At 48.7% G+C, this 72,089-nt stretch overlaps 1 protein-coding gene across 5 annotated transcripts; it reads right to left on the reverse strand.

Annotated features, from left to right (window-relative positions):
• Positions 1-1,159: 1,159 nt before the first annotated feature.
• On the reverse strand, positions 1,160-45,010 carry LOC136632205 (nicotinamide N-methyltransferase-like). 5 transcript variants are annotated; one of them, XM_066606928.1, is made up of 4 exons: positions 44,920-45,010; positions 42,878-43,048; positions 23,150-23,360; positions 1,160-2,038 (listed from the first exon to the last, which is right to left on the reverse strand). In XM_066606928.1, the coding sequence occupies exons 2-4, from the start codon at positions 43,032-43,034 to the stop codon at positions 1,618-1,620; spliced, it is 789 nt and encodes a 262-aa protein (XP_066463025.1). In that variant the 5' UTR covers positions 43,035-43,048; positions 44,920-45,010; the 3' UTR covers positions 1,160-1,617. The 5 variants fall into 5 exon arrangements, with proteins under 5 accessions (XP_066463025.1, XP_066463023.1, XP_066463026.1 ...); XM_066606926.1 differs by having other exon boundaries at positions 44,911-45,005; XM_066606929.1 differs by having other exon boundaries at positions 23,150-23,357; positions 42,878-43,051; positions 44,911-45,002.
• Between the last annotated feature and the right edge of the window lie 27,079 nt (positions 45,011-72,089).

Here is a 72,089-nt window from a genome sequence, read left to right on the forward strand (position 1 = left end):
TATGATACTGGGAAGTTAGAGAATTAGTGACGAGTCAGTCAGTGAGTAAGTAAGTTAGTCAATGAGTCAGTCAGTAAGGGCTTTCACCTTTATATGTATAGATAAAGGTGAAAGCCCTCACCGACTGACTAACTCACTCACTGTGACTGACTCGCCACTAATTCTATAACTTCCCGGTGTCGTACAAACTTGAAATTTAGCACGACAATTCTTTAAGTCCTAAATAGAAAAAGTAAAACAGTCACAATTTGATTATTCAATTCTAAGTGCTAAAGCAAATGATGCTGTATGTAATGTTCCACATCTAATTCTGTGATTGTTCTCAGTAAGAGAAACCAAGTAATCGTGTAGATATGATACCTTTCAATAACAAAAATACATGATGTTATAGCAAGCTTTTGGATCCTCTCAGAATCCTTCCTCAGGCAGAAAGAAACAGATTTAGATGGGGCATACATAAATACAAATGTTCACACATGTAAGGGCACAGAAATCTGAGACTAATTTGTACTAGACAAGATGAGCAGAGAAGTAGATACTTAAAGGGGTTGTCCCGCGGCAGCAAGTGGGTCTATACACTTCTGTATGGCCATATTAATGCACTTTGTAATATACATTGTGCATTAATTATGAGCCATACAGAAGTTATAAAAAGTTTTTTACTTACCTGCTCCGTTGCTGGCGTCCTCGTCTCCATGGTGCCGACTAATTTTCGCCCTCCGATGGCCAAATTAGCCGCGCTTGCGCAGTCCTGGTCTTCTGCTTTCTTCTATGGAGCCTCTCGTGCAGAATGCAGGCTCCGTGTAGCTCCGCCCCGTCACGTGCCGATTCCAGCCAATCAGGAGGCTGGAATCGGCAATGGACCGCACAGAAGCCCTGCGGTCCACGGAGGAAGAGGATTCCGGCGGCCATCTTCACAGGTAAGTAGAGAAGTCACCGGAGCGCGGGGATTGAGGTAAGCGCTCCGGTAAGCTTTCTGTACGTCCCTGCATCGGGGTTGTCTCGCGCCGAACGGGGGGGGGGGGTTGAAAAAAAAAACAAAACCCGTTTCGGCGCGGGACAACCCCTTTAATCACTCCACTGGCAAGGAATGTGACAGTTTATGACCTCTACATTCCTGCTAAGAGGTGACAGGCTTGTATTATCTCTCCTTCAGACCTGCAAATAAGGGAGATGAAACAATACCTCTGCAGTGCCACCTATTGGATAGCAGCATAATCAGGAGTACTTTGCCCTCTGACACACAAAAATGAACTTATTCCTGTAAAGTAAGGACCTGCTGCAAGACCTGCTCACATGTACTGACCATGGACAGGATACAGATCCCCAACACACAGCAGGCCTATAAGATCCCAGGGACATTCACGCGCTCCACGTCATTTATTTTCATTATGTAACTAGTCCTCCAGAGTGTGACAGACTGTCAGGTGAATAGTGCTAATCACTATATAAGGAGAAGTTGTTGAACATTACATAATTCTATCGTGAAAAATTGAGCTATATATTAGATAATTATTATCTTAAAGTCCTACAGTGTATGTGTTTTAGTATACATTTCCTAGAAGCATAAATATGATTAATTGAGACAAAAATTCTGCCTCGATTTTTGTATATGCCTTAAAGTTTTTGGGCAAGAAGCCAGAGCACAGTTTTACAATCAAATACCTCCTCTGGAATATGAAAGCCTCTAAACTTTTGAAATTCTATAATTTTGCACCCGCTCTCAAGCACTGATTCTAAGACAATCTTTTCATCGATTGGCAAAAGTGAAAGCTTTTCCTCTCCAACAAAGTAATATGAAGATCCTAAGTAATCATACATAATCAGATGTCCTCCTGGTTTGAGCAGGGATACAGTGTTCTTAACAGCAATTTTAAAGTCTTTAAAAGTGTTGCAAGCAGATGTAAGGCAGCTGGTCATTAACAGGCAGTCTGTCAAGGGAAGAGATTTGGGATGTAATGGGTTGGTGAAGGTGACATCACACTTCATAAGAGACACATTCCTTCTTATCTTCTCTTCCTTCTGATTCAGGGTTGATCTAGGAAGAAAAAATGGAGAAATTTTAACAATGGGAACAACTGGTTGTTTCAGCTAATGTACTGAACAAATGACTTACAAACTACAATATGACATTTAAGCGGTTCTGTCATAAAAAAAAAATATCTATACTTAACTATTCCTCTCCAGGCAGCCTTATTACCAGATCTTCACCTCACAGATCTTCTCCTGGCTCCTTCAGTCCCCCAGAGCGTTCACTGTCTAGCAAAGAATGCTGAATCCCTGGCAGCCTGATTTGGTGTGACTGCGCATGCACGCAGTTTTGCCACTAGTGTTTCATTTACTAGATGCAGGAAGTGAACTGCAGCTAATGGACACTCCAAAACAGGAATAAGAGGATCCAGCCGGATGGAGGTGAGGTGACCCAGGGGACTGGAGGAGCCAGGAGAAGATAGGTGAGTAGAAGATGCAGTAAGTCTGCTTGAGGAGGAATAGATAAGTATTAGAGATGAGCGAGTACCAAAATGCTCGGGTGCTCGTTACTCGAGTCGAACTTTCCGCGATGCTCGAGGGTTCGTTTCGAGTAACGAACGCCATTGAAGACAATGGGCGACTCGAGCATTTTTGTATATCGGCGATGCTCGCTAAGGTTTTCATTTGTGAAAATCTGGGAAATTCAAGAAAGTGATGGGAACGACACAGCAACGGATAGGGCAGGCGAGGGGCTACATGTTGGGCTGCATCTCAAGTTCCCAGGTCCCACTATTAAGCCACAATAGTGGCAAGAGTGCCCCCCCCCCTCCCAACAATTTTTACTTCTGAAAAGCCCTCATTAGCAATGCATACCTTAGCTAAGCACCACACTACCTCCAACAAAGCACAATCACTGCCTGCATGACACTCCGCTGCCACTTCTCCTGGGTTACATGCTGCCCAACCCCCCCGCACGACCCAGTGTCCACAGCGCACACCAAAGTGTTCCTGCGCAGCCTTCAGCTGGCCTCATGCCACACGCTGGCCTCATAGCCACACCACCCTCATGTCTATTTATAAGTGCGTCTGCCATGAGGAGGAACCGGAGGCACACACTGCAGAATGTTGGCAGGGCCAGGCAGCGACCCTCTTTAAAAGGGGCGGGGCGATAGCCCACAATGCTGTACAGAAGCAATGAGAACTCCAATCCTGTGCTACCTTTGTCAGGAGCTGCAAACGTGGGCATAGCAATGGGGAATCCATGTGCCACACAGTATTCATTCTGTCAAGGTGTCGCAAAGCTCAATCCACACTGCAAGGAGAAAGCCGTCAGCGCTCTGCCCCCTACCCAAGTCAGTCAGTGCCTTTGTGCCAGACAGGTCAAACACCGCAATGGGAACTAAGTTTGCACCAACAGCATAGGTGGGTCCTAGGAAACCCAAGACATGAACAAAAAATTGATCTGAGCGGCCAAACATGGCAGACTTGCACCGCACCCACGGCATAGGCCTCGGCCCATAGATTCAGCAATCCTAGGCTGGAAGCGGACTTTCACTGCACCCAGGACATAGGCCTCTGCACAAACCCTCAGCAATCGCATGCCTACAGCGGACTCCAATGCTAGCGTAGCTGTGCACGTCTCATTAGCGCTGTATTGCTCCTGTAGTTTGTCCCAATGCAGTGCCCCGGATAGTAGAGCTAATGTCAAATTAAATACAGCTGGGCTTTGGCCCACACTGCATGCCCCAGTCAGACTGGGGTTCTTTATAAGTAGACACAGGCAGGTACAACTCCGTGTGGACCGACAGCATGGGTGGGTCCCAGGAAGCCACCGGCGTTACATAAATAAATCCCATTGCATTGCCCAGCACAGCTGAGGTAACGTCAGATTAAATGCAGGTGGGCTTCGGCCCACAGTGCATGCCCCAGTCAGACTGGTAATATGTCTGACCAGGGTTTTTAATACATAGACACAGGCAGGTACAAATCCCTAATGTGAAGTCCGTGTGGACCCAAAGCATGGGTGGCTCCCTGGAACCCACCGGCGGTACATAAACAAATCCCATTGCAGTGCCCTGGACAGCAGAGCTAACGTCAGATACAATACAGATGGGCTTCGGCCCACAGTGCATGCCCCAGTCAGACTGGTAATCTGTACCTTAACAGTAACGGCGTTGGTGGGAATGTGGTGGCGACTGCGGACCTAGTAGCGCCGTTTTATTTAGTTGGTTTTCGAAATGTGGCCAGGATTAAGTGGGCCGTGGCAGGGAAGTGGTGACGGGGGGGGGGGGGGGGCTCTCTTGTTGTGTCGTTAAAGGTGAAATTCTTGTACTGCCACCAGACGGACCAATGCAAAGGTATTTGCCAAGAATGTTTTCATTGTTGGAGGAGGAGGGGGATGCTTTTGAGGCACTACATGTCCTCTCCACGTGTCCGTGGTTATATGCACCTTAACAGTAACCGCGTTGGTGGGAAATGGCCTCACCGCCATCATGTCTTTGGGAAGCCTCCGTTTCCAAACCCCAGTGGCATAGCATTAGCAGCGGTGTAGGCAGAGCGCAGAATTAGTAACATTTCAGTGGTAGCATTAGGGACAGGCCCCAGTAACATATCACTAGCAGCAGTATAGGGGGAGCACAGTATTAGTTCCATTTTAGTAATAGTAGCAGTCTAGGCAGGCCCCAGTAACATATCACTAGCAGCAGTATAGGGGGAACAAAGTCTTAGTTCCATTTCAGTAGTAGTAGCAGTCCAGACAGGCCCCAGTAACAATTCAGAAGCAGCAGTATAGAGGGAGCACAGTCTTAGTTCCATTTCAGTAATAGTAGCACTCAAGACAGGCCCCAGTAACAATTCCGAAGCAGGGTCATTCCGTGTCAGTTCAACCAATGCTCCCGGTCAACCATCTCAGATTTCAATGAAACTTTGCACAAAGATAGACCGTGACCCTAAACTAAGATAGCCAGAATATTAGGCTTCAAAGTGCTTTGGTTCACGAGCTACAGGTCTTAATCTAGGGGGTTGTCATGTGATTACAGCGTGCAACCTGAAAAAAATGGCGATTTCAATCCATTGCCAAGCCAGTTCCAATAACTCTAGAGCAATGAAACTTCACACACTATGAGAACTTTTGGTGCTGAATCCAGATAAGCTACTCAGACTGCCACTCTTATCATCATTCTGCCACCATTGCATGTCAAAGTAGCTGAAAAATTCTATCGCGCAAAATAAAACTCATATTTTAAGCAGTAATAACTCATAATCAATGCAATCCAACTCAGCTATGAATTTATCAATGTGTACTCCATAGAAATGTTTCTCATTATTCACATTATGGACCCAAAAGGATGCATAGCTCTTAAGATACAATGAGTCAAAAATGGCAAAAAACACTTTTTGCTAATTTTTCCCTTTTTCAAAGGCGAACATTGGAATGTACTCCATTTTTTTTTTTTCATTTTTGTTCTATTTGGAAGAGAATGTTTTGCTCTACAAGATTTGATGTTTTTCATTTTGTTCCCAGACCTTCTAGATGGGAAAATATCAATGCCTGTGAAGGTCCTATGCACTCGTGGAGGTCAAATAATAAAATAAGTGTAAGTTTTGCATGGATGTATAATTAGTTTAGAAATCATGAGAAGGTAAATTATTTTTGGAATGAGACAACTTTTTGTGCTCAAGAAACTTATGTGATCAAAAATTGCATGGCGAGTTCAGGTGAGCCACAAGCTTTGGCCTAAGATGGTCAGAATATCATTGAGTGTTGCATAATGGTTGTGGTATATTACAGTGATCACTGGGCTTATTTAGCACTGTATCCATATTGGATACTAAGATTATCTAAGGCAAGCATTTGTGTTATTAGTTATTTATTACACAAATGCTAGCCTTAGATAATCTTAGTATCCAATATGGATAGAGTGCTAAATAAGCCCAGTGATCACTGTAATATACCACAATCATTATGCAACACTCAATGATATTCTGACCATCTTAACCCCTTGAGTGGCGGGTTTCCTACCACCCTGTCGTGCCCACCAGGGCAGGTTTTTTACAATGGTCTAATCATTGAATTTCAACTAGTTTTGCAGCCATAACTTTTTCATTTTTCCATTGACATGGCCATATGAGGGCTTGTTTTTTGCGGGACAAGTTGTGCTTTTTTTAAACAGGGGGGAGGAAAATAAGAAATGGGGGGGAAAAAAAGGGGCCATGTCATTAAGGGGTTAAATAATGTATTAAATTCCTCCTCTGGGTCATTACGACGCACACGGATACCACATGTGTGATTGTATTTTTGATTTTTTACAAAGTAAAGGGAGACAAGTGTTTTTATTATTTTTTTAATAATTTTTTAAATTATTTTTTTTGTCCCTTTATGGGACTTCCACAGGGACCCATCAGGACCCCTGATCACATTCCGGGGGTCCGATGGTGACAGCCCTTTACATGCTGCAGTGACAACCCTTTACATGCTGCAGTCACGTAGACTGCAGCATGTAAAGGGTTAACACAGCAGAGATCGGAGGTTTTCTCTGATCTCTGCTGTAAGAGCTAGCACCTAGCTGTCCTCTAACAGCTAACAACCAGCTCTCCCTGCCACAGAGACCATCGGCTTGTTTCTGACAAGCCGATGGTCTCTATGGCAACCTGTAAACAAAGCAGGAGATTGCCGACATATCGGCAATATCTTCTGCTGGTTTTTCAAAGCCCTTGCTTTGTTCTCTGTGGGTCTGTGCAGGCAGAGCACAATGTCACAGCTTGTGGCATTGTGCTCTGCAGCTCCCATAGTGATACATAGCCCGGAAATCTTCTGGGCTATGTTGCTATGAGCAGTGGAGCTCGTCCCGGAAATTTTCCGGGCGTGCCACTCAAGGGGTTAAGCCAAAGCTTGTGGCTCACCTGAACTTGCCATGCAATTTTTGATCACATAACTAGTTATTTATTACACAAATGCTAGCCTTAGATAATCGTAGTATCCAATATGGATAGAGTGCTAAATAAGCCCAGTGATCCCTGTAATATACCACAATCATTATGCAACACTCAATGATATTCTGTCCATCTTAAGCCAAAGCTTGTGGCTCACCTGAACTCGCCATGCAATTTTTGATCACATAACTAGTTATTTATTACACAAATGCTAGCCTTAGATAATCTTAGTATCCAATATGGATAGAGTGCTAAATAAGGCCAGTGATCACTGTAATATACCACAATCATTATGCAACACTCAATGATATTCTAACCATCTTAAGCCAAAGCTTGTGGCTCACCTGAACTTGCCATGCAATTTTTGGTCACATAACTAGTTATTTATTACACAAATGCTTGCCTTAGATAATCTTAGTATCCAATATGGATAGAGTGCTAAATAAGCCCAGTGATCACTGTAATATACCACAATCATTATGCAACACTCAATGATATTCTGACCATCTTAAGCCAAAGCTTGTGGCTCACCTGAACTCGCCATGCAATTTTTGATCACATAACTAGTTATTTATTACACAAATGCTAGCCTTAGATAATCTTAGTATCCAATATGGATAGAGTGCTAAATAAGGCCAGTGATCACTGTAATATACCACAATCATTATGCAACACTCAATGATATTCTGACCATCTTAAGCCAAAGCTTGTGGCTCACCTGAACTCGCCATGCAATTTTTGATCACATAAGTTTCTTGAGCACAAAAAGTTGTCTCATTCCAAAAATAAATTACCTTCTCATGATTTCTAAACTAATTATACATCCATGCAAAACTTACACTTATTTTATTATTTGACCTCCACGAGTGCATAGGACCTTCACAGGCATTGATATTTTCCCATCTAGAAGGTCTGGGAACAAAATGAAAAACATTGAATCTTGTAGAGCAAAACATTCTCTTCCAAATAGAACAAAAATGAAAAAAAAAATGGAGTACATTCCGATTTTCGCCTTTGAAAAAGGGAAAAATTAGCAAAAAAGTGTTTTTTGCCATTTTTGACTCATTGTATCTTAAGAGCTATGCATCCTTTTGGGTCCATAATGTGAATAATGAGAAACATTTCTATGAAGTACACATTGATAAATTCATAGCTGAGTTGGATTGCATTGATTATGAGTTATTACTGCTTAAAATATGAGTTTTATTTTGCGCGATAGAATTTTTCAGCTATTTGACATGCAATGGTGGCAGAATGATGATAAGAGTGGCAGTCTGAGTAGCTTAGCTGGATTCAGCACCAAAAGTTCTCATAGTGTGTGAAGTTTCATTGCTCTAGAGTTATTGGAACTGGCTTGGCAATGGATTGAAATCGCCACTTTTTTCAGGTTGCGCGCTGTAATCACATGACAACCCCCTAGATTAAGACCTGTAGCTCGTGAACCAAAGCACTTTGAAGCCTAATATTCTGGCTATCTTAGTTTAGGGTCACGGTCTATCTTTGTGCAAAGTTTCATTGAAATCTGAGATGTTCGACCGGGAGCGTTGGTTGAACTGACACGGAATGACCCAGCAGCAGTATAGGGGGAGCACAGTCTTAGTTCCATTTCAGTCATAGTAGCACTCAAGACAGGCTCCAGTAACAATTCCGAAGCAGCAGTATAGGGGGAGCACAGTCTTACTTCCATTTCAGTAATAGTAGCACTCAAGACAGGCCCCAGTAACAATTCCGAAGCAGCAGTATAGGGGGAGCGCAGTCTTAGTTCCATTTCAGTAATAGTAGCAGTCAAGACAGGCCACAGTAACAATTCCGAAGCAGCAGTATAGGGGGAGCACAGTCTTAGTTCCATTTCAGTAATAGTAGCACTCAAGACAGGCCCCAGTAACAATTCCGAAGCAGCAGTATAGGGGGAGCACAGTCTTAGTTCCATTTCAGTAGTAGTAGCAGTCAAGACAGGCCACAGTAACATTCCCGTTGCAGCAGTTTAGGAAGATAACAGTCTCTTTCACATTTCAGGAGTTGCAGTATAGACAAGGCCCCAGTTACATTTATGTAGCAAAAGTGTAGGCCAAGCCCACACACCTTGCTGTACCATGAGTGCAGGCGAAGCCCTTAAAAATTACTAGGATTACACTGTAGGCGAGGGCCCAAAAAAATTGGTGTACCAACAGTACTAATGTACCTCAGAAAAATTGCCCATGCCAAACCAAGAGGGCAGGTGAAACCCATTAATCGCTTTGGTTACTGTGGCTTAATTTGTAACTAGGCCTGGAGGCAGCCCAGTTAAAATAAAAATTGGTTCAGGTGCAAGTTTCAACGCTTTAATGAGAATTGAAACGTATAAACATTGTTTACAAAAGTAATATGACTGAGCCTTGTGGGCCTAAGGAAAATTGCCCGTTCGGCGTGATTACGTGAGGTTTCAGGAGGAGGAGCAGGTGGGGGAGGATGAATATAATACACAGACTGATGAAGCTAAAAGGTCCCCGTTTTTGATGGTGATGGAGAATGATGCTTCCATCCACGGGTGAAGCCTACGTATTGTTTAGGTACCGCTGCTGTCCGCTGGTGGAGAAGAGAAGTCTGGGGAAATCCAGGCTTTGTTCATCTTTATGAGTGTAAGCCTGTCGGCACTGTCAGTTGACAGGCAGGTACGCTTATCCGTGATGATTACCCCAGCCGCACTAAACACCCTCTCTGACAAGACGCTAGCCGCAGGGCAAGCAAGCACCTCAAGGGCATACAGCGCGAGTTCAGGCTACGTGTCCAGCTTCGACACCCAGTAGTTGTACGGAGCAGAGGCGTCACGGAGGACGGTCGTGCGATGGGCTACGTACTCTCTCACCATCCTTTTACAGTGCTCCCGCCAACTCAGCCTTGACTGGGGAGCGGTGACACAGTCTTGCTGAGGAGCCATAAAGCTGGCAAAGGCCTTGGAGAGTGTTCCCCTGCCTGCGCTGTACATGCCACCTTATCTCCGTGCCTCCCCTGCTACCTGGCCCTCGGAACTGTGCCTTCTGCCACTAGCACTGTCGGATGGGAATTTTACCATCAGTTTGTCCACCAGGGTCCTGTGGTATAGCATCACTCTCGAACCCCTTTCCTCTTCGGGTATGAGAGTGGAAAGGTTCTCCTTATACCGTGGGTCGAGCAGTGTGTACACCGAGTAATCCGTAGTGGCCAGAATGCATCTAACGTGAGGGTCACGAGAAAGGCATCCTAACACATGAAGTCAGCCATGTGTGCCAGGGTACCTGTACGCAACACATGGCTGTCCTCACTAGGTAGATCACTTTCAGGATCCTCCTCCTCCGGCCATACACGCTGAAAGGATGACAGGCAAGCAGCATGGGTACCCTCAGCAGTGGGCCCGGCTGTCTCTTCCCCCTGCTCCTCCTCAGGCTCCTCCCCCTCTACCTCCTCTTCCTCCTCCTCATCACGCTGAGATATCGACATTAGGGTGCTCTGACTATCCGGCGACATTCTGTCTTCCCCCGCCTCCGTTTGCGAGCGCAAGGTGTCGGCCTTTATGCTTTGCAGGGAACTTCTCAAGAGGCATAGCAGAGGAATAGTGACGCTAATGATTGCAGCATCGCCGCTCACCATCTGGGTAGACTCCTCAAAGTTTCCAAGGACCTGGCAGATGTCTGCCAACCAGGCCCATTCTTCTGTAAAGAAGTGAGGAGGCTGACTCCCACTACGCCGCCCATGTTGGAGTTGGTATTCCACTATAGCTCTACACTGCTCATAGAGCCTGGCCAACATGTGGAGTGTAGAGTTCCACCGTGTGGGCATGTCGCACAGCAGTCGGTGCACTGGCAGATTAAACCGATGTTGCAGGGTCCGCAGGGTGGCAGCGTCCGTGTTGGACTTGCGGAAATGTGCGCTGAGCCGGCGCACCTTTCCGAGCTCGTCTGACAAATGTATGTAGCTTTTCAGAAACTTCTGAACCACCAAATTAAAGACGTGGGCGAGGCATGGCACGTGCGTGAGGCTGCCGAGCTGCAGAGCCGCCACCAGGTTACGGCCGTTGTCACACACGACCATGCCCGGTTGGAGGCTCAGCGGCAAAAGCCAGCGGTCGGTCTGCTCTGTCAGACCCTGCAGCAGTTCGTGGGCCGTGTGCTTCTTCTCTCCTAAGCTGAGTAGTTTCAGCACGGCCTGCTGACGCTTGCCCACCGCTGTGCTTCCACGCCGCGCGACACGGACTGCTGGCGTCGTGTAGCTGGCTGCTGACACATCTTGATTGCGAGACAGAGGTTGAGGAGGAGGAGGAGGGTGGTTTAGTGGAGGAAGCATACACCGCCGCAAATACCAGCACCGAGCTGGGTCCCGCAATTCTGGGGGTGGGTAGGACGTGAGCGGTCCCAGGCTCTGACTCAGTCCCAGCCTCCACTAAATTCCCCCAATGTGCCGTCAGGGAGATATAGTGGCCCTGCCCGCCTGTGCTTGTCCACGTGTCCGTTGTTAAGTGGACCTTGGCAGTAACCGCGTTGGTGAGGGTGCGTACAATGTTGCGGGAGACGTGGTCGTGCAGGGCTGGGACGGCACATCAGGAAAAGTAGTGGCGACTGGGAACCGAGTAGCGCGGGGCCGCCGCCGCCATCATGTTTTTGAAAGCCTCCGTTTCCACAAGCCTATACGGCAGCATCTCCAGGCTGATAAATTTGGCTACGTGCACGTTTAATGCTTGAGCGTGCGGGTGCGTGGCGGCGTACTTGCTCTTGCGCTCAAACAGTTGCGCTAGTGACGGCTGGACGCTGCGCTGAGAGACTTTGCTGGATGGGGCCAAGGACAGCGGAGGTGAGGGTGTGGGTGCAGGCCGGGAGACGGTCGTGCCTGTGTCCTGAGAGGGGGGTTGGATCTCAGTGGCAGATTGGGGCACAGGGGGAGAGGCAGTGGTACAAACCGGAGGCGGTGAACGGCCTTGTCCCACCTTGTGGGGTGCTTGGTCATCATATGCCTGCGCACGCTGGTGGTGGTGAGGCTGGTGGTGGTGGCTGCCCGGCTGATCTTGGCACGACAAACCTTGCACACCACAGTTCGTCGGTCGTCTGCACTCTCAGTGAAAAACTGCCAGAGCTTTGAGCACCTTGGCCTCTGCAGGGCAGCATGGCACGAGGGGGCGCTTTGGGAAACAGTTGGTGGATTATTCGGTCTGGCCCTGCCTCTATCCCTGGCTACCGCACTGCCTCTTCCAACCTGCCCTGCTGCTGCACTTGCCTCCCCCTCTGAAGACCTGTCCTCAGTAGGCTTAGCAAATCAGGTGGGGTCAGTCACCTCATCGTCCAGCTGCTCTTCCTCTGAATCCTCTGTGCGCTCCTCCCTCAGACTTACTGCCCTTACTACTACCTCACTGATAGACAACTGTGTCTCATCGTCATCGTCCTCCTCACCCACTGAAAGCTCATGAGACAGTTGCCGGAAGTCCCCAGTCTCATCCTCTGGACCCCGGGAACTTTCCAAAGGTTGGGCATCGGTCACGACAAACTCCTCCGGTGGGAGAGGAACCATTGCTGCCCAATCTGGGCAGGGGCCCGAGAACAGTTCCTGGGAGTCTGCCTGCTCCTCAGAATGTGTCATTTTCATGGAGTGAGGAGGCTGGGAGGAAGGAGGAGCAGCAGCCAGAGGATTCAGAGTTGCAGCTGTGGACGGCGTTGAAGACTGGGTGGTCGATAGATTGTTGGATGCACTTTCTGCTATCCACAACAGGACCTGCTCACACTGCTCAGTTTCTAAAAAGGTCTACTGAGTGGACCCATTAATTGTGAGATGAATGTGGGGACCCCATAAACTTGCCTCTCTCCTAATCCCACAGCAGTCAGCTGTGATACACCTGGACCAGGAGCTCGGCCTGTGCCCACACCCTGACTTGGGCCTCCGCGTCTTCGCCCCCATCCACGTCCTCTAGGCCTACCTCTACCCCTCAGCATGGTGTATTACGAGTAGAGCAGAAACAGAACGCTGTAATTAAATGTGCCGCTTATTGGCCTGTGGTTGGAGGCTGACTTTGCTTACAGAACGCACAGCAGAGCCAGGAAAAAATTATGCGCAAGGCTGGGTATTAATCAGCAACTACTCCCCCCAGCAGACACGGCGTAAACTGAAGACGGTCACTGCCAGGCCAAATATAGTATATTTTTCAACTTTTTGGGAAAAAGCCCACTGCCTCTGATATACACTGTATTTGGATTTCCCTGTTGGAGGCTGACTTCGCTTACGGAACGCACAGCAGAGCAAGGAAACAATTATGCGCAAGGCTGGGTATTAATCAGCAACTACTCCCCCCAGCAGACACGGCGTAAACTGAAGACGGTCACTGCCAGGTCAAATATAGTATATTTTTCAACTTTTTGGGAAAAAGCCCACTGCCTCTGATATACACTGTATTTGGATTTCCCTGTTGGAGGCTGACTTCGCTTACGGAACGCACAGCAGAGCCAGGAAACAATTATGTGCAAAGCTGGGTATTAATCAGCGACTACTCCCCCAAGCAGACACGGCGTAAACTGAAGACGGTCACTGCCAGGCCAAATATAGTATATTTTTCAACTTTTTGGGAAAAAGCCCACTGCCTATATAGCCAGTATACCTCTTTCCCTGCCTCACCAGTACTGCCCCTATACTCTGTAAAATGACTGCAGACTGAGGACGCTATGGTCTGCACGCCCGATATACAAAAAAAAAAAATTGTGCAACACTGCTAAAAGCAGCCTCAACAGTACTGCACACAGTCAGATGTGGCCCTAAGAAGGACCGTTGGGGTTCTTGAAGACTAAAATAACACCTAACACTCTCCCTATAGCAGCTACAGCAAGACAGCACTTTCCCTGATCTCTGTCAGCATGCATCTGTGGCGAGCCGCGGGCGGGGCAGATTTAATTGCTGTGTCATCTGATCTCCCCAGCCACTCACTGCAGGGGGATGGGATAGGGCTGGAATGTCACAGGAGGAAGTTGTAATGCCTTCCCTGTGTTTCTATTGGCCAGAAAAGCGCGCAACTTTCTCAGGGAAGGAAATGTAATGGAGTCGAGCATCGCGTGGTGCTCGTCTCGAGTAACGAGCATCTCGAACACCCTAATACTCGAACGAGCATCAAGCTCGGACGAGTACGCTCGCTCATCTCTAGTAAGTATTGATTTTTTTTGTAATGACAGAACCCCTTTAACAGAGGCACAGTATATATCAACATATATTGCTCAAATGATTATGCATTATTTAGAGATGTTATTTGACTTTTGATGTAAAGGTTCATTTTTTTCTATACACACTGCTACTTTTGTTAAATTCAGTAGTGCAACTCAGTGCTTGACCTTCATTGCCAGCTTTAGCCTTGTTTTCTGTAAATGCCTCTCTCTAATCTTAAAGATGCCCAATAATGAATGTAAAAACTTCACATGAATTTAGTTAAACTTTTGTTGTAAAACAGAACAGATAAGGATGTTCTTACAGACAATCACTTTGTATCTCAAGAAGAGGTTTCACAAGGAGCTTTTTATGACAGACATTATCAATTGTAGATCTGACAAAGATCCCAGGCCAGGATTGAAACAATTGTATATGTTCAAAGAAAAGACTACTTTTCACAACATATTGTGTGCAGGGTCTCTCAGCATGCTTTGTGGAAACCATTGTGATAATTGGAAATTGGTAATCAGCACCCAATATTAATGAGCATCAAATAGGTTCTCATTGAAATACCTATTCTACTATTAATTGGCCCTGGATTGATTCCAAGGGTTTACCTAGACAGTTCAATAGTAGACCCATGGCCTACATAGGTGTTGTGCCCAAAACACATTACCACTAGGTGAGTGTATTGCTTTATCTCCACTCATATTGGTACTTATGCAAGTGGTATCATGCTAGGGAAAGGCCATCTCTCTGTATCTATTCTTATCCATGAGAATTCATGTATCACACACAATAAGCTCATTCCAACTGTGAGTCATGATGGAAAGTGCATCATTGTTGTTACACCTTTGCTGCTTTAGGGCCTGGATGCCTTGTGATCATTGAGGGAACAATGAGTTCTATGGTGGATCAAAACATGTTACAGGAGAATATAAGAACAGCAGTCCATGAAGTAGAAGAGACATTAAAGGTCCATTTACACAGGACAAATGTCGAGCAAACGATGCCCGACCCTCGTCCCTGTGTTTCCTCGCTCCTGTGCTCCTGCATGGGAGCTAGCAGAGCTGTCTTGCTCATGCAGCGGCCAGCAGGGGGGCAGTGCATGAGATTTCTCTCCTCTCGCTCCCCAACCCCTCTCCATTGAGATAACATAGCAGCCATTCCCTACTGAACGACCCCTCTTTAAACTGAATTTAAGGGAAAAGACTCCTTCCTGACTCTAAGTCTGGCAATCCTATCAATCCCTGGATCAAAAACTTGTTGGGTCAGCTACCGGGGGCCTGCTGCCCTCCTACTATTGTGGGCAGACACGGGTGTCACTCCACCCCTTCTGCATGAATAGCGCTTAGCGCGAACTTTCTATCAGCGCTATGGAGTTAATCCTCCCCAGTGCTGGGTGCTTTCCATCAGCACTGCAAGCGTTAATCCTTCCCAGTGCTCTCACCCCAGTTACAGGATGATAAGCTATTACCCTCCTGTTTAGCTGAGCTCGGGATCCTTCTCTTTGTCCGAGTGTTGGTGTATGTTTGCCTCTCACCTTTCAAAGGCCTCCTGTTCCTGTCTTCGGTGTCTGCCTTGTGTCTGCCTGGCTTTGTAGACTTACTTAGTATCATTGCAGTTTGCCTGTCCTAACATCGTTCTGGATTCTGTCTGTACCCTATACTGTTTCACGGTGCTTTGCAGCAGTGTCTGATCTCCGAGGGTCAGCTGCCAACCACATTGAGACTACTACTGAGGTACTGGCATGCTCAGTGCCCCGCTGCAAAGTCCAGATCCCTGTACAGAGGTTAAAGGGTGCATACCAGGAATCCATCAGGGTAAAGCACTCAGGATTAGCCCAAAGTCAAAGTTGGAACAGTGGGTCCACACGCGCTGTCGGTAACGCAACTCTTCTGAAGTACTTAGTAACCATAACCTGTAATATTGTAATGCTCAAGAAAGGCATGCAGGCCCCTCTTAAACCCTTGTCCAAATTTGCCAACACCAAGTCCTCAGAGTTTCATGGATTCACTGCTCTTATAAGCGGTAGAAACCTTCTTTCCTCTAGACATACAGTTGCAGTCCTGGGTATAAATAGATGATGGGAGAGATCTCTGTGTTGTCCCTTGATTTTATTTATATATATATATATATATATATATATATATATTATATATATATATATATATATATATATATATATACACTGTATATATATATATATATATATATATATATATATATATATATATATATATATATATATATATATATATAACATATGTGTGTGTGTGTGTGTGTGTGTAATTAGTTATTAGGTTGCCTCTCAGCCATCTATTTTCTAAACTACATAACTCCAATTTTAATAACTTCTCCGAGTGTTGTGGTCTGCCATTTCATTGATTATTTTAGTTGACGGCTTTTGAACTCTAATATGTGCTTCTTGAGTACTGATTGTCCAAACTATACACAATATTCCATGTGTAGTCTGACCAAGGACTTCTAAGGAGGAAGAACAATGTTCTCATTATGCGACTCTAGACCTCTTTTGATTAACTACAGATCCTCTTTGCCTTGGCAGCAGCTGTCTGGCACTGGTTGCTCCAGTTAAGCTTACAGTTAACTACAATCTCTTAGTCCTTTACCATGTCAATTTTGCCCAGTAGTTTGTCATTTAGTGTATAATGGTGACATGTATTTCCTCTGCCCATGTGCATAACCTTATATTTATCAGTATTAAACCTAATTTGCCCATTTTCTGCTCGAGCCCCCAATTTATCCAGATGCATTTGCAACCACATTCTGTCCTCTCTTGTGTTTATTACTTTACATAGTTTTGTATTATCTGCAAATAGTGATATTCTGCTGTGCAATCCTTTTACCAGGTCATTAATAAATATCTTAAAAAGCATAGGGACTAGAGATGAGCGAGTACCAAAATGCTCGGGTGCTCGTTACTCGGGACGAAATTTTCGCAATGCTCGAGGGTTCGTTTCGAGTAACGAACCCCATTGAAGTCAATGGGCGACTCGAGCATTTTTGTATATCGCCGATGCTCGCTAAGGTTTTCGTTTGTGAAAATCTGGGCAATTCAAGAAAGTGATGGGAACGACACAGCAACGGATAGGGCAGGTGAGGGGCTACATGTTGAGCTGCATCTCAAGTTCCCAGGTCCCACTATTAAGCCACAATAGCGGCAAGAGTGCCCCCCCCCCCCCGCACTGTCAGCGTAAAGATCGTTCTCCTCTGCCACAGCTGTAACAGCTGTGGCAGAGAAGAACGATGTTTGCCCATTGAATTCAATGGAGCCAGCAATACAGCAGGTTCCACTGAAAGCAATGGGCTACCGGCGATCGCAGGATGAATTGTCGGGAAGGGCTTAAATATATAAGCCCTTCCCTGCAATTCATCCAGAAATGTGTTACAATAAAAATATATACCGGCGTATAAGGCGACGGGGCGTATAAGACGACTCCCCAACTGTCACCTTATACGCCGGCAATACAGTGGAGCAAAGAATAAAAATCATTACTCACTTCTTCTGACGTTCTGCGGTGCTCCTGCAGGCTGTCGCTCCCTCCTGGTCCACGGCAGAGCATTGCTTTCTGGACGCAGGGCTTGAAATCTCCGCCTCCAGAAACACAGCCAATCACAGCCATTCAATGACATCATTGTCATTGGCTGCGATTGGCTGAAGGCACGTGTGTTTCTGGAGGCGGGGATTTAAAGCCCTTCGTAGAGAAAGCAATGATCTGCCGGGAACCAGGAGGGAGCGACAGCCTGCAGCAGCGGCGCAGAACACCAGAAGAAGTGAGTAATGATTTTTATGCTTTGCTCCGCTGTATTGCCGGCGTATAAGGTGACAGTTGGGGGGTCGCATTATACGCCCCGTCGCCTTATACGCCGGTATATATTTTTATTGTAACACATTTCTGGATGAATTGCAGGGAAGGGCTTATATATTTAAGCCCTTCCCGACAATTCATCCCCGCGCACGCCGGCAGCCCATTGCTTTCAGTGGAACCTGCTGTATTGCTGGCTCCATTGAATTCAATGGGCAAACATCATTCTTCTCTGCCACAGCTGTTACAGCTGTGGCAGAAAAGAATGATTTGTCTTCTATATGTTCTCAATGGGGTCGGCGCTGCCGCCGCCGGCCCCATTGAGCGCATATAAAGAAGAGAACAGAAATCGCAGATCGCACATAGGTGCGATCTGCGATTTCTATGGCCTAAGAAGGACCGTTGGGGTTCTTGAAACCTAAAATACTCCTAACACTCTCCCTATAGCAGCTCCACCAAGATACCACTTTCCCTGAACTGATGTCAGAATGCATCTGTGGCGAGCCGCGGGAGGGGCAGATTTTAATACTCGGGTGACACCTAATCTCGCCAGCCACTCACTGCAGGGGGGTGGTATAGGGCTTGAACGTTGCAGGGGGAAGTTATAATGCCTTCCCTGTCTTTCTATTGGCCAGAAAAGCGCACAAATTTCTCAGGGAAGAAAATGAAAGTAACCCGAACACCGCGTGGTGCTCGTTACGAGTAACGAGCATCTCGAACACCCTAATACTCGAACGAGTATCAAGCTCGGACGAGTATGCTCGCTCATCTCTAATAGGGACCAAAACTGCTCACTGCGGTATTCCACTATTAATTGTGACCCAATCAAGGTATGTACCATTTATAACCACCCTCTGCTTTCTATCACTGACCAGTTACTTACCCACTTACACACATTCTCACCCAGACCAAGCATTCTGATTTTATATACCAACCTTTTATGCTGCACAGTATCAATTGCTTTGGAAAGATCCAGATGCACAAGATCCAATGACTTTTCCTGGTCCGGTCTAGAACTTACCTCCTCGTAGAAACTGACCAGATTGGTTTGCCAGGAATGACCCCAAGTCTGGCATGATGGAACAAAAACCCCAACTGGACACGAACAACGGTAAAATCAGCTATGTTATCAATCTGTCATCTCACAACCCCACTGATGTGGAGCTCAGAGTTCTCTCCAGGGGACCTTCATTCTGTCCTACCAAAACACTTGATAAAATGGAATTCTGCAGCGACATGGAGGAATATTTCAGGAGACTGAGGCTAAAAGAGTTCTTCCATGACAAAGAAGAGACAGGACCTCCAAACACTTAAACACAGGAGAAACTAGGGGCCAAGAAGAAGTATGATTGGACACCCCCTACTGGCCGCAATCCCACCTTTGATAAATATATAGACTCCTTTAGACATGAGGTGCAATCTACTATACTGGACAAGCAGAAAAGGGAAGCATTTAATATCAATATGCAGGAAAGAAGGGCCATCCATGCACTCAAAAACCACAAGGAGATCACCATTAAGCCTGCAGATAAGGGTAGCGCTATAGTTCTCATGGATACATCAGACTACATGAAAGAAGCAGAAAGACAACTGACAGACACCAGATACTACACCAAACTGGATCAGGACCCGACTCAGAAATATTTGAGGGGAATGAGAAGGGTCATCACAAATCTGTCTGTGGGCTCCACAAAATTTCTGGAGTTGATACCAAAGAACCCTAGGGTGGATGTATTCTACATGCTTCCCAAACTACACAAAGCTGGCAACCCAGGGAGGCCAAATATCTCCGGTGTGGGAACCCTCACTGAAAAAATCCCAGGATCGGTAAAAGGTATCCTCAAACCACTGGTAAGGAATACAACCAGCTACTTGCTGGGCACCATTGACCAACTGAACAAACTGTCTACCAAAGTTCCCCTTCCAGATGGCACAATCCTGGCCACCATGGATGTGGAGCCCTTTATTCCAACATCCCACACAAAGATGGACTGACTGCCTGCCAGGCATACCTTGAGGCCAATGGGGTTGCCTCTGAATCCGTGTTACAACTCACTAGATTCATCCTCACACACAACTATTTCTCCTTTGACAAAGAGATATTCCTGCAACTTACTGGGACTGCCATGGACAGTAAAATGGCATCGCAATATGCCAACCTTTAATGGCAAAACTGAAATGACTTTTTGACCTCCTGCCCCCAAAAAACATTGGCCTACTTCTGCTACATTTAGGACATCATAATCATCTGAACCAACACCGAACAAGAACTAATAAAATTCCTTGAGAGTTTCAATGCATTTCACCGCACCATAAACCTGACATTAAGCTACTCGTACACAGAAATCAAGTTTTTGAACACTACCATAAAAATTTTGAACAACTCAATATAGACATCCCTATACCGGAAACCGATTGATCGGCCGACATACCTCAGATTGGACAGTTCCCATCCTAAACACATCAAAAAGTCCAAATCTACAGCCAGCCATAAGATACAACCGGATCTGCTCCAACCCAACAGACAGAGAGGAACATTTACACAATCTCAAAAAGACATTTTTAAATCAGGGCTACCATCCCACCTCAATTGATGACCAAATCACCAGAGCCACCAGGATACCCAGAAATCAACTACTCCAATACAAGGAGAAAGAAAAAAATGGACGTATACCTCTAGTAGTGACCTACAATTCACAGCTAGAGGTACTTAGAAAGACTGCGAAGAAACCTTATCATACCGAACACAAGGATGACCATTTGAAAACCATATTCCCGGACACTCCCCTTCTGTGTTACAGGCAACCTCCTAATTTGAGGAACTGTATAATCAGAAGTGCATTGCCCTCTGTCACACAAAAAGGAACTTATCCCTGTAATGTAAGGAGCTGCAAGACCTGCTCACATATACTGACTGCAAACAGGATACAAATCTCCAACACACAGCAAGATTATAAGATCCCGGGGACATTCACATGTTCCACGTCCAATGTTGTGTACCTGATCATGTGCAGTAAATGTCCTGTTGGGGGGCTTTATATATCGGGGAAACAGGACAAAAACTGAGAGCCAGGATGAGATCTCATTGCCACTCAATTACAGAGGGAAAGACTGAACTACCTGTGGCAAAACATTTTTGTGGTCAGGGACACAGCATAAAGCAGATGAGAGTTATTATACTGAAGGGCAATTTCAAGTCGCAGCATCACAGAAGAATTTGGGAGTACAAATTTATGGTCATGTTTGACACCCTCAAGAATGGATTGAACCTCAGCCTGGGATTCTTGCATTAGTGGAAAATATGAAAGGTCTGAAGGAGGTCAGGAGGGATGTTCTCCTCCTAATCAAAAATTTCTTTTTTCCTTTTGCTTTAAAACTTTATAAAAACTCAGAACTTCACTTGTAATAATTTTGCCATTCACTAGGTGGTGCTGCATCACCTTCCATGTGCAGGTTGAAGGAGAGATAAGAAACATCATAAAACTGTCCAGTGCTCAGTGGACTGATTTACGATGTATGTCTCCGCTCTGTTTGTTTGTTGTTTTAAGTTTTGAGTGCAAAACAGTCCCAAATTTCTGTGTGTGAACATTTATTTATCAGAGGAATGTGCTCTCCTCCCCTCCCCTCCGCATCTGTATTTTATAATTATGTGCCATCCAAACTAATTTCATTCCTTAGCCTGACGAAGGGGGCGAGATATCCCCGAAAGCTTGCTTGCTGTAACATCATGCATTTTTGTTAGCCATTAAAAGGTATATCTACAAGATTACTTGGTTTCTCGCTCTGAGAACAATCACACATTGCTCTACTGGCTATCACGGTACCAACCCCTTTTTTTTTTCATTTGATGCCTCATAAACCCATATTGATATGGAGTTATAGAACTACAGTATTTTCCTTGATGTACTCCACGATAGCATCTCTTAGAATCCCCTCAAACATTTTACCCATGATAGAAGTAAGACTTACTAGCCTGTAGCTTACAGTTTCACTTTTTGAACCCTTTTTGAATATTTGCACACTATTGGCGATGTGCCATTCCAGTGGAACAGACCCCACCAGTATAGAGCCCTTAGTATAAGAAAAAAACAATCTGCATATCACATAACTTAATTACCTTTGAACCCACAGGTATATGCCATTGGGACCCAGCGACTTTTTTTAGGTGGGTCTAAACTTCTTGTTGGGTTAAACTGGTAGAACCTGTTGCCAACAGCAAAGTCATTCCAGTTCTCCAAGAAGTCAAACCCCTCCTTCCTTCACCAACTCTTGAGGCACTTGTTTACCTCCATAATCTCCCCTCCCTTTCTGGTGTGACACGTGGTACCGTTAGTATTTCAGAAAATACTACTTTGGAGGTTCCTACCCTAAGCTTACATCCCAATTCCCTGAAATTATTTTGAAGGACCATCCACCTACCTCTAACTTTGTCTTTGGTGCTATTGTGCACCATGACCGCTGGATCCTCACCAGCCCCTCCCAGTAATCTGTCAACCTGATCCGCGACGTGTTGAACTCGAGCGCCAGGAAGACAACACACTGTTCAACGATTTCGATCTTTGTAGCAGATTACCCTGTCTGTCCCTCACTACCAGGACCTGTTTATGCTGCCCTGTGTTCCTATTCTCCTTCTTACTGGAGCAGACATCCCCCTGCCAGTCAAAGGCCATGTCATGTTGCAGTAGTGTTAATCCTGTAATAGCATTTCCCTCATCTGCCAACTTTGTAAACTTAGTGGGGTGTTCCAGTTCAGGATTAGCCTCCTTTGATCCCTTCCCTCAACCCCTCCTTCTGTCACCCAGCTAGCTGCCTGATCATCCTGCACTCCCATACTACTATCTATCCCCACATCTGCCCAAGCAAGTGTATGCTCAGTGAGTAGCAAATGCTTTTCCATGATGGCAATGGATCTCAGTGTTGCAAACTGCGCATTTAGATCCAGGATCTGGGCTTCCAAATATGCAACATGCTCACATTTAAAACAGCGGTATGCACCCTTGAATGGCTGTTCAATGCCTTCCATGGCACAAGGCATTATCAATCATGGAGCACATTCTAAATGGGGATTGTACAGATAGACTAGATAAAAGTAAAATATGCAGAAATTCAAATAGATAAGCATAAAATAAATACCAGTGACTCTTCCAAAGTCCCTGAATCCAAAGTCACTAATTCCAAGTCACATACTCAATGCACAGAACACTTTAGAAGACAATATGCTTAGAATACAGCCATGCATACTCATTCAGCTTGCACGTTTACTTATGTTTGCTTTATAGAGTAATACGTACCCATTGTTTTCAAGGTCACACACAAATCTTATGTAGGGAGACCAATCAAAAGCATCATTGTTTCTATTTAGCCATTTCTTAATTTCATCTAAGCTTTCTTGGGAATAATCAGTAAGGTAGATCTTTTCAAAGGTTTCACATGCAGATAGTATATAATGTATAGTGGGACCAGCACCAATCTCGATGAGGCTTTGGCCTTTTACACGACCTGATGAAAAATAAAATCATGTTTAAAGCATACCTGAGTTTTTAAGAAGGTTTCTAAAATATAACTGTTTTCCTTTCTCTATCATTTTCTGATGGTTTTCCCTATTTTTCTGCTATCCTGCTGTCTGCAATCCACTTTTAGGCAGGGAGCATGTTGCAAGCCTACTATTCTGCCAGTAATTCACTATCATGTACTTCCTTTCCCTTACTTCCCATGCTGCATTGCTCTGTTTTTGGTCCAATCAGCAGGGAGACAGTATTTCCCACACCTTTGCTGTCCCAGGATAATTGTAGAAGTTGGGAATCCATAGACATTCTGGCTAAATGGCTACTAAACCCAATATAATGTGGACACTGACATGCTATAACATTAGTGTTGTAACAACAGAAGAGGTAGAGATTGCAGACAGTGTGTAAACAGATCTGCAGGTCTGAGTGAATGGGAGCATTATGTGAATATAGCCCTTCCCCATCACAGCCTGGCGCTGTCCTCTGTCCCGGTGCTCCCTGCCTCGCCGCTGTCCTCTATGCCAGGGCACTGCCCGTGCCAGCGCTTCCAGATTCGTGCCCGCAGCTCTCAGACTCACCGCAGTCCTCCAACCCCAGCCAATCAGAAACTGGGGTAGTGAACGAGTTCTCTGACAGGTGTATTATGTCGCCACCCCTTACTTCCGGTGGTGACATAATACTCCAGTGCCGTCCGATCCCGGTTGCACACTGACATCACAGTGTGTGCCGGTATCGGCGATGTTAGCACAGCAGCTGAGTGAATGCCGGCAGGGGAGCCGCGGCCCCTGCCGGTATTTACAAGTGGTGGGCGGCCGATGGCGGCGCATGCCAATAGGGGGGGGGGCTCTGCATGCTGCCTCTGGCACGCGTGCCATAGGTTCGCCACCACTGCCATAGAGCTTAAAAAAAAGTGTGTTTACTGGTATCTTTCTCACTGTATGTTATGTTATTGTAGTGCAATTTAAAGATATTGTATGAATTAGTTGATCCACTGTGCCACATACTGGTTTGACTTTTGGGCCAAATACTAAAATTAAAAAATCATAAAAGTGCAAAATTACATCAAGAAATGACCAGAGCATTTATCATTCATCACAATTACAATGTACAAAACTTATAAAGGAAAGGAAATGTTTGTATCACAGAAATACTGGGTATTGGATTGGAAGTATGGGGAAGACAGGGCAAATAAATTAATGATTGCCTAATAGAGATGAGCGAGCACCAAAATGCTCGGTTGCTCGTTGCTCGAGTCGAGCTTTCTGCGATGCTCGAGGGTTCGCTTCGAGTAACGAACCCTATTGAAGTCAATGGGCGACTCGAGCATTTTTGTATATCGCCGATGCTCGCTAAGGTTTTCTTTTGTGCAAATCTTCAAAACCTACGAAAGTGATGGAAACGACACAGATACGGATAGGGCAGGCGAGGGGCAACATGCAGGGCTGCATCTCAGGTTCCCAGGTCTCACTATTAAGCCACAATAGCGGCAAGAGTGCCCCCCCCCCCAACAATTTTTACTTTGGACAAACCCTCATTAGCAAGGCACACCTTAGCTAAGCACCACACTACCTCCAACAAAGTACAATCACTGCCTGCAGGGCATACCGCTGCCTCTTCTCCTGGGTTACATGCTGCCCAACCCCCCCGCACGACCCTGCATCCAATGGGGACTCCATGTGTCCACACACTACTCATTCTGTTTGGGTGTCGGCTACCTCATCGACAACGCAAGGGTTAAACCATCTGCACTCTGAACCCTACCCAAGTCTGTCAGTGTTTTGGGGACAGACAGGTAAAACACCTCAATGGGAATTCTGTGTGCACCCACAGCATGGGTGGCTAGCAGGAACACACAGACGGTACAGAAAGAAATCCCATTGCAGTGCCCCGGATAGCTGCGGTTGCGTGAGAGGAAATACATGTTGGCCGTGGCCCACACGCCATGCCCTAGTCAGTCTGGGTTTTTTGGGGGCCAGATAGGTAGAACACCGCGATGGGAAGACTTAGTGCACCCATAGTATACACAGGCCCCTGTAATATTCCTGTAGCAAATGTATAAGCTGACCCCAGTAACATTTATGTTGCAGAAGCATAGGCAGACCCCTGTAACATGTCTGTAGTAGAAGTATAGGCAGACCCCAGTAACATTTCTGTTGCAGCAGTATAAGCAGACCACTGTAACATTTAAGTAGCATAAGCATAGGCAGACCACTGTAACATTAACGTGGCAGCAGTATTAGCAGACCGCAGTAACATCCTTGTGGCTGCAGTATAGGCAAACCCCAGTAAAATTAACGGGGCAGCAGTATAGGCAGACCCCAGTAACATCCTTGTCGCAGCAGTATAGGAAGACCCCTGTAAGATTTACATTGCAGAAGTATAGGCAGAGCCCTGTAATATTCAAGTGGTAGCAGTATAGGCAGACCCCTTTAACATGTAAGTGGCAGCAGTATAGGCAGACCCCCCTGTAACTTTCTTGAAGCAGAAGTATAGGCAGGCAGGCAGACACCAGTAAAATTTCTGTAGTAATAGTATAGGCCAACCTCTGAAACGTTGGGATACCATGAGCGTAGGCGAAGGCCGGAAAAATTAGTTGGATAAGAGTGTAGGCATGGGCCCCAAAAATTAGTGTACCAAGAGTACAAGTGTACCTCTGAAAAATGTATCAACCGAAAGGGCAGGTGAAACCCATAAACATTTTTTTAAAGATACACCTCACTGTCACTTAATTTGTAACAGAGCCTGGAGGCAGCCCTGTGGAAAAAATTGGTTTATGTTACAGTCTAAATACTTTTGAAACTTTGAAAAAGTGTTAAAAAAATTGGTAGATTTAGATGAGCCTTTTGGGCCGCAGAAAAATTGGCCGTTCAGCGAGATGACATGTTGTTTCTGGAGGAGGAGTAGCAGGAGGAGGACTAATGCCAGAGACAGATTGACAGAGCTAAATGCCCCATTTTACTGGTGATAGAGAAGAGTGCTTTTATCTGCGGTTGCAGCGAAAAGAATCTTTAGGTTCCGCTGCTCTCCGCCGATGGAGAAGAGAAGTCTGGGGAAGTCTAGGCTTTGTTCATCTTTATGAATGTAAGCATGTCGGCACTGGCAGTTGACAGGCGGGTACGCTTGTCCGTGATGATTCCCCCAGCTGCACTAAATACCCTCTCTGACAAGACTCTAGCGGCAGGGCAAGCAAGCACCTCCAGGGCATACAGCACAAGTTCGTGCCACGTGTCCAGCTTTGACACCCAATAGTTGTATGGAGCTGAGGCATCACGGAGGATGGTGGTACGATCAGCTACGTACTCCCTCACCATCTCTTTACAGTGCTCCATCTGACTCAGCCTTGACTGGGGAGTGGTGACGCAGTCTTGCTGGGGAGCCATACAGCTGGCAAAGGCCTTGGAGAGTGTTCCCCTGCCTGTGCTGAACATGCTGCCTGATCTCCGCACCTCCCCTGCTACTTGGCCCTCGGAACTGCGCCTTATGCTGCTAGTGCTGTCAAATGGGAAGTTTACCAGTTTATCAGTTTGTCCACCAGGGTCCTGTGGTATTGCATCACTCTCGAACCCCTCTCCTCTTCCGAAATGAGAGGGGAAAGGTTCTCCTTATACCGGGGGGTCGAGAAGAGTATACACCCAGTAATCTGTAGTGGCCAGAATGCATCTAACACGAGGGTCACGAGAAAGGCATCCTAACATGAAGTCAGCGATGGGTGCCAGGGTTTCCAGTACGCAACACATCGCTGTCCTCACTAGGAAGATCACACTTTCAGGATCCTCCTCCTCCTCGTCCACAGGCCATACACGCTGAACAGATGGGAGGCAAGCAGCATGGGTACCCTCTACAGTGGGCCCAGCTGTCTGTTCCCCCTCCTCCTCCTGCTCCTCCCCCTCCTCCAAGTCAACGCGCTGAGATAGACATGAGGGTGCTCTGACTATCAAGCGACATACTCTCTTCCCCCGTCTCCTTTTCTGACCGCAAAGCGTCAGCCTTTATGCTTTGCAGCGAACTTCTCAGCAGGCATAGCAGAGGAATGGTGATGCTAATGATTGCAGCATCGCTGCTCACCATCTGGGTAGACTCCTCAAAGTTTCCGAGGACCTGGCAGATGTCTGCCATCCAGGCCCACTCCTCAGTAAAGAATTGGGGATGCTGACTCCCACTACGCCACCCATGTTGGATTTGGTATTCCACTATTGCTCTACGCTGCTCATACAGCCTAGCCAACATGTGTAGCATAGAATTCCACCGTGTGGGCACGTCACACAGCAGCCAGTGCTCTGGCAGATTAAACCGCTGTTGCAGGGTCCTCAGGGTGGCAGCGTCCGTGGTGGACTTGTGGACATGTGTGCAGACGCAGCACACCTTGCCGAGCAGGTCTGACAAGTGCCTGTCTGACAACTGTGTCTTATCATCATTGACCTCCTCACCCACCGAAAGCTCTTGAGACAGTTGCCAGAAGTCCCCAGCCTCATCACCCGGACCCCGGGAGCTTTCCAAAGGTTGGGCATCACCATTTTTTCCCAATCAAGGCAGGGGCCTGAGAACAGTTCCTGGGAGTCTGTCTGCTCATCAGAATGTGTCATCTTCATGGAGTGAGGAGGCTGGGAGGAAGGAGGAGCAGCAGCGAGAGGATTCAGAGTTGCACAAGTGGATGGCGTAGAAGACTGGGTGGTCGATACATTGCTGGATGCATTTTGTGCCATCCACGACAGGACCTGCTCACACTGCTCATTTTGTAATAAAGGTCTACCACGTGGACCCATAAATTGTGATATGAAGCTGGGGACCCCATAAACTTGTCTCTCTACTAATCCCGCAGCAGCCAGCTGCGATTGACCTGGACCAGGAACTCGGCCTGTGCCCACACCCTCACTTGGACCTCCGCGTCCATGGCCACGTCCTCTAGGGCTACCCCTACCCCTCAGCATGGTGTATTTCGAATACAGCAGACGCAGAGCGTTGTAAAAAATTAGGCGAATATTGGCCTGCACTTGGAGTCTGACAGCGGTACTGTATCGCACACTGTAGGCTGAAAAAATTATATGCTTGCCTGCAGAAAGGCCAAGCTGGCTAATAGTGATCCACTACAACTCCAAGCCACCACAACAGTAATGCACACGCGCACAGATAGCCCTAAGTAGGAGCTTTTTTGGGGTACTTGTTGACAGGATTTTACACTAGCACTGTCCCTGCCTCACCAATACTTCCCCTATACTCTGTATAATTGGATGCAGACTGAGAACGCAATAGTCTGCAGAGCCCAAGATGAAAAAAAATAATTGGTGCAAAACTGCTCCTAGCAGCCACAACAGTAATGCACATGGTCAGATGTGGCCCTAAGAAGGACCGTTGGGGTTCTTGCAGATGCAAACAGTAGCCTAACACTCTCTCTATAGCAGGAACAGCACTCTCCCTAATCTATGCCAGCGTGTGTCTGAGGCGAGCAGCCGGCAGGACTGCCTTATATACTCGGCGGTCACTTGATCTCGCCAGCCACTCACTGCAGGGGGGTGGGATAGAAAATGGCGCAAAACATGCAGGGAGGGAAATGGAATTGACTCGAGTAACGAGCTTCTCGAGTACCCTAATACTCGAGCGAGCATCAAGCTCGGACGAGAATGTTCGCTCATCTCTATTGCCTAACCAACAGATTTAATTCTAAACTTCTGGAACCAAAGGTATTGAGGTGGCGACATTGTGAAAGTTCTGCCTTGGGCACCAAGCTTTTCCTGCTGTTGCAATATTTCCCTAGGCCCTCAATGTGCTAACCCTTCTCACTAAATCTTTTACTTAGAAGAGTATGACATACTTCTCTTTAAAAAAAAAACATGCTAGAAAATGAATGTCTGACTAAATTATGTATTGCAATATTTGCACATATTGGTAGGACATTAGTCATATCCTGGGTCGAACTCGCAACAGAAACTATATTACAAAGTTAGAATACTATTATGAAAGCACAGTGGCTCAGGAATGAGTATTGTTGACTTAACCTCTTAAGGATAAGTGTTAGAGATGAGCGAGCACCAAAATGCTCGGGTGCTCGTTACTCGAGACGAAATTATCGCGATGCTCGAGGGTTCGTTTCGAGTAACGAACCCCATTGAAGTCAATGGGCGACTCGAGCATTTTTGTATATCGCCGATGCTCGCTAAGGTTTTCATTTGTGAAAATCGGGGCAATTCAAGAAAGTGATGGGTACGACACAGAAACGGATAGGGCAGGCGAGGGGCTACATATTGGGCTGCATCTCAAGTTCCCAGGTCCCACTATTAAGCCACAATAGCAGCAAGAGTGCCCCCCCCCCAACAACTTTAACATCTGAAAAGCCCTCATTAGCAATGGATACCTTAGCTAAGCACCACACTACCTCCAACAAAGCACAATCACTGCCTGCATGACACTCCGCTGCCACGTCTCCTGGGTTACATGCTGCCAAATCCCCCCCCCCACGACCCAGTGTCCACAGCGCACACCAAACTGTCCCTGCCCAGCCTTCAGCTGCCCTCATGCCATGCCACCCTCATGTCTATTTATAAGTGCGTCTGCCACAGGAAAAGCAGGCACACACTGCAGAGGGTTGGCACGGCTAGGCAGCGACCCTCTTTAAAAGGGGCAGGGCGATAGCCCACAATGCTGTACAGAAGCAATGAGAAATCCAATCCTGTGCCACCTCCATCTGGAGCTGCACACGTGGGCATAGCAATGGGGAACCTATGTGCCACACACTATTCATTCTGTCAAGGTGTCTGCACGCCCCAGTCAGACCGCATTTTTTTATATATAGTCACAGGCAGGTACAACTCCGCAATGGGAATTCCGTGTGTACCCACAGCATGGGTGGCTCCCTGGAACCCACCGGCGGTACATAAAAATATCCCATTGCAGTGCCCATCACAGCTGATGTAATGTCGTGCTTAATGCAGGTGGGCTTCGGCCCACACTGCATGCCCCAGTCAGACTGGGGTTCTTTAGAAGTGGAAACAAATGCATTTACAACTCACTGTGGACCCACAGCATGGGTGGGTGCCAGGAAGCCACCGGCGGTACATAAATATATCCCATTGCATTGCCCAACACAGCTGAGGTAGTAATGTCATGTTTAATGCAGGTGGGCTTCGGCCCACACTGCATGCCCCAGTCAGACTGGGGTTCTTTAGAAGTGGAAACAGATGCATTTAGAACTCCCTGTGGACCCACAGCATGTGTGGGTGCCAGGAAGCCACCGGCGGTACATAAATATATCCCATTGCATTGCCCAACACAGCTGAGGTAGTAATGTCATGTTTAATGCAGGTGGGCTTCGGCCCACACTGCATGCCCCAGTCAGACTGGGGTTCTTTAGAAGTGGAAACAGATGCATTTACAACTCCCTGTGGACCCACAGCATGGGTGGGTGCCAGGAAGCCACCGGTGGTACATAAATATATCCCATTGCATTGCCCAACACAGCTGAGGTAGTAATGTCATGTTTAATGCAGGTGGGCTTCGGCCCACACTGCATGCCCCAGTCAGACTGGGGTTCTTTAGTAGTGGAAACAGATGCATTTACAACTCCCTGTGGACCCACAGCATGGGTGGCTCCCTGGAACCCACCGGCGGTACATAAAAATATCCCATTGCATTGCCCATCACAGCTGAGGTAGTAATGTCATGTTTAATGCAGGTGGGCTTAGGCCCACACTGCATGCCCCAGTCAGACTGGGGTTCTTTAGAAGTGGAAACAGATGCATTTACAACTCCCTGTGGACCCACAGCATGGGTGGCTCCCTGGAACCCACCGGCGGTACATAAAAATATCCCATTGCATTGCCCAACACAGCGGATGTAACGTCAGCTGTAATGCAGGTGGGCTAAAAATTCATTTGATTACACTGTAGGCGAGGGCCCACAAAAATTGCTGTATCAACAGTACTAATGTACATCAGAAAAATTGGCCATGGCCAACCAAGAGGGCAGGTGAAACCCATTAATCGCTTTGGTTAATGTGGCTTAATTGGTATCTAGGCCTGGAGGCAGCCCAGTTAAAATAAAAATTGGTGGAGGTGAAAGTTTCAACGCTTTAATGAGCATTGAAACGTATAAAAATTGTTTATAAAAATTATATGACTGAGCCTTGTGGGCCTAAGAAAAATTGCCCGTTCGGCGTGATTATGTGAGGTTTCAGGAGGAGGAGCAGGAGGAGGAGGAGGAGGAGGAATATTATACACAGATTGATGAAGCGAAAAGGTCCCCGTTTTTGATGGGGATATAGAACGATGCTTCCATCCGCGGGTGCAGCCTACCTATTGCTTAGGTATCGCTGCTGTCCGCTGGTGGAGAAGAGAAGTCTGGGGAAATCCAGGCTTTGTTCATCTTGATGAGTGTTAGCCTGTCGGCACTGTCGGTTGACAGGTGGGTACGCTTATCTGTGATGATTCCCCCAGCCGCACTAAACACCCTCTCTGACAAGACGCTAGCCGCAGGACAAGCAAGCACCTCCAGGGCATACAGCGCGAGTTCAGGCCACGTGTCCAGCTTCGACACCCAGTAGTTGTAGGGGGCAGAGGCGTCACGGAGGACGGTCGTGCGATCGGCTACGTACTCCCTCACCATCCTTTTACAGTGCTCCCGCCGACTCAGCTGTGACTGGGGAGCGGTGACACAGTCTTGCTGGGGAGCCATAAAGCTGTCAAGGGCCTTAAAGAGTGTTGGCCTGCCTGTGCTGTACATGCTGCCTGATCTCCGCGCCTCCCCTGCTACCTGGCCCTCGGAACTGCACCTTCGGCCACTAGCGCTGTCGTATGGGAATTTTACCATCAGTTTTTCCGCCAGGGTCCTGTGGTATAGCAACACTCTCGAACCCCTTTCCTCTTCGGGTATAAGAGTGGAAAGGTTCTCCTTATACTGTGGGTCGAGCAGTGTGTACACCCAGTAATCCGTAGTGGCCAGAATGCGTGTAACGCGAGGGTCACGAGAAAGACATCCTAACATGAAGTCAGCCATGTGTGCCAGGGTACCTGTAGGCAACACATGGCTGTCCTCACTAGGAAGATCACTTTCAGGATCCTCCTCCTCCTCCTCCTCCTCCATCTCAGGCCATACACGCTGAAAGGATGACAGGCCAGCAGCATGTGTACCCTCACCAGTGGGCCAAGCTGTGTCTTCCCCCTCCTCCTCATCTTCCTCCTCCTCCTCCTCACCGCGCTGAGATATAGACAGGAGGGTGCTCTGACTATCCAGCGACATACTGTCTTCCGCCGGCTCTTTTTCCGAGTGCAAAGCGTCTGCCTTTATGCTTGGCAGGGAACTTCTCAAGAGGCATAAAAGAGGATTGGTGACACTAATGATTGCAGCATCGCCGCTCACCACCTGGGTAGACTCCTCAAAGTTTCGAAGGACCTGGCAGATGTCTGCCAACCAGGCCCACTCTTCTGAAAATATTTGAGGAGGCTGACTCCCACTGCGCCGCCCATGTTGGAGTTGGTATTCCACTATAGCTCTACGCTGCTCATAGAGCCTGGCCAACATGTGGAGCGTAGAGTTCCACCGTGTGGGCACGTCGCACAGCAGTCGGTGCACTGGCAGATTAAACCGATGTTGTAGGGTGCGCAGGGTAGCAGCGTCCATGTGGGACTTGCGGAAATGTGCGCAGAGCCGGCGCACCTTTACGAGCAGGTCTGACAAGCGTGGGTAGCTTTTCAGAAACCGCTGAACCACCAAATTAAAGACGTGGGCCAGGCATGGCACGTGCGTGAGGCTGCCGAGCTGCAGAGCCGCCACCAGGTTACGGCCGTTGTCACACACGACCATGCCCGGTTGGAGGCTCAGCGGCGCAAGCCAGCGGTCGGTCTGCTCTGTCAGACCCTGCAGCAGTTCGTGGGCCGTGTGCCTCCTATCTCCTAAGCTGAGTAGTTTCAGCACGGCCTGCTGACGCTTGCCCACCGCTGTGCTGCCACGACGCGCGACACTGACTGCTGCCGACGTGCTGCTGCTGCTGACACATCTTGATTGCGAGACAGAGGTTGCGTTGGAGGAGGAGGAGGAGGAGGAGGGTGGTTTAGTGGAGGAAGCATACACCGCCGCAGATACCACCACCGCGCTGTGGCCCGCAATTCTGGGGGTGGGTAGGACGTGAGCGGTCCCAGGCTCTGACTCTGTCCCAGCCTCCACTAAATTCACCCAATGTGCCGTCAGGGAGATATAGTGGCCCTGCCCGCCTGTGCTTGTCCACGTGTCCGTTGTTAAGTGGACCTTGGCAGTAACCGCGTTGGTGAGGGCGCGTACAATGTTGCGGGAGACGTGGTCATGCAGGGCTGGGACGGCACATCGGGAAAAGTAGTGTTGACTGGGAACCGAGTAGTGCGGGGCCACCGCCGCCATCATACTTTTGAAGGACTCCGTTTCCACAACCCTATACGGCAGCATCTCCAGGCTGCTAAATTTGGCTACGTGCACGTTTAACGCTTGAGCGTGCGGGTGCGTGGCGGCGTATTTGCGCTTGCGCTCAAACACTTGCGCTAGCGACGGCTGGACGCTGCGCTGACAGACATTGGTGGATGGGGCCGAGGACAGCGGAGGTGAGGGTGTGGGTGCAGGCCAGGAGACGGTAGTGCCTGTGTCCTCAGAGCGGGGTTAGTCTCAGTGGCAGGTTGGGGCACAGGGGGAGAGGCAGCAGTGCAAACCGGAGGCGATGAACGGCCTTCGTCCCACCTTGTGGGGTGCTTGGCCATCATATGTCTGCGCATGCTGGTGGTGGTGAGGCTGCTGGTTGTGGCTGCCCGGCTGATCTTGGCATGACAAAGGTTGCACACCACTGTTCGTCGGTCGTCTGCACTCTCAGTGAAAAACTGCCAGACCTTTGAGCACCTCGGCCTCTGCAGGGTGGCATGGCGCGAGGGGGCGCTTTGGGAAACAGTTGGTGGATTATTCGGTCTGGCCCTGCCTCTACCCCTGGACACCGCACTGCCTCTTGCAACCTGCCCTGCTGCTGCCCTTGCCTCCCCCTCTGAAGACCTGTCCTCAGTAGGTGTAGCAAACCAGGTGGGGTCAGTCACCTCATCGTCCTGCTGCTCTTCCTCAGAATCCTCGGTGCGCTCCTCCCTTGGACTTAATGCCCTTACTACTACCTCACTGATAGACAACTGTGTCTCATCGTCATTGGCCTCCTCACCCACTGAAAGGTCTTGAGGCAGTTGCCGGAAGTCCCCAGCCTCATCCCCCGGACCCCGGGAACTTTCCAATGGTTGGGCATCAGTCACGATAAACTCCTCTGGTGGGAGAGGAACCACTGCTGCCCAATCTGAACAGGGGCCCGAGAACAGTTCCGGGGAGTCTGCCCGCTCCTCAGAATGTCTCATTTTCATGGAGTGAGGAGGCTGGGAGGAAGGAGGACCAGCAGCCAGAGGATTCTGAGTTGCAGCAGTGGACGGTGCAGAACTCTGTGTGGACAATAGGTTGCTGGAAGCACTTTCTGCCATCCACGACAGGACCTGCTCACACTGCTCATTTTCTAATAAAGGTCTACCGCGTGGACCCATTAAATGTGCTATGAATGTGGGGACGCCAGAAACGTGCCTCTCTCCTAATCCCGCAGCAGTCGGCTGCGATACACCTGGATCAGGAGCTCGGCCTGTGCCCACACCCGGACTAGGGCCTCCGCGTCCTCGGCCGCGCCCACGTCCTCTAGGCCTACCCCTACCCCTCAGCATGCTGTATTACCAGGAATGCAGAAACACAACGCTGTAATTAAATGTGCCGCTTATTGGCCTGTGGTTGGAGGCTGAGTTCGCTTACGGAATGCCAGGAAATAATTTGGCGCAAGCCTGCTGTAACACTTAGCTGGCTGCGTATTTATTTGGAGAAATACTACCCCCAGCAGACACGGACCCTGAACACTGAGCAGAGTGACAGGCAGGCCAAATAGATTTTTTCCAAATATTTTTTTTTAAAGGACCACTGCGTATATTCAATCTATAATATATGTCTTCTGGCCCTGCCTACACAGTTCTGTCCCTGATGTGTGTGTCACGGAACTGCAGTGTTGCACTGTTATTAACTGCAACAGACCGGTGATTTCAGAGCCAGGAAATAATTTGGCGCAAGCTTGCTGTAACACTTAGCTGGCTGCGTATTTATTTGGAGAACTACTACCCCAGCAGACACAGACCCAGAACACTGAGCAGAGTGACAGGCAGGCCAAATAGATTTTTTCCAAATATTTTTTTCTAAAGGACCACTGCGTATATTCAATCTATAATATATGTCTTCTGGCCCTGCCTACACAATTCTATCCCTGGAGTATTACTGCAGGGTGCAATGCTCTGCACGACCGATATACCAAAGAAAAAAAAAGTGCAACACTGCTAAAAGCAGCCTCCACACTACTGCACACGGTTAGATGTGGCCCTAAGAAGGACCGTTGGGGTTCTTGAAGCCTACAATAACTCCTACCACTCTCCCTGCCTCCACACTTCTGTCCCTGGACTATTACTGCAGGACGCAATGCTCTGCACGGCCGATATACCAAAAAAAAAAAAGTGCAACACTGCTAAAAGCAGCCTCCACACTACTGCACACGGTTAGATGTGGCCCTAAGAAGGACCGTTGGGGTTCTTGAAGCCTACACTAACTCCTAACACTCTCCCTACAGCAGCTCCAACACGATACCACTGTCCCTCAGCTATCTCACAACGCATCTGAGGCGAGCCGCGGGAGGGGCCGATTTTTATACTCGGGTGACACCTGATCTCCCCAGCCACTCACTGCAGGGGGGTGGTATAGGGCTTGAACATCGCAGGGGGAAGTTGTAATGCCTTCCCTGTCTTTCAATTGGCCAGAAAAGCGCGCTAACGTCTCAGAGAGGAAAGTGAAAGTAACCCGAACATCGCGTGGTGCTCGTTATGAGTAACGAGCATCTCGAACACGCTAATACTTGAACGAGTATCAAGCTCGGACGAGTACGTTCGCTCATCTCTAATAAGTGTCTTAAAGGACCAGACACTTTTTATAGATTTTACCCATTTGGCGGTTTTAATGGACTTTTTTTTCTACAGCTATCAAAATTTTTCTTTCAAGGAGAAGGGTTAAAAAAATATATATAAAAAATATAATAAAGTCAGCTCACTGAAGTGATTAAGTATTGTAAGTAGTTCACTAAAATTGTATGACTATGTTCAAGTATGTGATCCTATTTAAGTTGCTGGTTGCTGCAGAAAATCGTTCCTGAACTGTCATTATGAGTAGCTACAGGTGAAGGTTCCCTCACATGGGACAGATTTCCAGCAGAATTCTCACGGATTGGCCGCACCGAAAATCCTCTGGTAAATTGCCGCTGCGGGTTTTGGAGCAGCTTCACCGTCTGCCTTTCCATTGCGGCCATCTCTCCCCTTAGAGAAGAGAGAGGCCACTGTGCGAAAAAAAAAGAATTGACATGCTGCATATTAACTTTCCGCGCCGCATGGCTGTTTGAACACTGTCTGCAACGAATTGGCCGCAGCTTATGGACGAGATTTTTACAAAATCTCATCCACCTTGCTGACTAATCCTGGGATTAGGGCCGCGTGCGGAATTTCTGCGTGGACAAAATTCAGAACAATATTTGCACAGGCAGTACTTGAGGTAGTAATATAATATTAATTTAGTAATGTAGTGCTAATATAATATACACTTAGTACTTCTGGTAATATAATAGATATTTGACTTCGAATCCGGTAAACAATCCTAAATTAAATGGATTTTTCTATCATGTTCTATTTTGCTCAGTTCTTAGTTTCCAGACATGTAGGGTCCAGCAGTTGGGTCTGTCAAACCTCATATTTCTGCCATGAAAGGCAGCTATGAAGATAGCAAAAACACTAATAGATTTTTTTGACTTTTAATCAATTCAATGGAAAGCTGGCTGTGCATGTGATCAGCTCATTTCATGCGCTGACACCAAACTATAAAGCTTTCTTAAAACTCATAACTAGAGATGAGCGAATGTACTCGTCCGAGCTTGATACTCGTTCGAGTATTAGCGTGTTCGAGATGCTCGTTACTCGTGACGAGTACCACGCGATGTTCGAGTTACTTTCACTTTCATCTCTGAGACGTTAGCGCGCTTTTCTGGCCAATAGAAAGACAGGGAAGGCATTACAACTTCCCCCTGCGACGTTCAAGCCCTATATCACCCCCCTGCAGTGAGTGGCTGGCGAGATCAGGTGTCACCCGAGTATAAAAATCGGCCCCTCCCGCGGCTCGCCACAGATTTGTTCTGACATAGAGGAGGGAAAGTGCTGTTGGTGCCGGAGCTGCTATAGGGAGAGTGTTAGGAGTATTGTAGGCTTCAAGAACCCCAACGGTCCTTCTTAGGGCCACATCTAACCGTGTGCAGTAGTGTGGAGGCTGCTTTTTGCAGTGTTGCACATTTTTTTTTTGTATATCGGCCGTGCAGAGCATTGCGCCCTGCAGTAATTATTCATACTCCAGGGCCAGAAGTTGTGGTTAGGCAGGGACAGAAGACATATATTGTGAGGCAGGGACAGAAGACATATATTGTGAGGCAGGGACAGAAGACATATATTTATTGAATATAGGCAGTGGGCCTTTGCCAAAACATTTGGGGAAAAAAATCTATTTGGGCTGCCTGTGACTGTCCTCAGTGTTCTGGGTCTGTGCTGGATGTAGTAGTCATCCTAATTCATACGCAGCCAGCTAAGTGTTACAGCAGGCTTGCGCAAAATTATTTCCTGGGTCTGTGTTGGCTGTTAAATCACCGCTGTATTCCAGTCCACAGTGCAACACTCTGCAGTTATTTGACATACTCCAGGGCCAGTAGCGGTGACGCAGAGAGAGAAGAGATATATTTATTGAATATAGGCAGTGGGCCTTTGCCAAAACATTTGGGGAAAAAAATCTATTTGGGCTGCCTGTGACTGTCCTCAGTGTTCTGGGTCTGTGCTGGGTGTAGTAGTCCTTCTAATTCATACATAGCCAGCTAAGTGTTACAGCAGGCTTGCGCAAAATTATTTCCTGGCGTTCCGTAAGCGAAGTCAGTCTCCAACCACAGGCCAATAAGCGGCACATTTAATTACAGCGTTCTGTTTTTGCACTACTGGTAATACACCATGCTGAGGGGTAGGGGTAAGCCTATAGGACATGGACGCGGGCGAGGACGCGGAGGCCCAAGTCAGGGTGTGGGCACAGGCCGAGCCAGTGCGGTGGCCAGGGGTAGAGGCAGGGCCAGACCGAATAATCCACCAACTGTTTCCCAAAGCGCCACCTCGCGCCATGCCACCCTGCAGAGGTCAAGTTGCTCTACGGTGTGGCAGTTTTTCACAGAGACGCCTGACGACCGACGAACAGTGGTGTGCAACCTTTGTCGCGCCAAGATCAGCTGGGGAGCCACCACCACCAGCATGCGCAGGCATATGATGGCCAAGCACCCCACAAGGTGGGACGAAGGCCGTTCACCGCCTCCTGTTTGCCCCACTGCCTCTCCCCCTGTGCCCCAACCTGCCACTGAGATGCAACCCCCCTCTGAGGACACAGGCACTACCGTCTCCTGGCCTGCACCCACACCCTCACCTCCGCTGTCTCGGCCCCATCCAGCAATGTCTCTCAGCGCAGCGTCCAGACGTCGCTAGCCCCACTGTTTGAGCGCAAGCGCAAGTACGCCGCCACGCACCCGCACGCTCAAGCGTTAAACGTGCATATTGCCAAATTGATCAGCCTGGAGATGCTGCCGTATAGGCTTGTGGAAACGGAGGCTTTCAAAAGCATGATGGCGGCGGCGGCCCCGCGCTACTCGGTTCCCAGTTGTCACTACTTTTCCCGATGTGCCGTCCCAGCCCTGCACGACCACGTCTCCCGCAACATTGTACGCGCCCTCACCAACGTGGTTACTGCCAAGGTCCACTTAACAACAGACATGTGGACAAGCACAGGCGGGCAGGGCCACTATATCTCCCTGACGGCACATTGGGTGAATTTAGTGGAGGCTGGGACAGAGTCAGAGCTTGGGAACGCTCACGTCCTACCCACCCCCCGAATTGCGTGCCCCAGCTCGGTGGTGGTATCTGCGGTGGTGTATGCTTCCTCCACTAAACCACCCTCCTCCTCCTCCTCCTACGCAACCTCTGTCTCGCAATCAAGATGTGTCAGCAGCAGCAGCACGTCGCCAGCAGTCGGTGTCGCGCGGCACGGCAGCACAGCAGTTGGCAAGCGTCAGCAGGCCATGCTGAAACTACTCAGCTTAGGAGAGAAGAGGCACACGGCCCACGAACTGCTGCAGGGTCTGACAGAGCAGACCGACCGCTGGCTTGCGCCGCTGAGCCTCCAACTGGGCATGGTCGTGTGTGACAACGGCCGTAATCTGGTGGAGGCTCTGCAGCTCGGCAGCCTCACGCACGTGCCATGCCTGGCCCATGTCTTTAATTTGGTGGTTCAGTGCTTTTTGAAAAGCTACCCCCACTTGTCATACCTGCTCGGAAAGGTGCGCCGGTCAGCGCACATTTCCGCAACTCCAAGACGGATGCTGCCACCCTGCGGACCCTGCAACATCGGTTTCATCTGCCAGTGCACCGATTGCTGTGCGACGTGCCCACACAGTGGAACTCTACGCTCCACATGTTGGCCAGGCTCTATGAGCAGCGTAGAGCTATTGCGGAATACCAACTCCAACATGGGTGGCGTAGTGGGAGTCAGCCTCCTCAATTATTTACAGAAGAGTGGGCCTGGTTGGCAGCCATCTGCCAGGTCCTTGGAAACTTTGAGGAGTCTACCCAGATGCTGAGCGGGGATGCTGCAATCATTAGCATCACCATTCCTCTGCTATGCCTCTTGAGAAGTTCCCTGCAAAGCATAAAGGCAGACGCTTTGCACTCGGAAGCGGAGGCGGGGGAAGACAGTATGTCGCTGGATAGTCAGAGCACCCACATGTCTATATCTCAGCGCGTTGAGGAGGAGGAGGAGGGGGTGAGCATGAGGAGGAGGGGGAAGAGACAGCTTGGCCCACTGCTGAGGGTACACATGCTGCTTGCCTGTCATCCTTTCAGCGTGTATGGCCAGAGGAGGAGGAGGAGCATGAGGAAGAGGGGGAAGAGACAGCTTGGCCCACTGCTGAGGGTACACATGCTGCTTTCCTGTCATCCTTTCAGCGTGTATGGCCAGAGGAGGAGGAGGAGGAGGAGGAGGAGGAGGAGGAGGATCCTGAAAGTGATCTTCCTAGTGAGGACAGCCATGTGTTGCGTACAGGTACCCTGGCACACATTGCTGACTTCATGTCAGGATGCCTTTCTCGTGACCCTCGCATTACACGCATTCTGGCCACTACGGATTACAGGGGGTACACACTGCTCGACCCACGGTATAAGGAGAACCTTTCTACTCTCATTCCCGAAGAGGAAAGGGCTTTGAGAATGATGCTATACCACAGGGCGCTGGTGGAAAACTGATGGTAAACTTCCCATCCGACAGCGCTAGTGGCCGAAGGCGCAGTTCCGAGGGCCAGGTAGCAGGGGAGGCACAGAGATCAGGCAGCATGTACAGCGCAGGCAGGGGACCATTATCCAAGGCCTTTGCCAGCTTTCTGGCTCCCCAGCAAGACTGTGTCACCGGTCCCCAGTCAAGGCTGAGTTGGCGGGAGCACTGTAAAAGGATGGTGAGGGAGTATGTAGCCGATCGCACGACCGTCCTCGGTGATGCCTCTGCCCCCTACAACTACTGGGTGTCGAAGCTGGACACGTGGCACGAACTCGCGCTGTATGCCCTGCAGGTGCTTGCTTGTCCTGCGGCTAGCGTCTTGTCAGAGAGTGTGTTTAGTGCTGCTGGGGGAATCATCACGGATAAGCGTACCCACCTGTCAACCGACAGTGCGACAGGCTAACACTCATCAGGATGAACAAAGCCTGGATTTCCTCAGACTTCTCTTCTTCACCAGCGGACAGCAGCGATACCTAAGCAATACATAGGCTGCACCCGCGGATGGAAGCATCGTTCTCTATCATCATCAAAAACGGGGACATTTTTGCTTCATCAATCTGTGTATAATATTCCTCCTCCTCCTCCTGCTCCTCCTCCTGAAACCTCACATAATCACGCCGAAAGGGCAATTTTTCTTAGGCCCACAAGGCTCAGTCATATAATTTTTGTAAACAATTTTTATACGTTTCAATGCTCATTAAAGCGTTGAAACTTTCACCTCAACCAATTTTTCTTTTAACTGGGCTGCCTCCAGGCCTAGTTACCAATTAAGCCAAATTAACCAAAGCGATTAATGAGTTTCACCTGCCCTCTTGGTTGGGCATGGGCAATTTTTCTGAGGTACATTAGTACTGTTGGTACACCAATTTTTGGGGGCCCTCGCCTACAGTGTAATCAAATTAATTTTTAGCCCACCTGCATTACAGCTGACGTTACATCAGCTGTGTTGGGCACTGCAATGGTATATATTTATGTACCGCCGGTGGCTTCCTGGCACCCACCCATGCTGTCGGTCCACAGGGAGTTGTAACTGCATGTGTCAACTTCTAAAGAACCCCAGTCTGACTGGGGCATGCAGTGTGGGCCGAAGCCCACCTGCATTAAGCACGACATTACCTCAGCTGTGATGGGCACTGCAATGGGATATATTTATGTACCGCCGGTGGGTTCCAGGGAGCCACCCATGCTGTGGGTGCACACGGAATTCCCATTGCGGAGTTGTACCTGCCTGTGACTATTTATAAAAAACCGCGGTCTGACTGGGGCATGCAGACACCTTGACAGAATGAATAGTGTGTGGCACATAGGTTCCCCATTGCTATGCCCACGTGTGCAGCTCCAGATGGAGGTGGCACAGGATTGGATTTCTCATTGCTTCTGTACAGCATTGTGGGCTATCGCCCTGCCCCTTTTAAAGAGGATCGCTGCCTAGCCGTGCCAACCCTCTGCAGTGTGTGCCTGCGGTTCCTCCTCATGGCGGACGCACTTATAAATAGACATGAGTGTGGCGTGGCATGAGGGCAGCTGAAGGCTGGGCAGGGACAGTTTGGTGTGCGCTGTGGACACTGGGTCGTGCGAAGGGGGGGGGGGGGTTGGTCAGCATGTAACCCAGGAGAAGTGGCAGCGGAGTGTCATGCAGGCAGTGATTGTGCTTTGTTGGAGGTAGTGTGGTGCTTAGCTAAGGTATGCATTGCTAATGAGGGCTTTTCAGAAGTAAAAGTTGTTGGGGGGGCCCTCTCTTGCCGCTATTGTGGCTTAATAGTGGGACCTGGGAACTTGAGATGCAGCCCAACATGTAGCCCCTCACCTGCCCTATCCGTTGCTGTGTCGTTCCCATCACTTTCTTGAATTGCCCAGATTTTCACAAATGAAAACCTTAGCGAGCATCGGCGATATACCAAAATGTTCGAGTCGCCCATTGACTTCAATGGGGTTCGTTACTCGAAACGAACCCTCGAGCATCGCGATAATTTCGTCCCGAGTAACGAGCTCCCGAGCATTTTGGTGCTCGCTCATCTCTACTCATAACATATTCGGTGAAGAGAACATCTTTACATGATTCTTACATACCTGAGGAGAAAAGATTACTCAGAAACGTCAGCGAAAACTTTGATTCTTCATCAACTTTCTGGGTTTTAGGATCCATTTTATAAAAAAAATCCAAATATTTCCTTGCATCGAAGCGATTGTCATAAACGTGGTTATTTGAGGTAGACACGACCTCCATGTTTTGTCACAAACCTGCTAAAAAAATGAATTTATTTTGTAGCTGTAAGGAGTGGCTGCACTTTTGCAATAGTTTTTATCAGCCTATTCTGTACATTTTTTGTACAAATCCCCTCTTCAACTAGGTGACAACAGGGATTAGAAATCCATCTTGAGGTAGCTACTGACACTGCATAACTGAAGAGGGCTCTCCAGTCTTCTCCAGAGCAGGTACAGCTATTCCCATGTATCAGTTTATTAATTGATGCTTTTTATACTCTTTTCCACTACAGCTTAGTTTTATAAAGTTCCTGTCTCCTGCCATCTGTCCCCAGTGCTTTGTATTAGTCTCCTGCTCCCTGTCGTGTGTTCCCATGCACTCTGTGAGAAGAAGCCGTTCTGTGCAGCTGACAGCTTTTCCCTTTCCTAGTATCAGTGCATAAAGTTGCAACATACAATATGTGATTGTTCTCAGCAAGAGAAACGACGTAATCTTGTAGATATGATACCTTTTAATGGCTAACAAAAATACATGATGTAATAATAGCGAGCTTCCGAACCAACGCAGGGTACTTCTTCAGGCTTAATGGATTGGATCTGAAGAGGCATGGATATTTATACACACTTATAACATACATACTTATGACAAGGCACAGATATGGATGTGATTAAAAGGAATTCTGCAACAGCAAACAAACTTTTTTTGTCTAGGCACTGATAGCAGAGTGAGAGTTTTATGGTCCCTAAATTACTGTTGGGGGAGGGAATGGTCGGGCAGGTTAGAAATGCTACAAGAGGTGCACAAACATTTTTAGCTAAACACTGATAAGGGAGTGAAAGTTTTATGGTCCCTAAATTACTGTTGGGGGGTGGGGAGGTTGTCAGGCTAGAAATGCTACAAGAGGTGCACAAACATTTTTAACTAAACACTGATAAGGGAGTGAAAGTTTATGGTCCCTGAATTACTGTTGATGGGGGTCTTATCTGTGCAATAAATATCTCACACTTCCCATTCACGCATAAATCCTGGGGAATAATTTAACCCAGTATTCAGGGTGTCAAAGGTTGTTATCAATTTATATTCCCAATGTACAATATACAATATTGTACACCCGAAGCAGTGACACCCTGACAGTGCATCCAGTCTGGTGAAGAATGGCTGCTGTGAGGGGGAGAACAAGTCTGGCGCACAGTATACTTCTCCTCACAAATGATAGGAAGTAGGAGACGAATACAAAGCATCGGGGACAGGTGACAGGAGGTTTATAAAAATAAGCTATAGTGTAAGGGGGATGTAAATTGATGAAATAAAAAGCAGCCATTAATAAAGTGTTGTATGGGAACAGCTATGCCCTCTTCAATTATGCAGTTACAGTAGCTAGCTAGAAACAGACCTCTCAGACATTTTTTCACCTAGTTGCATAGTTGAAGTGAAGTTTTGATCAAATGTACAGAATAAGCTAATAAAACCTATTGCAAAAATGCTTAGAATCGCCTATTCTGTACACTTTTTAAGTAAAAGAGTATGTCTTTTAATGTAAAAGCAGACATTTGAACACATTTGACTATTTGTTTAACACATATGCTAAAAAATACACATTCCTAAAATTACATAGGTTTCATATACGTTTTTTTCATCTATTTTATCATGTATGTTTAACATATGCGCTAAACATACATTAAAAACCTGTTGTGAACAACTCTTAAAGTTACATCAAGTGCTACTATAAATAATATATTGCTACATTTTATAATACAATATATAACTATATTATTTAATACTATATTATACAATGCTACTATATTATATTATAATATATTATATGTAATAAAGTTCACTTTGGCTACAAGTGTCATAACTTTTACACATAGTGCTGAATAAGTGATCAAATCTTTACCTTGCTTACCTCCTCAGCTTCTGATTTATTGCTTGTGAATGACCATAGCTAAATAAGTTTTACTTTGTAACCTGAAGCTTGTAAGAATCCTCCTTTCTAACTCTGGTGTAATAAAAAAACCTTACAACTTGCTTGTAGATTCAGTTAACGCCTTTAGTGCTGCACAGCCCATGCCAGAAAAACCTGCTTCATCATCATTACCATCAAAGGATTCTTTAAAATATATTTGTCTTTCTGAAAGTTTTGAAATGATGATCATTTGCATTCCAATGCCGAATAGTATATGCATCAGATTTCATGTATTCCTTTTGTCCATAGATACTTTTGATGGCCAAATTACATGAAGGAAAGATGTAATAATTGCCCAGGAGCTTTCTCAAAAAAGTTCTAGAAGCTCCCATGAGCAAAACATGAGTTACAAACTATTTAAACAAGGAGGTAAATTCTAGACTTGACTGTGGAGAGTCATTGGATAGAGTACATCTCAATTTTTCCAAATTGTTTGATACTTTGCTGCATAAAAGATTGGTATATTAACCCCTTCATGACATGGCCTATTTTGGCGTTGAGGACCAAGCAATTTTTTGGTATTTTTCCATCTCCATTTTTCAAAAGCCATAAGTTTTTTATTTTTCCGTGGACGCGGCTGTATGAGGGCTTGTTTTTTGCGTGGCGAACTGTAGTTTTTATCGATGCCAATTTTGGGTACATAGACTATATTGTAAATTTTTAATTTTTTTTTTTAATGATAGCAGAGAGAGAAAACGCATCAATTCTGCCATAGATTTTTTAATTTTTTTTTTACACCGTTAATCATGCAGCATAAATGAGACTTTCCATTTTTTCTGCAGACCGGTACGGTTACAACGATACCAAAATTCTAACATTTTTTTTAGGTTTTCCCACTTTTCTGCAGTAAAAACCCTTTTTTTTGGAAATCTTTTTTCTATTCTAAATTGCTGCATTCAAAGTCACGTAACTTTTTTATTTTTTAATGTACAGAGCTCTATGAGGGCTTGTTTTTTGCGAGACGAGCTGTAGATTTTATTGGCACCATTTTGGCGTACATACGACTTTTTTGATCACTTTTATTGCGTTTTTAGTGAGGCAAAATGCTAAAAATGAGCATTTTGCCTCAGTTTTTTAGCTTTTTTTTTAGCGGTTTTTTTCGGTGCACAGTCAAAAGCATGTGCAACTTATTGTACCCATCGTTACGGACGCGACAATACCAAATATGTGGGGTTTTATTTTTTTTTTACCTTTTTTTATGCTAATCTGAGAAAAAGCATAAAAAATGGTTTTTTTACTCTTTTTTTTTACATTTTTTTTAATTCATTTTTTAAATCTTTCTTTTTTTTACACTGTTTGTGTCCCTCTGAGGGACTTTAATCACTGCCCTGATGATCGCTGTCATAAGCCATGGCAGAGCTACTGCTCTCCCATGCCTTATCGCTCATACAGCGATCTCAGGCATAGGCAATACAGGACGCCAGTGTCTGGCATCCTGTTGCCATGGTGACAGGCCGGGCTCTCGCGATGACATCGCGAGTTCCGGCCGGAGACACAGAGGGAGCCGCGCTCCCGCTGTGAACTCTTCCCCTGCCGCGATCTACTTAGATCGCGGCAGAGAAGGGGTTAAAAGTGGCGGGCGCATCTCCGATGTCCCCCCGCTGCTGCAGCGAGACGCCGGCTGTGACTGACAGCCGGCTCCCGCTGCGGGATAGCGCTGGATCATATGTGATCCCGCGCTATCTCCAGGACGTAAGTTTACGCCCTGTTGCGGGAAGTACCCCGCTCCCAGGACGTAAACTTACGCCCTGCAGCGGGAATGGGTTAAAAGGAGAATGCTTGGTCTGGGTGAGAATGTGTGTAAGTGAGTAAGTAACTGGCTTAATGATAGAATGTAGAGGGTGGGTGTTAACGGTACATACTCTGATTGGGTCATCACTATTGGTGTACCACTGGGGTCAGTATTAGACAATATTCTTTTTAATATGTTTATTATTGACCTCGTAGAAAGATTGCACAGTAAAGTATCAATAATTGAAAATGATACAAGACTGTGTAATGTAGTTAGCATGAAAGAAGGCAGTATATAGGTATAAGTGGATGAAAACCTGACATGGAAAACGACTTGGGTATGTTAGTTAATTTTAAACCTAACTGGAACAACTAGAGCATCATTCTCTTCCTATTTTGGGCCAGCAGTTTCTTTCAATGTGGATAAGGTCTAACAAAAAGAAGCAGGACGCTCAGGATTGTACTCTAAGGCCCAGTGTCCATGGGCACATTTGAATTGCAGACTCTGCGCGGAGAACTGCAGTTCAAGCCACCCAGACAATTTCCACGCAGACAATCCAAAGTGCCAAAGTGGTGATTGGCTGTCTGGAGAACCCCACACCCAAACATCCCACACCTGTGAAAATGGGCCCCTGGAAACCCATAGTACTGCAGGCTCCAGAAGCACAACCTAACACTTTAAGCACAAGACCTTATGCACAAGATCATAGACCCACCTAGCCCCTGAACAAAATGAGGTAGTACACCAATGAAAAATTAGATATGTCCAGCCACATGACTATCAATATCCTATTATACACTATATCCCTCTCCCTTCCATTTCATTCCAAGAAAATGTAAATTATTTACTAAGTTGTAAAGTGTGTTACATTTCAATACATATTTGATAACACAAGTGCTTGATTGACTTTCATGTATCCTAGATATGATAAGTTTTATTTTTTGGAAACTTGTAAAATCAGTTTTTAATTTCATTTAAGGCTACACTGACACAGGCAAGAATCTCACGCAAGTTGTGGACATTGTGAGAAGCACAAAACTTGCATGACTATGAACTCTGTTCTTTTGAATGGACTTATTCACATGAGCAGGGAAAAAATTGCAGCAAACTTTATGTTTTCAATGCGACCTTTAAAAGCATCACATGGCACTCGCATGCTGTACGATCTGGTGATGTTTCCCAGTGAAATCAATGGGAAACACTTGTGACTCTTTGATCAAGCAAGAGCTGGAGGATCAAAATTTCACAGAAGCAATGTGAGGAGTTTTCTGCCCCAATATCACGCTCATCTGCAATGGGAGGAGGCGGGACAGGGAGGGGGGGCTAACCACCGGTCTACCCTGCCTCCTCCCATTGATGGCTATTGACAAGGGGTGGGATGTTGGTGGAGCTAAGTGTCTGCCCTCTTCCCGCCCCTTTTCCATAGCCATCAATAGGAGGAGGAGGGGCGGACTGGTGCTTAGCTCCGCCCCACCCCCTTCAATTGCACAGAATGAGCAGGGAGGAATGACAGGTGAGCCTGCGATGGGGAGGGAGGCGAAATGGGCGATGGCCTAGTGAGCTCGGCACATTTGCGCCAGCCTCACCAGGCCATATGAACGTGCGTACAAACATTTGATTTGTGCGCCTGTTCACCAGATTTTTCACTAACAACGTAGCGTATATCGTCCAGCTGTGAAAACGACCATCTGATATGTGGTGTGATCTGATGCATTGATTTCCAATGCATTAGATCATATGGGCGTTTTTCTGAGATTTAAAACCGCCCGGGCAAGCCAATATAATGCAGGGCGTTTTTATGTCGAGCCCAAAAGATAGTCCTGGAACTATCTTTTGGGCCGAGAATACGCTGGCCGCTGCATGGGCTCCTATGGGAGCCCATGGTAGTGGCCGTAGGTGGGAGGGAGTTAAGCAGTGTGGCTGCTAAACTCCCTCCCTCTGTTCTCCTCCTCCTGTGCAGGCTCACCTGTCGTTCCTCCCAGCTTGTTCTGTGCAATGGGAGGGGAAAGGGGGGCTAAGCACCGGTCTGCCCTTCCTCCTCCCATTGATGGGTTTGGACAAGGGGCGGGATGTTGCTGGAGCTAAGTGTCCGCCCTCTCTGTCCCTTTTCCATAGCCATCAATAGGAGGAGGCGGGGCGGACTGGTGCTTAGCTGCCCCTGTCACCTCCCATTGCACAAAACGAGCAGGGAGGAACGACAAGTGAGCCTGCGAAGGGGAGGGAGGGGAAATGGGCGATGGCCTGGTGAGCTCGGCGCAATTGCGCCGGCCTCACCAGGCCATATGAATGGGCACACAAACGTTTGATTTGTGTGCCCGTTCACCAGATTTTTCACTAACAACATAGCGTATAACGGCTGGCTGTGAAAACAGCCGGCCGATATGCGCTCGTGTGAAAGAAGCCTTATATTGCCTAAGTAATACTCCCATGTATTGACTACATCTTACTGCAAAAATAGCCTACATAATACTGCTATAAAGTGTCAAAATAGTATTTCCATATATAGTAACATAAATCTGCCATCCACTGCCTAAATAATATTCAGATTGAATAGTACTAGAGATGAGCGAGCACCAAAATGCTCGGGTGCTCGTTACTCGGGACGAACTTTTCGCGATGTTCGAGGGTTCGTTTCGAGTAACAAACCCCATTGAAGTCAATGGGCGACCCGAGCATTTTTGTATTTCGCCGATGCTCGCTAAGGTTTCCATGTGTGAAAATCTGGGCAATTCAAGAAAGTGATGGGAACGACACAGCAACGGATAGGGCAGGCGAGGGGCTACATGTTGGGCTGCATCTCAAGTTCACAGGTCCCACTATTAAGCCACAATAGCGGCAAGAGTGGGCCCCCCTCCCAAAAACCTTTACTTCTGAAAAGCTCTCATTAGCATGGCATACCTTAGCTAAGCACCACACTACCTTCAACAAAGCACAATCACTGACTGCATGACACTCCACTGCCACTTCTCCTGGGTTACATGCTGCCCAACCGCCCCCCCCTCCCCCCCACAGCGCACACCAAAGTGTCCCTGCGCAGCCTATAGCTGCCCTAATGCCACACCACCCTCATGTCTATTTAGAAGTGCGTCTGCCATGAGGAGGAACCGCAGGCACACACTGCAGAGGTTGGCACGGCTAGGCAGTGACCCTCTTTAAAAGGGGCGGGGCGATAGCCCACACTGCTGTACAGAAGCAATGAGAAATAGAATCCTGTGCCACCGCCATCAGGAGCTGCACACGTGGGCATAGCAATGGGGAACCTATGTGCCACACACTATTCATTCTGTCAAGGTGTCTCTGCATGCCCCAGTCAGACCGGGCTTTTTAATTCATAGACACAGGCAGGTACAACTCCCTATTGTGAAGTCCCTGTCGACCAACAGCATGGGTGGCTCCCTGGAACCCACCGGCGATACACAAAAATATCCCATTGCATTGCCCAACACAGCTGAGGTAGTAATGTCGTGCTTAATGCAGGTGGGCTTCAGCCCACACTGCATGCCCCAGTCAGACTGGGGTTCTTTACAAGTGGAAACAGATGCATTTATAATTCCCTGTGGACCCACAGCATGGGTGGGAGCAGGAAGCCACCGGCGGTACATAGAAATATCCCATTGCAGTGCCCAACACAGCTGAGGTAGTAATGTCATGCTTAATGCAGGTGGGCTTCGGCCCACACTGCATGCCCCAGTCTGACTGGGGTTCTTTACAAGTGGACAGATGTAGGTTAAACTCCGTGTGCACCTACAGCATGGGTGGCTCCCTGGAACCCACCGGCGATACACTAAAATATCCCATTGCATTGCCCAACACAGCTGAGGTAGTAATGTCGTGCTTAATGCAGGTGGGCTTCGCCCCACACTGCATGCCCCAGTCAGACTGGGGTTCTTTACAAGTGGAAACAGATGCATTTATAATTCCCTGTGGACCCACAGCATGGGTGGGTGCCAGGAAGCCACCGGCGGTACATAGAAATATCCCATTGCAGTGCCCAACACAGCTGAGGTAGTAATGTCGTGCTTAATGCAGGTGGGCTTCGGCTCACACTGCATGCCCCAGTCTGACTGGGGTTCTTTACAAGTGGACAGATGTAGGTTAAACTCCGTGTGCACCTACAGCATGGGTGGCTCCCTGGAACCCACCGGCGATACACTAAAATATCCCATTGCATTGCCCAACACAGCTGAGGTAGTAATGTCGTGCTTAATGCAGGTGGGCTTCGGCCCACACTGCATGCCCCAGTCAGACTGGGGTTCTTTACAAGTGGAAACAGATGCATTTATAATTCCCTGTGGACCCACAGCATGGGTGGGTGCCAGGAAGCCACCGGCGGTACATAAATATATCCCATTGCATTGCCCATCACAGCTGAGGTAATGTCATGTTTAATGCAAGTGGGCTTCGGCCCACACTGCATGCCCCAGTCAGACTGGGGCTCTTTAGAAGTGGACACATGTAGTTACAACTCCGTGTGGACCCACGGCATGGGTGGCTCCCTGGAACCCACCGGCGGTACATAAATATATCCCATTGCAGTGCCCAACACAGCTGATGTAACGTCAGCTGTAATGCAGGTGGGCAAAAAATTAATTGGATTACACTGTAGGCGAGGGCCCACAAAAATTGGTGTACCAACAGTACTAATGTACCTCAGAAAAATTGCCCATGCCCAACCAAGAGGGCAGGTGAAACCTATTAATCGCTTTGGTTAATGTGGCTTAAGTGGTAACTAGGCCTGGAGGCAGCCCAGTTTAACGAAAAATTGGTTCAAGTTAAACTTTCAACGCTTTTAAGAGCATTGAAACGTATAAAAATTGTTTAGAAAAATTATAGTTTTAGAAAAAAGTGAGCCTTGTGGCCCTAAGAAAAATTTCCCGTTCGGCGTGATTACGTGAGGTTTCAGGAGGAGGAGCAGGAGGAGGAGGAGGAGGAATATTATACACAGATTGATGAAGCAGAAATGTCCCCGTTTTGGATGGTGAGAGAGAACGATGCTTCCATCCGCGGGTGCAGCCTACGTATTGCTTAGGTATCGCTGCTGTCCGCTGGTGCAGAAGAGAAGTCTGGGGAAATCCAGGCTTTGTTCATCTTGACGAGTGTAAGCCTGTCGGCACTGTCGGTTGACAGGTGGGTACGCTTATGCGTGATGATTCCCCCAGCCACACTAAACACACTCTCTGACAAGACGCTAGCCGCAGGACAAGCAAGCACCTCCAGGGCATACAGCGCGAGTTCAGGCCACGTGTCCAGCTTCGACACCCAGTAGTTGTAGCGGGCAGAGGCGTCACGGAGGATGGTCGTGCGATCGGCTACGTACTCCCTCACCATCCTTTTACAGTGCTCCCGCCGACTCAGCCGTGACTGGGGAGCGGTGACACAGTCTTGCTGGGGAGCCATAAAGCTGGCAAAGGCCTTGGAGAATGTTCCCCTGCCTGCGCTGTACATGCTGCTCGATCTCTGCGCCTCCCCTGCTACCTGGCCCTCGGAACTGCGCCTTCTGCCACTAGCGCTGTCGGATGGGAAGTTTACCATCAGTTTGTCCACCAGCGCCCTGTGGTATAGCATCATTCTCGAACCCCTTTCCTCTTCGGGAATGAGAGTGCAAAGGCTCTCCTTATACCGTGGGTCAAGCAGTGTGTACAACCAGTAATCCGTAGTGGCCAGAATGCGTGTAACGCGAGGGTCACGAGAGAGCCATCCTAACATGAAGTCAGCCATGTGTGCCAGGGTACCTGTACGCAACACATGGCTGTCCTCACTAGGAAGATCACTTTCAGGATCCTCCTCCTCCTCCTCCTCCTCTGGCCATACACGCTGAAATGATGACAGGCAAGCAGCATGGGTACCGTCAGCAGTGGGCCAAGCTGTCTCTTCCCCCTCCTCCTCATCCTCCTCATGCTCCTCCTCCTCCTCCTGAACGCGCTGAGATATAGACAGGAGGGTGCTCTGACTATCCAGCGGCATACTGTCTTCCCCCGGCTCTGTTTCCGAGCGCAAAGCGTCTGCCTTTATGCTTTGCAGGGAACTTCTCAAGATGCATAGCAGAGGAATGGTGACGCTAATGATTGCAGCATCGCCGCTCACCACCTGGGTAGACTCCTCAAATTTTCCAAGGACCTGGCAGATGGCTGCCAACCAGGGCCACTCTTCTGTAAATAATTGAGGAGGCTGACTCACACTGCGCCGCGCAAGTTGGAGTTGGTATTCCACTATAGCTCTACGCTGCTCATAGAGTCTGGCCAACATGTGGAGCGTAGAGTTCCACTGTGTGGGCACGTCGCACAGCAGTCGGTGCACTGGCAGATTAAACCGATGTTGCAGTGTCCGCAGGTTGGCAGCGTCCGTGTGGGATTTGCGGAAATGTGCGCAGAGCTGGCGCACCTTTCCGAGCAGGTATGACAAGTGGGGGTAGCTTTTCAGAAAGCGCTGAACCACCAAATTAAACACATGGGCCAGGCATGGCACGTGCGTGAGGCTGCCGAGCTGCAGAGCCGCCACCAGGTTACGGCCGTTGTCACACACGACCATGCCCGGTTGGAGGCTCAGCGACGCAAGCCAGCGGTCGGTCTGCTCTGTCAGACCCTGCAGCAGTTCGTGGGCCATGTGCCTCTTCTCTCCTAAGCTGAGTAGTTTCAGCACGGCCTGCTGACGCTTGCCCACCGCTGTGCTGCCACGCCGCGTTACACCGACTGCTGGCGACGTGCTGCTGACACATCTTGATTGCGAGACAGAGGAGGAGGAGGAGGAGGAGGAGGGTGCTTTAGTGGAGGAAGCATACACCTCCGCAGATACCACCACCGAGCTGGGGCCCGCAATTCTGGGGGTGGGTAGGACGTGAGCGGTCCCAGGCTCTGACTCTGTCCCAGCCTCCACTAAATTCACCCAATGTGCCGTCAGGGAGATATAGTGGCCCTGCCCGCCTGTGCTTGTCCACGTGTCTGTTGTTAAGTGGACCTTGGCATTAACCGCGTTGGTGAGGGCGCGTACAATGTTGCGGGAGACGTGGTCGTGCAGGCCTGGGACGGCACATCGGGAAAAGTAGTGGCGACTGGGAACCGAGTAGCGCGGGGCCGCCGCCGCCATCATGCTTTTGAAAGCCTCCGTTTCCACAAGCCTATACGGCAGCATCTCTAGGCTGATCAATTTTGCAATGTGCACGTTTAACGCTTGAGCGTGCGGGTGCGTGGCGTCGTACTTGCGCTTGCGCTCAAACTGTGGCGCTAGCGACGTCTGAACGCTACGCTGAGAGACATTGCTGGATGGGGCCGAGGACAGCGGAGGTGAGGGTGTGGGTGCAGGCCAGGAGACGGTAGTGCCTGTGTCCTCAGAGGGGGGTTGGATCTCAGTGGCAGGTTGGGGCACAGGGGGAGAGGCAGTGGTGCAAACCGGAGGCGGTGAACGGGCATCGTCCCACCTTGTGGGGTACTTGGCCATCATATGCCTGCGCATGCTGTTGGTGGTGCCTCCCCAGCTGATCTCGGCGCGACAAAGGTTGCACACCACTGTTCGTCGGTCGTCAGGCGTCTCTGTGAAAAACTGCCACACCGTAGAGCACCTTGACCTGTGCAAGGTGGCATGGTGCGAGGGGGCGCTTTGGGAAACAGTTGGTGGATTATTCGGTCTGGCCTGCCTCTACCCCTGGCCACCGCACTGGCTCGGCCTGTGCCCACACCCTGACTTGGGCCTCCGCGTCCTCGCCCGCCTCCACGTCCTATAGGCCTACCCCTACCCCTCAGCATGGTGTATTACCAGTGATTTGATTTCCCAGGCAGGAAAGAAAGTGGCGCAAGCCTGCAGCCAAAATACAATTTTTTCCCTTGTTTTTCAAAGGACAAGCCACACTGCGTGTATTCAATGAATACTACTAAGTTTAATAACTGTGTTGCGGCCCTGCAAAAGTGTCACAGAACTTTACTGTTGCAGAGTTATTAACTGTGGCAGAGCAGGTATTTCCCAGGCAGGAAAGAAATTGGCGCAAGGCTGCACTCAACCGTAGCTGGTTGCGTCTGATTTTTTTACGTTCTCCACGCAGCACACACGTACCCAGAGCCCTGACGGCTGTCAGAGGCAGGGCAAATATACTTTTTTCCCTTTTGTTTAAAAGGATAGGCCCACTGCGTCTATTCACTGAATAATAATTTTAATAACTGTGTTGCGGCCCTGCAAAACTGTCACAGAACTTTACTGTTGCAGAGTTACTAACTGTGGCAGAGCAGGTATTTCCCAGGCAGGAAAGAAATTGGCGCAAGGCTGCACTCAACCGTAGCTGGTTGCGTCTGATTTTTTTACGTTCTCCACGCAGCACACACGTACCCAGAGCCCTGACGGCTGTCAGAGGCAGGGCAAATATACTTTTTTCCCTTTTGTTTAAAAGGATAGGCCCACTGCGTCTATTCACTGAATAATAATTTTAATAACTGTGTTGCAGCCCTGCAAAACTGTCACAGAACTTTACTGTTGCAGAGTTACTAACTGTGGCAGAGCAGGTATTTCCCAGGCAGGAAAGAAATTGGCGCAAGGCTGCACTCAACCGTAGCTGGTTGCGTCTGATTTTTTTACGTTCTCCACGCAGCACACACGTACCCAGAGCCCTGACGGCTGTCAGAGGCAGGGCAAATATACTTTTTTCCCTTTTGTTTAAAAGGATAGGCCCACTGCGTCTATTCACTGAATAATAATTTTAATAACTGTGTTGCGGCCCTGCAAAACTGTCACAGAACTTTACTGTTGCAGAGTTACTAACTGTGGCAGAGCAGGTATTTCCCAGGCAGGAAAGAAATTGGCGCAAGGCTGCACTCAACCGTAGCTGGTTGCGTCTGATTTTTTTACGTTCTCCACGCAGCACACACGTACCCAGAGCCCTGACGGCTGTCAGAGGCAGGGCAAATATACTTTTTTCCCTTTTGTTTAAAAGGATAGGCCCACTGTGCCTATTCAATGACTGATAACTGTGTTGTGGCCCTGCCTACACAATTCTGTGCCTGTAGTATCAATGCAGGGTGCAATGCTCTGCACCGCCGATTTTGAGAAAAAAAAAAAAGGAACACAGCTAACAGCAGCCAGCACAGTACTGCAGACGGTTAAATGTGGCCCTAGAAAGGACCGTTGAGGTTCTTGAAGGCTACACTCACTCCTAACACTCTCCCTGCCTAAGCACCACTTCTGTCCCTAATGCCGGGTGCAATGCTCTGCACTGCCGATTTTGAGAAAAAAAAAAATTATCCACTGCTAACAGCAGCCTGCACACACGTAGATGTGGCCCTAAGAAGGACCGTTGGGGTTCTTGAAGCCTACACTAACTCCTAACGCTCTCCCCACAGCAGCTCCAGCACGATACCACTGTCCCTCAGCTAACTCACAAGGCATGTGTGGCGAGCCGCGGGAGGGGCCGATTTTTATACTCGGGTGACATCTGATCTTCCCAGCCACTCACAGCAGGGGGGTGGTATAGGGCTTGAACGTCACAGGGGGAAGTTGTAATGCCTTCCCTGTCTTTCAATTGGCCAGAAAAGCGCGCTAACGTCTCAGAGAGGAAACTGAAAGTAACCGGAACACCGCGTGGTACTCGTTACGAGTAACGAGCATCCCGAACACCCTAATATTCGCACGAATATCAAGCTCGGACGAGTACGTTCGCTCATCTCTAAATAGTACCTTATAAAACAGCCCACATAATACTGCCATATAGGTCTCATATAATACTGCATTTCATTTATAAGATCCCTAATAATAAAGTTTCTTTGACAATCCACCTCACTGATCTTCCATTCTCATATATTTAGGGAAAGCTTCACTCTTAGGGCTTAGTCACACGGGCGCATCGGCGGGAAGAAGATGGCCATACTTCAAGACGGACATCTCTCTGCAGCGACTTCATTGCCAGTCATGTGTTCTTTCTTCAGCGCTGCGGGGAGTCGTCCATCTTGAGGTACGGCCGTCTTCTTCTTGCAGTAAGGGTTCAGTCACACGGGCGCATCGGCGCCCGTGTACGGGTGCCGATGCGCCCGTGTGACTAAGCCCTTAGGCTACATATACACACAGGAGAATCTTACATGAGTTTTGTGTGTTGTGAGACGCACAAAAGTTGCACAAATATTACTTCTATGCTGCGAGAAGTAAAATAGCAGCATGTCCTATCTTTGAGTGTTCCCTCAGAATGCCTCAGCCATTGTTTTCAATGGGACCTTAAAAGACATGGCATGGCACTCACATACCGTGCGATGTGCATGCGAGGCGATGTGTTGTTTCCCATTGAAATCAATGGAAAGCAATTGCGATGCTTTGACGTGAAGCACGTCTGAGGATCGCAATTTCACAATTTTGAATTAAAAACGCCTTGTACCAATATGAAAAATGCATGTTGGCAAGCGCCATATCGGGCTGAGTTTCTTGCCCTGATATCGTGCTCTCTAGTGTGAATCAAGCCTAAGGTGTATAGCTGGGTGTCTTTTGTGCTTTTGTGATTTTTGTGCAATGCAATTTTAACATTAGAAAATCCCATTGAAAAAAAATGCAGCGATATTGCAGCGTTAAGAAAAATGCTAGTGTGTAAAAGCCCTTAGGCCACTTTCACACAGGCTACAAAATTGCACGATTTTTTCCGGCGATGATTTTTCACTTTATAGCATTTGCAAATGTTTTTAAAATGTTGGATGACCCCTTTTAATGAAATTCAAAAAAAGTTGACCTTACATTGACTTGAAGCACCAATGCAAAATCTGTAACAGTGCCCCCATCCACGATGTGCCATATATAATACTAGTGTCTTACATGACAAATAAGCCTTTGGCTCCTACCTACCTCTGCACCCTCTATAGCTTCTCCCCTGATCAAGACATCTGTACATTTCAATATAAGATAAATGAATAGTAAATTGATTGCTAATATAAATTTACAACATTATTAATATTACTGACTACAAAAAACTGGTTAAACTAGTTACTTATCCATACTGAATTATTCATTCTGCATTGTGACACAGATGTTTTGTCTGTAAACACGTTCTCTCTTGTCCAGGGTCATTGTAAAAACATTGGAATGCATGGGAGCCTGATATAAAATGTGTTTATTAGAAATGTTTTTCTTATTCCTTATTTTCCTTCTGAGGGACCACACAACGTCTTACTTTCTCTCACCCTATATATCTCATGAGCTACTGTATACTGTACACTTATTATCTATAGGTATGCTCAGATATTTCTGCATTATGGAGAACTAGTTAGATGCCCTCAATAACAAAGAGTAAAGATAAAAATTTAAAAAAAATTGTGCAGTTCACTCGAGAGATTAGATAAAGTCTTATGATTATGTTTAAGTACTATTCTTGGACTTTTTATCCAATTGTACCAAGTCTCTTATAACTGATATGTAACTAATAGAGATGAGCGAACACCAAAATGTTCGGGTGTTAGTTATTCGAAACGAACTTCCCGTGATGCTCGAGGGTTCGTTTCGAATAACGAACCCCATTGAAGTCAATGGGCGACCAGAACATTTTTGTATTTCGCCGATGCTCGCTAAGGTTTTCATGTGTGAAAATCTGGGCAATTCAAGAAAGTGATGGGAACGACACAGCAACGGATAGGGCAGGCGAGGGGCTACATGTTGGGCTGCATCTCAAGTTCACAGGTCCCACTATTAAGCCACAATAGCGGCAAGAGTGGGCCCCCCCCCTCCCAACAACTTTTACTTCTGAAAAGCCATCATTAGCATGGCATACCTTTGCTAAGCACCACACTACCTCCAACAAAGCACAATCACCGCCTGCATGACACTCCACTGCCACTTCTACTGGGTTACATGCTGCCCAACCGCCCCCCCTCCCCCCCACAGCGCACACCAAAGTGTCCCTGCGCAGCCTTCAGCTGCCCTCATGCCACACCACCCTCATGTCTATTTAGAAGTGCGTCTGCCATGACGAGGGACCGCAGGCACACACTGCACAGGGTTGGCACGGCTAGGCAGCGACCCTCTTTAAAAGGGGCGGGGCGATAGCCGACAATGCTGTACAGAAGCAATGAGAAATAGAATCCTGTGCCACCGCCATCAGGAGCTGCACACGTGGGCATAGCAATGGGGAACCTATGTGCCACACACTATTCATTCTGTCAAGGTGTCTGCATGCCCCAGTTAGACCGGGCTTTTTAATTCATAGACACAGGCAGGTACAACTCCCTATTGTGAAGTCCCTGTCGACCGACAGCATGGGTGGCTCCCTGGAACCCACCGGCGGTACACAAAAATATCCCATTGCATTGCCCAACACAGCTGAGGTAGTAATGTCGTGCGTAATACAGGTGGGCTTCGGCCCACACTGCATGCCCCAGTCTGACTGGGGTTCTTTAGAAGTGGACACATGTAGGTTAAACTCCCTGTGGACCCACAGCATGGGTGGGTGCCAGGAAGCCACCGGCGGTACATAGAAATATCCCATTGCATTGCCCAACACAGCTGAGGTAGTAATGTCGTGCGTAATACAGGTGGGTTTCGGCCCACACTGCATGCCCCAGTCAGACTGGGGTTCTTTACAAGTGGACACATGTAGGTTACACTCCGTGTGCACCTACAGCATGGGTGGCTCCCTGGAACCCACCGGCGGTACACAAAAATATCCCATTGCATTGCCCAACACAGCTGAGGTAGTAATGTCGTGCGTAATACAGGTGAGCTTCGGCCCACACTGCATGCCCCAGTCTGACTGGGGTTCTTTAGAAGTGGACACATGTAGGTTAAACTCCCTGTGGACCCACAGCATGGGTGGGTGCCAGGAAGCCACCGGCGGTACATAGAAATATCCCATTGCATTGCCCAACACAGCTGAGGTAGTAATGTCGTGCGTAATACAGGTGGGCTTCGGCCCACACTGCATGCCCCAGTCTGACTGGGGTTCTTTAGAAGTGGACACATGTAGGTTAAACTCCCTGTGGACCCACAGCATGGGTGGGTGCCAGGAAGCCACCGGCGGTACATAGAAATATCCCATTGCATTGCCCAACACAGCTGAGGTAGTAATGTCGTGCGTAATACAGGTGGGCTTCGGCCCACACTGCATGCCCCAGTCTGACTGGGGTTCTTTAGAAGTGGACACAGATGCATTTACAACTCCCTGTGGACCGACAGCATGGGTGGGTGCCAGGAAGCCACCGGCGGTACATAGAAATATCCCATTGCATTGCCCAACACAGCTGAGGTAGTAATGTCGTGCTTAATGCAGGTGGGCTAAAAATTTATTTGATTACACTGTAGGCGAGGGCCCACAAAAATTGCTGTATCAACAGTACTAATGTACATCCCAAAAATTGGCCATGGCCAGCCAAGAGGGCAGGTGAAACCCATTAATCGCTTTGGTTAATGTGGCTTAAGTGGTAACTAGGCCTGGAGGCAGCCCAGTGTAACGAAAAATTGGTTCAAGTTACAGTTCCAACGCTTTTAAGCGCATTGAAACTTTTAAAAATTGTTTAGAAAAATTATTTGAGTGAGCCTTGTGGCCCTAAGAAAAATTGCCCGTTCAGCGTGATTACGTGAGGTTTCAGGAGGAGTAGCAGGAGGAGGAGGAGGAATATTAGACACAGATTGATGAAGCAGAAATGTCCCCGTTTTGGATGGTGAGAGAGAACGTAGCTTCCATCCGCGGGTGCAGCCTACGTATTGCTTACGTATCGCTGCTGTCCGCTGGTGGAGAAGAGAAGTCTGGCGAAATCCAGCCTTTGTTCATCTTGATGAGTGTTAGCCTGTCGGCACTGTCGGTTGACAGGCGGGTACGCTTATCTGTGATGATTCCCCCAGCCGCACTAAACACCCTCTCCGACAAGACGCTAGCCGCAGGACAAGCAAGCACCTCCAGGGCATACAGCGCTAGTTCAGGCCATGTGTCCAGCTTCGACACCCAGTAGTTGTAGGTGGCAGAGGCGTCACGGAGGACGGTCGTGCGATCGGCTACGTACTCCCTCACCATCCTTTTACAGTGCTCCCGCCGACTCAGCCTTGACTGGGGAGCGGTGACACAGTCTTGGTGGGGAGCCATAAAGTTGTCCAGGCCCTTAAAGACTGTTGCACTGCCTGGGATGTACATGCTGCTCGATCTCCGCACCTCCCTTGCTACCTGGCCCTCGGAACTGCGCCTTCTGCCACTAGCGCTGTCGGCTGGGAATTTTACCATCAGCTTGTCTGCAAGGGTCCTGTGGTATAGCAACACTCTCGAACCCCTTTCCTCTTCGGGAATGAGAGTGGGCAGGTTCTCCTTATAGCGTGGGTCGAGCAGTGTGTACACCCAGTATTCCGTTGTGGCCAGAATGCGTGCAACGCGAGGGTCACGAGAAAGGCATCCTAACATGAAGTCAGCCATGTGTGCCAGGGTACCAGTACGCAACACATGGCTGTCTTCACTAGGAAGATCACTTTCAGGATCCTCCTCCTCCTCCTCCTCAGGCCATACACGCTGAAAGGATGACAGGCAATCAGCCGGTGTACCGTCAGCAGCGGGCCAAGCTGTCTCTTCCCCCTCCTCCTCATCCTCCTCATGCTCCTCCTTCTCCTCCTGAACGCGCTGAGACAGGAGGGTGCCCTGACTATCCAGCGGCAAACTGTCTTCCCCCGCCCCCGTTTCCGAGCGCAAAGCAGCTGCCTTTATGCTTTGCAGGGAATTTCTCAAGATGCATAGCAGAGGAATGGTGACGCTAATGATTGTAGCATCGCCGCTCACCACCTGGGTAGACTGCTCAAAATTACCAAGGACATGGCAGATGTCTGCCAACCAGGCCCACTCTTCTGAAAGCAATTGAGGAGGCTGACTCCCACTGCGCCGCCCATGTTGGAGTTGGTATTCGACTATAGCTCTACGCTGTTCATAGAGCCTGGCCAACATGTGGAGCGTAGAGTTCCACCGTGTGGGCACGTCGCACGGCAGTCGGTGCACTGGCAGTTTAAAGTGATGTTGCAGGGTGCGCAGGGTGGCAGCGTCCGTGTGGGACATGCGGAAATGTGCGCAGAGCCGGCGCACCTTTACGAGCAGGTCTGACAAGCGTGGGTAGCTTTTCAGAAAGCGCTGAACCACCAAATTAAAGACGTGGGCCAGGCATGGCACGTGCGTGAGGCTGCCGAGCTGCAGAGCCGCCACCAGGTTACGGCCGTTGTCACACACGACCATGCCCGGTTGGAGGCTCAGCGGCGCAAGCCAACGGTCCGTCTGCTCTGTCAGACCCTGCAGCAATTCGTGGGCCGTGTGCCTCCTATCTCCTAAGCTGAGTAGTTTCAGCACGGCCTGCTGACGCTTGCCCACCGCTGTGCTGCCACGCCGCGCGACACCGACTGCTGGCGACGTCCTGCTGCTGCTGACACATCTAGATTGCGAGACAGAGGTAGAGGAGGAGGAGGAGGAGGAGGGTGCTTTAGTGGAAGAAGCATACACCGACGCAGATACCACCACCGAGCTGTGGCCCGCAATTCTGGGGGTGGGTAGGACGTGAGCGGTCCCAGGCTCTGACTCTGTCCCAGCCTCCACTAAATTCACCCAATGTGCCGTCAGGGAGATGTAGTGGCCCTGCCCGCCTGTGCTTGTCCACGGGTCCGTAGTTAAGTGGACCTTGCCACTAACCGCATTGGTGAGGGCGCGTACAATGTTGCGGGAGACGTGGTCGTGCAGGGCTGGGACGGCACATCGGGAAAAGTAGTGGCGACTGGGAACTGAGTAGCGCGGGGCCGCCGCCGCCATCATAGCTTTGAAGGACTCAGTTTCCACAACCCTATACGGCAGCATCTCAAGGCTGATAAATTTGGCTATGTGGACGGTTAACGATTGAGCGTGCGGGTGCGTGGTGGCGTACTTCTGCTTGCAGTGCGAGACATTGCTGGATGGGGCCGAGGACAGCGGAGGTGAGGGTGTGGGTGCAGGCCAGGAGACGGTTGTGCCTGTGTCCTGAGAGGGAGGTTGGATCTCAGTGGCAGGTTGGGGCACAGGGGGAGAGGCAGCGGTGCAAACCCGAGGCGGTGAACAGCCTTCGTCCCACCTTGTGGGGTGCTTGGCCATCATATGTCTGCGCATGCTGGTGGTGGTGAGGCTGTTGGTGGTGGCTCCCCGGCTGATCTTGGCGTGACAAAGGTTGCACACCACTGTTCGTCGGTCGTCAGTCGTCTCTGTGAAAAACTGCCAGACCTTAGAGCACCTCGGCCTCTGCAGGGTGGCATGGCGCGAGGGTGTGCTTTGGGAAACACTTGGTGGATTATTCGGTCTGGCCCTGCCTCTACCCCTGGCCACCGCACTGCCTCTTGCAACCTGCCCTGCTGATGCCCTTGCCTCCCCCTCTGAAGACCTGTCCTGAGTAGGCGTTGCACACCAGGTGGGGTCAGTCACCTCATCGTCCTGCTGCTCTTCCTCCGAATCCTCTGTGCGCTGCTCCCTTGGACTTACTGCCCTTACTACTACCTCACTGCAAGACAACTGTGTCTCATCGTCATCGTCCTCCTCACCCACAGAAAGTTCTTGAGACAGTTGGCGGAAGTCCCCAGCCTCTTCCCCCGGACCCCGGGAACTTTCGAATGGTTGGGCATCAGTGACGATAAACTCCTCTGGTGGGAGAGGAACCGCTGCTGCCCAATCTAAGCAGGGGCCCGAGAACAGTTCCTGGGAGTGTTCCCGCTCCTGAGCAGGTGTCATTGTAGTGGAGTGAGGAGGCTGGGAGGAAGGAGGAGCAGCAGACAGAGGATTCGGATTTGCAGCAGTGGACGGCGCAGAACTGCGGGTAGACGATAGGTTGCTCGAAGCACTTTCTGCCATCCAGGACAGGACCTGCTCACACTGCTCATTTTCTAATAAAGGTCTCCCGCGTGGACCCATTAATTGGGCGATGAATGTGGGGACGCCAGAAACGTGCCTCTCTCCTAATCGCGCAGCAGTCGGCTGCGACACACCTGGATCAGGAGCTCGGCCTGTGCCCACACCCTCACTTGGGCCTACGCCTCCTCGGCCACGTCCACATCCACGTCCTCTAGGCTTACCCCTACCCCTCAGCATGCTGTATTACCAGTGATTTGATTTCCCAGGCAGGAAATAAATTGGCGCAAGCCTGCAGGCCAAATATAATTTCTTTTCCTTTTTAGCAAAGGGAAGACCCCACTGCGTATATTCAATGAACAAGAAGTTTAATATCTGTGGTGTGGCCCTCAAAAAGTGTCACACAACTATAGTGTAGCAGAGTTATTAACTCTAGCAGAGCAGGTATTTGCCAGTCAGGAAAGACAATGGCGCAAGCCTGCAGTAAACCGTAGCTGGTTGCGTCTGATTTTTGTACGTTGTCCACGCAGCACACACGTACACGGAGACCTTAGGACTGACACAGGCGGGCCAAATATAATTTCTTTTCCTTTTTAGCAAAGGGAAGACCCCACTGCGTATATTCAATGAACAAGAAGTTTAATATCTGTGGTGTGGCCCTCAAAAAGTGTCACACAACTATAGTGTAGCAGAGTTATTAACTCTAGCAGAGCAGGTATTTGCCAGTCAGGAAAGACAATGGCGCAAGCCTGCAGTAAACCGTAGCTGGTTGCGTCTGAGTTTTGTACGTTGTCCACGCAGCACACACGTACACGGAGACCTTAGGACTGACACAGGCAGGCCAAATATAATTTCTTTTCCTTTTTTGCAAAGGGAAGCACCCACTGCGTATATTCAATGAACAAGAAGTTTAATATCTGTGGTGGGGCCCTCAAAAAGTGTCACACAACTATAGTGTAGCAGAGTTATTAACTCTAGCAGAGCAGGTATTTGCCAGTCAGGAAAGACAATGGCGCAAGCCTGCAGTAAACCGTAGCTGGTTGCGTCTGATTTTTGTACGTTGTCCACGCAGCACACACGTACACGGAGACCTTTGGACTGACACAGGCTGGCCAAATATAATTTTTTGTCCTTTTCTGCAAAGGGAAGGACCCACTGCGTATATTCAATGAACAATAACTTTTAGAACTGTAGTGTGGCCCTGAAAAAGTGACACACAACTTTAGTGTAGCAGAGTTATTAACTCTAGCAGAGCAGGTATTTGCCAGTCAGGAAAGACAATGGCGCAAGCCTGCAGTAAACCGTAGCTGGTTGCGTCTGATTTTTGTACGTTGTCCACGCAGCACACACGTACACGGAGACCTTAGGACTGACACAGGCGGGCCAAATATAATTTCTTTTCCTTTTTAGCAAAGGGAAGACCCCACTGCGTATATTCAATGAACAAGAAGTTTAATATCTGTGGTGTGGCCCTCAAAAAGTGTCACACAACTATAGTGTAGCAGAGTTATTAACTCTAGCAGAGCAGGTATTTGCCAGTCAGGAAAGACAATGGCGCAAGCCTGCAGTAAACCGTAGCTGGTTGCGTCTGAGTTTTGTACGTTGTCCACGCAGCACACACGTACACGGAGACCTTAGGACTGACACAGGCAGGCCAAATATAATTTCTTTTCCTTTTTTGCAAAGGGAAGCACCCACTGCGTATATTCAATGAACAAGAAGTTTAATATCTGTGGTGGGGCCCTCAAAAAGTGTCACACAACTATAGTGTAGCAGAGTTATTAACTCTAGCAGAGCAGGTATTTGCCAGTCAGGAAAGACAATGGCGCAAGCCTGCAGTAAACCGTAGCTGGTTGCGTCTGATTTTTGTACGTTGTCCACGCAGCACACACGTACACGGAGACCTTTGGACTGACACAGGCTGGCCAAATATAATTTTTTGTCCTTTTCTGCAAAGGGAAGGACCCACTGCGTATATTCAATGAACAATAACTTTTAGAACTGTAGTGTGGCCCTGAAAAAGTGACACACAACTTTAGTGTAGCAGAGTTATTAACTCTAGCAGAGCAGGTATTTGCCAGTCAGGAAAGACAATGGCGCAAGCCTGCAGTAAACCGTAGCTGGTTGCGTCTGATTTTTGTACGTTGTCCACGCAGCACACACGTACACGGAGACCTTAGGACTGACACAGGCTGGCCAAATATAATTTTTTGTCCTTTTCTGCAAAGGGAAGGACCCACTGCATATATTCAATGAACAATAACTGTGTTGTGGCCCTGCCTACACAATTCTGTCCCTGTAGTATCAATGGAGGGTGCAATGCTCTGCACAGACGATTTTTAGAAGAAAAAAAAAATGCAACACTGCTAACAGCAGCCAGCACAGTACTGCACACGGTTAAATTTGGCCCTAGAAAGGACCGTTGAGGTTCTTGAAGGCTACACTCACTCCTAACACTCTCCCTGCCTATACACCGCTTCTGTCCCTAATGCCGGGTGCAATGCTCTGCACTGCCGATTTTGAGGAAAAAAAAAAAAAAACACTGCTAGCAGCAGCCTGCACACAGGTAGATGTGGCCCTGAGAAGGACCGTTGGGGTTCTTGAAGCCTACACTGACTCCTAACGCTCTCCCTACAGCAGCACCAGCACGATAGTACTTTCCCTCAGCTAACTCACAAGGCATGTGTGGCAAGCCGCGGGAGGGGCCGACTTTTATACTCGGGTGACATCAGATCTCCCCAGCCACTCACAGCAGGGGGGTGGTATAGGGCTTGAACTTCACAGGGGGAAGTTGTAATGCCTTCCCTGTCTTTCAATTGGCCAGAAAAGCGCGCTAACGTCTCAGAGAGGAAACTGAAAGTAACTCGAACATCGCGTGGTACTCGCCTCTAGTAACGAGCATCTCGAACACGCTAATACTCGAACGAGTATCAAGCTCGGACGAGTACGTTCGCTCATCACTATTAAAATCGCATCGCAAAAAAATTGCAGAAGCGCAAACTTGCTATTTTTGTGCGATGCGACGTTAACATTAGAAAGCCCTATTGACAGTTGCAGTAAAAAAAATGCAGCAATATCGCAGCGTTAAAAAAACGCTAGTGGATAAAAGTCCTAAAAGCCACACAAATTATCATAATTTACAACATTTTAGTCCTAAAGCAAGACAATTGTTTTCCAAGGAATCCTTTGATTTGATGATGAAGCAGGTTTTTCTGGCTCAGCAGTGCAGCACTGAAAGTGTTAACCCACAAAAAGAATTAAAGGGGTTGTCCCGCGGCAGCAAGTGGGTCTATACACTTCTGTATGGCCATATTAATGCACTTTGTAATGTACATTGTGCATTAATTATGAGCCATACAGAAGTTATAAGAAGTTTTTCACTTACCTGTTCCGTTGCTGGCGTCCTCGTTCCCATGGAGCCGACTAATTTTCGCCGTCTAATGGCCAAATTAGCCGCGCTTGCGCAGTCCGGGTCTTCTTCTGTTCTCAATGGGGCTCCGTGTAGCTCCGCCCCGTCACGTGCCGATTCCAGCCAATCAGGAGGCTGGAATCGGCAATGGACCGCACAGAAGCCCTGCGGTCCACGGAGGGAGAAGATGCCGGCGGCCATCTTCAGCCGGTAAGTAAGAAGTCACCGCAGCGCGGTTACTTTCACTTTCATCTCTGAGACAGCGCGCCTTTCTGGCCAATAGAAAGACAGGTAAGGCATTACAACTTCCCCCTGCGACGTTCAAGCCCCATACCACCCCCCTGCAGTGAGTGGCTGGCGAGATCAGGTGTCACCCGAGTATATAAATCGGCCCCTCCCGCGGCTCGCCACAGATGCATTCTGACAGAGATCAGGGAAAGTGCTGCTGCTATAGGGAGAGCGTTAGGAGTTATTTTAGGCTTCAAGAACCCCAACGGTCCTTCTTAGGGCCACATCTGACCGTGTGCAGTACTGTTGAGGCTGCTTTTAGCAGTGTTGCACAATTTTTTTTTTTGTATATCGGCCGTGCAGAGCATTGCGTTCGCAGTCTGCAGTCATTGTACAGAGTATAGGGCCAGTACTGGTGAGGCAGGGAAAGAGATATTCAGGCTATATAGACAGTGGGCTTTTTCCAAAAAATTGGGGAAAAATACTATATTTGGGCTGCCTGTGACCATCTTCAGTTTACTGCGTGTCTGCTGGGGGTAGTAGTCCTAATTAATACGCAGCTAAGCGTTACAGCAGGCTTGCGCAAAATTGATTCCTGGATCTGCTGTCTCTGTTACATGATTGCCGTCATCCCGCCAGAGGGAAGGAGTATACATAATATTATACGCTGCTTACAGTATCTATCTGCTGGGGGTAGCAGTCCTAATTAATACGCAGCTAAGCGTTACAGCAGGCTTGCGCAAAATTGATTCCTGGATCTGCTGTCTCTGTTACATGATCGCCGTCATCCCGCCAGAGGGAAAGAGTATACATAATAATATACGCTGCCTACAGTATCTGTCTGCTGTATCAGCTCAGCATTTAAAAAAAATAGAAGCAAAATACTTAAGGCCTACTACTGGCCTTTGGCCACTTGACTGCTTCTGCACTGTGAATTCCACTAGCTCAGTCATACGCACCTACGTCTCACTACAGGCGTGCGCAAAATTGTTTCCTGGCTCTGCTGTGCGTTCCGTAAGGGAAGTCAGCTCCAACCACAGGCCAATAAGCGTCACATTTAATTACAGCGTTCTGTTTCTGCACTACTGGTAATACAGCATGCTGAGGGGTAGGCCTAGAGGACGTGGACGCGGGCGAGGACGCGGAGGCCAAAGTCAGGGTGTGGGCACAGGCCGAGCTCCTGATCCAGGTGTATCGCAGCCGACTGCTGCGGGATTAGGAGAGAGGCACGTTTCTGGCGTCCCCACATTCATCTCACAATTAATGGGTCAACGCGGTAGACCTTTATTAGAAAATGAGCAGTGTGAGCAGCTCCTGTCATGGATGGCAGAAAGTGCATCCAACAATCTATCGAACACCCAGAATTCTGCGCTGTCCACTGCTGCAACTCTGAATCCTCTGGCTGCTGCTCCTCCTTCCTCCCAGCCTCCTCACTCCATTACAATGACACATTCTGAGGAGCAGGCAGACTCCCAGGAACTGTTCCGAATACTCTCCCACTGGAGGAGTTTGTCGTGACCGATGCCCAACCTTTGGAAAGTTCCCAGGGTCCGGGGGATGAGGCTGGGGACTTCCGGCAACTGTCTCAAGAGCTTTCAGTGGGTGAGGGGGACGTTGACGATGAGACACAGTTGTCTATCACTCAGGTAGTAGTAATTGGAGTAAGTCCGAGGGAGGAGCGCACAGAGGATTGGGAGGAAGAGCAGCAGGACAATGAGGTGACTGACCCCACCTGGTTTGCTATGCCTACTGAGGACAGGTCTTCAGAGGGGGAGGCAAGTGCAGCAGCAGGGCAGGTTGGAAGAGGCAGTGCGGTGGCCAGGGGTAGAGGCAGGGCCAGACCGTATAATCCACCAACTGTTTCCCAAAGCGCCCCCTCGCACCATACTACCCTGCAGAGGCCGAGGTGCTCAAAGGTCTGGCAGTTTTTCACTGAGAGTGCAGACGACCGACGAACAGTGGTGTGCAACCTTTGTCGCGCCAAGATCAGCCGGGGAGCCACCACCACCAGCCTCACCACCACCAGCATGCGCAGACATATGATGGCCAAGCACCCCACAAGGTGGGACGAAGGCTGTTCACCGCCTCCGGTTTGCACCGCTGCCTCTCCCCCTGTGCCCCAACCTGCCACTGAGATCCAACCCCCCTCTCAGGACACAGGCACTACCGTCTCCTGGCCTGCACCCACACCCTCACCTCCGCTGTGCTCGGCCCCATCCACCAATGTCTCTCAGCGCACCGTCCAGCCGTCTCTAGCGCAAGTGTCGGAGCGCAAGCGCAAGTACGCCGCCACGCACCCGCAGGCTCAAGCGTTAAACGTGCACATAGCCAAATTTATCAGCCTGAAGATTCTGCCGTATAGGGTTGTGGAAACGGAGGCTGTCAAAGGTAGCATGGCGGCGGCGCCCCGCGCTACTCAGTTCCCAGTCGCCACTACTTTTCCCGATGTGCCGTCCCAGCCCTGCACGACCACGTCTCCCGCAACATTGCACGCGCCCTCACCAACGCGGTTACTGGCAAGGTCCACTTAACAACGGACCCGTGGACAAGCACAGGCGGACAGGGCCACTATATCTCCCTGACGGCACATTGGGTGAATTTAATGGAGGCTGGGACAGAGTCAGAGCCTGGGACCGCTCACGTACTACCCACCCCCAGAATTGCGGGCCCCAGCTCGGTGGTGGTATCTGCGGCGGTGTATGCTTCCTCCACTCAACCACCCTCCTCCTCCTCCAACGCAACCTCTGTCTCGCAATCAAGATGTGTCAGCAGCAGCACGTCGCCAGCAGTCGGAGTCGCGCGTCGTAGCAGCACAGCGGTGGGCAAGCGTCAGCAGGCCGTGCTGAAACTACTCAGCTTAGGAGAGAAGAGGCACACGGCCCACGAACAGCTGCAGGGTCTGACAGAGCAGACCGACCGCTGGCTTGCGCCGCTGAGCCTCCAAGCGGGCGTGGTCGTGTGTGACAACAGCCGTAACCTGGTGGCGGCTCTGCAGCTCGGCAGCCTCACGCACGTGCCAAGCCTGGCCCACGTCTTTAATTTGGTGGTTCAGCGCTTTCTGAAAAGCTACCCACGCTTGTCAGACCTGCTCGGAAAGGTGCGCCGGCTCTGCGCACATTTCCGCAAGTCCAACACGGACGCTGCCACCCTGCGCACCCTGCAACATCGGTTTAATCTGCCAGTGCACCGACTGCTGTGTGACGTGCCCACACGGTGGAACTCTACGCTCCACATGTTGGCCAGGCTCTATGAGCAGCGTAGAGCTATAGTGGAATACCAACTCCAACATGGGCGGCGCAGTGGGAGTCAGCCTCCTCAATTCTTTACAGAAGAGTGGGCCTGGTTGGCAGACATCTGCCAGGTCCTTGGAAACTTTGAGGAGTCTACCCAGATGGTGAGCGGCGATGCTGCAATCATTAGCGTCACCATTCCTCTGCTATGCCTCTTGAGAAGTTCCCTGCAAAGCATAAAGGCAGCCGCTTTGCGCTCGGAAACAGAGGCGGGGGAAGACAGTATGTCGCTGGATAGTCAGAGCACCCTCCTGTCTATATCTCAGGGCGTTGAGGAGGAGGAGGAGGAGCATGAGGAGGATGAGGAGGAGGGGGAAGAGACAGCTTGGCCCACTGCTGAGGGTACCCATGCTGTTTGCCTGTCATCCTTTCAGCGTGTATGACCCGAGGAGGAGGAGGAGGAGGATCCTGAAAGTGATCTTCCTAGTGAGGACAGCCATGTGTTGCGTACAGGTATCCTGGCACGCATGGTTGACTTCATGTTAGGATGCCTTTCTCATGACCCTAGCGTTACATGCATTCTGGCCACTACGGATTACTGGGTGTACACACTGCTCGACCCACGGTATAAGGAGAACCTTTCCACTCTCATACCCGAAGAGGAAAGGGATTCGAGAGTGATGCTATACCACAGGACCCTGGCAGACAAACTGATGGTAAAATTCCCATCCAACAGCGCTAGTGGCCGAAGGCGCATTTCCGAGGGCCAGGTAGCAGGGGAGGCGCAGAGATCAGGCAGCATGTACAGCACAGGCAGGGGAACACTCTCTAAGGCCTTTGACAGCTTTCTGGCTCCCCAGCCAGACTGTGTCACCGCTCCCCAGTCAAGGCTGAGTCGACGGGAGCACTGTAAAAGGATGGTGAGGGAGTACGTAGCCAATCGCACGACCGTCCTCTGTGACGCCTCTGCCCCCTACAACTACCGGGTGTCGAAGCTGGACATGTGGCCTGAACTCGCGCTGTATGCCCTGGAGGTGCTTGCTTGTCCTGCGGCTAGCGTCTTGTCAGAGAGGGTGTTTAGTGCGGCTGGGGGAATCATCACAGATAAGCGTACCCGCCTGTCAACCGACAGTGCCGACAGGCTTACACTCATCAAGATGAACAAAGCCTGGATTTCCCCAGACTTCTCTTCTCCACCAGCAGACAGCAGCGATACCTAAACAATACGTAGGCTGCCCCCGCGGATGGAAGCATTGTTCTCTATCACCATCAAAAACGTGGACCTTTTAGCTTCATCAATCTGTGTATAATATTCATCCTCCTCCTCCTGCTCCTCCTCCTGAAACCTGACGTAATCACGCCGAACGGGCAATTTTTCTTAGGCCCACAAGGCTCAGTCATATAATTTTTGTAAACAATTTTTATACGTTTCAATGCTCATTAAAGCGTTGAAACTTGCACCTGAACCAATTTTTATTTTAACTGGGCTGCCTCCAGGCCTAGTTACAAATTAAGCCACATTAACCAAAGCGATTAATGGGTTTCACCTGCCCTTTTAGTTGGGCATGGGCAATTTTTCTGAGGTACATTAGTACTGTTGGTACACCAATTTTTTGGGGCCCTCGCCTACAGTGTAATCCAATTAATTTTTTGCCCACCTGCATTAAAGCTGACGTCACATCAGCTGTGCTGGGCACTGCAATGGGATATATTTATGTACCGCCGGTGGGTTCCAGGGAGCCA

The sequence above is a fragment of the Eleutherodactylus coqui genome, chromosome 6 (genome assembly GCF_035609145.1).
Source record: "Eleutherodactylus coqui strain aEleCoq1 chromosome 6, aEleCoq1.hap1, whole genome shotgun sequence".
NCBI classification, from domain to species: Eukaryota; Metazoa; Chordata; class Amphibia; order Anura; family Eleutherodactylidae; genus Eleutherodactylus; species Eleutherodactylus coqui.

Bases quoted from the DNA above. Each gene is read 5' to 3' on its own strand.
- LOC136632205 (XM_066606928.1), bottom strand. From the start codon at position 43,034: ATGGAGGTCGTGTCTACCTCAAATAACCACGTTTATGACAATCGCTTC. The intron at 23,361-42,877 runs GTATGTAAGAAT...TTTATTTTTCAT, and splicing joins GAGTAATCTTTTCTCCTCAG to CAGGTCGTGTAAAAGGCCAA. The intron at 2,039-23,149 runs GTACGTATTACT...TTTTCTTCCTAG, and splicing joins TGTGACCTTGAAAACAATGG to ATCAACCCTGAATCAGAAGG.